Source organism: Aethina tumida, chromosome 3 (genome assembly GCF_024364675.1).
Source record: "Aethina tumida isolate Nest 87 chromosome 3, icAetTumi1.1, whole genome shotgun sequence".
Taxonomy (NCBI): Eukaryota; Metazoa; Arthropoda; class Insecta; order Coleoptera; family Nitidulidae; genus Aethina; species Aethina tumida.
In genome coordinates this window covers 36,040,838-36,112,926 of record NC_065437.1, presented here as the reverse complement: position 1 = coordinate 36,112,926, position 72,089 = coordinate 36,040,838, and the positions used below count along the sequence as shown (strand labels likewise).

The 72,089-nt window shown below is 31.7% G+C and overlaps 2 protein-coding genes and 1 long non-coding RNA gene across 4 annotated transcripts in view; all 3 read right to left on the bottom strand.

The window, feature by feature from the left end:
- Positions 1–1,326, bottom strand: part of LOC109598690 (uncharacterized) — a 1,603-nt gene extending 277 nt beyond the window's left edge. The window contains exons 1-4 of one of the 2 annotated variants that reach the window (XM_020014594.2): positions 1,212–1,326; positions 593–807; positions 436–531; positions 1–370 (exon numbers count right to left, since the gene is read on the bottom strand). The exon at positions 1–370 is cut by the window's left edge and continues 277 nt beyond it. In XM_020014594.2, coding sequence (XP_019870153.1) covers positions 20–370; positions 436–531; positions 593–807; positions 1,212–1,236 — 687 coding nt within the window. In that variant the 5' untranslated portion in view covers positions 1,237–1,326 and the 3' untranslated portion in view covers positions 1–19. Of the gene's footprint in view, positions 371–435; positions 532–592; positions 808–901 lie in introns of both variants that reach the window. The other variant, XM_049964583.1, reaches the window with a different exon arrangement.
- Positions 1,327–28,634: 27,308 nt separating this feature from the next.
- Positions 28,635–34,609, bottom strand: LOC109598681 (uncharacterized). The gene is made up of 4 exons (XM_049964577.1): positions 34,218–34,609; positions 31,004–31,233; positions 29,486–29,611; positions 28,635–29,413 (listed from the first exon to the last, which is right to left on the bottom strand). The coding sequence occupies exons 1-4, from the start codon at positions 34,456–34,458 to the stop codon at positions 29,075–29,077; spliced, it is 936 nt and encodes a 311-aa protein (XP_049820534.1). The 5' UTR covers positions 34,459–34,609; the 3' UTR covers positions 28,635–29,074.
- A 10,657-nt stretch (positions 34,610–45,266) lies between these two features.
- Positions 45,267–68,653, bottom strand: LOC126264895 (uncharacterized). Its single transcript, XR_007547493.1, has 4 exons — positions 68,263–68,653; positions 64,972–65,002; positions 46,231–46,260; positions 45,267–45,377 (listed from the first exon to the last, which is right to left on the bottom strand). It is a non-coding gene; the product is annotated as an uncharacterized LOC126264895 (long non-coding RNA).
- Positions 68,654–72,089: the final 3,436 nt, after the last annotated feature.

The following is a 72,089-nucleotide window of genomic DNA, read 5'->3' as shown; positions in this document are numbered from 1 at the left end:
CGTTCGTATTTAGCAGCACTTAATTTTTGTTTTTCAACTTGTCCCTTTTCTTTCGCCATCTCTGACTGGACATTCGTTGGATCTTCGTAAGTGTGTTGACAAGTTCTTTGAAGAATTTGAAGTCCAAGGTTTTCATCGTCGTTCGGTCAACTTCATTGGGAAATTTGTAATTTTTCACCTTCGGTGTTCTCGTGTCTTTATTCAGTTCTTCGTGCACTTCACACATGACCTTCCTTAAAGATTCTTTGGCTTTGGTATAGTTTGACAAACGTTGATCCAGAACTGCTGGTTCCACGTTAATCACCTTTTGCTCTTCGATTTTGTCGATCCATATACCGAACTTTTGCAACACTCTGAACTGGCACTTGAGCTGAAAAAATCGATACAATCAATAATTTGTATTGTATTGCATTGTGGGATTTGATGAGGACTTACTTGTTCCTTGGTGCTAAGCTTTTTGTTGGTTGCGCATTTTCGATCTTTTTTAATGTTCTTGAGGAGCCAAAGTGGTTTGTCAAATTCGCCCTTAGTCTTAAAATGATAGAAAAATTTATTAGCTAACTACTTAAAGTTTTAAATTGATATAACATACCTGTAAGGCTTTGTAAAATGTTTGTTTAATCTTCTTGATGTTAGTGATGGCATCGTTCAACTCAATTGTTTTAGGACTTCTGCCATGTCTTGCCTTGGTCAAGGGTTGCTCGCAGGGTGACGTGTACCATTTGGTCTCCAGGGCTCTATTTTGGGTTCTTGGGGCACCTTGGCAAGAAGAGACGAAGACGACAAACAATGTTGCAATGATAATATCTGCAAAAACAGAGCGAGTTAGAGAAGAGTCGACGATCAACAAGTAACAACAAGCGCAACAATGAGTCGCGCAAGATTCGGAGGTGTGACTCACAAGATAGCGTGCGGTATGTTGTGGTGTCTACGGTCATTTTTGTAATACATTAGAAGGATGGGAGAGAGAAACTACGGATCGGACGGTTCGAGATCGACTGGACTGGCCAAGTCCGGCACCGGACTCCGTGCACCATGGTTCACTTGATATATGACTGCCTTTCGGTTGGCTTCGTCAACTTGCACAGCCCCTCACAAGTCGCAAATTTCACCGAGTCCCCCCCGTTCGATCGTCGCAGCACCACATTCAAAATTTTTGTGACTAAGCGTCCCAAATATGTACGTACACACCACAACACCATCAAATTTACCTTTAGACAAAAACCAGACTGCCATTGATCGTATCAGCGAGCAATTACACTATTTATTAGTTAAAATACACTCTCGATCACTTATCTCGGATGTGATTCATAAAATTGTACTCTGTGTGCTGTGCGGTTATAATATGATCTATCAGTTGGAATTCCCTACTATATATACTTTGCCGTTCCCCCACCACAATTTTCCTCTTGCCTAGGTTATATTTTTTGTATATTTATATACTTTTTATATCACATCAATTCAATACCATTTTAAATAAACCCTTAAATATTTAGTTTTATTATCCGGGAGCAGATTTCACTGTCTGCGTGTAATTTTTAACCTAGAGCTATTCAATTCATAGGTAATATTTTAAATTGTATATCAGATCAGATTTAAATAAATCTAATTTATTAACGTTTTTCAATTTGATTAAAATATAATTTTAATATTTTTTCTTAATCTAAAACAAGTAAAATTATCACAACACAACATTTTAGTAAAAAATATAATAAAATTAATGAAATCTTCATGAACACAACAGATTTTTCTTGTTATGTTGTGCTCTGTGTACACGAAATGGTTATAAAATAATAAATATTTAAAATAATAATATTTATTTAAATTGTACATAATTATTCAAGCCAATTAATTAATTCAAGTGATTAATTAACTAACTGATATTGATCCACCAGGATATATAGTTAATTTGTATTTTTTTAATTAGGTTTTCTTCAACCGTAGTTACAATATATATTTTAAAAAAATAAAAAATATAATTTACATCTTTTACAGATATTATTAAAATAAATACATACTGGAATAAAGTAGAACTTCCTAACATTTATACTAATGACGCCTGATATATCCTAATATGTATTCAGGACACTATGTTAATAATGATTAGTTTAGGTAGATTTAGGTAATGACAATTAATTTCATAGAAGTCATTTGATGTGAATAAATAAAATAAGTCTGTCCAGTTTAAATTTTTGCAAATATTTATACAGATCAGGGCAATTAATTTTTTATTGTGTATTCTTTGATTAATAGAATAAACTGATGAATAAATGCAAATATACATTGCAATAACTTGAACTTAACTGTAAAGTATTTCCCCTAATTAATTAATAAATGCAATATTAATGTGTACTATCCTATTAGAATAATTCTAATAATGCATTAGATTTATTCGCGCGAATTTTTATAAAATTTACGCATATCACTTTGGTTGCGTAAATTTACGTCACATAAATATTAAAAATGTAATTTCAAATAAACTGATTAAAAATCAACAATGTTAAGAACTTGTAATGTTTTCAATGTCTATACTATTTTAACTACACTAAATGCTAAACATTCATGCATTAAACAAATATTATTATTGAATACGATTTAAAATTTCCTATAAATAAACTTCGCATTTTTTTCACTTAGGGAAATTCAGGAACCCACATAACACAAATATTCATTCAGTTAAATAGATACTAAATGAAAAATCATTAATCACATAATGATAATCAATTGACTAACATGAAAATGGATAAGATATTGGAAAAAAATTGCAATCAAGGAAATAAATTCAAATATTATATCAAATAGTATATCAATAATAAGAGGTTGATCGACTGAATGAATTAATGGGACTGAACAGAAATAATTAAATAATGACATCATCTTTAATCACACCTGTTTCATTGATAAAATGATGTATTTAGTTCGATCAAGAAAAGTGATAGCGCTGGAGGTCACGTCCCGCTCCTTCACTTTTAATCTCGTTTTAATAGTTGGTACGTATGGTATGACATTTAATAAAATGTATTAATATCGACCGAAAATGATTTTAATATAATTTTATCATGCATTTTCTAAATAAATGATTAAGTCTTCACTGTTATTTATTTTGCAGTAACGTGATGTGTAACATTATTATATATAAATTTATGCACACACATTTAAATACCCTTAAAAATGGTAACTATATATAAAAAATATTAAACCAAGGGAATTATTTAAATAAAAGCCACATATAAATATTCATAAATTAAATTTGTAATATTTTTATATTTGGACAAATATATGTTTAAATAAAATGCGAAATGTGATGAGGTAAAATGCTTCTGTTTACATTATCCATAAAATAATTAACGCACAATTGAATATTAAATTAAAACTATTTGATAATTGATAACCAAATTTTCCATATTTTTTATCTCAATAATCAAAATCTTTGTATTATAATTAATAATCAACTAACTAGTTGCATTTAGAGAAAATAAAATTTTACTAGTCTTAATTAAATTTAATTTTGATTAAATAATAATAAATAATAATTAAATAAGCTTCCAATTAATCTAAATAAATAAATATTTATTTAACGTCATCTTATCAAAAGATTAATCACACAACTTAATATAAATTATGGCGGAGGATCCCTAAGTCTTAAATGTAGATTAATAAACCCATCTAAAATTAAAGTAATTCAATTCGATAATGTATATATTAAGTCAAAGGAAAATACATGATTCTCCTTCATTTTACTGAATTCCCTGCAAATGTATATTAGTATGAAATCATGACACATGGAAAATAGCTATTTAAAAAGAGTTTGTCGTAAATGGGAATAAACGCCCTTTCAATTTAGCAATTAATTCCCAGACCGCAGTTGCGTATAATTTTAATAATTCATTAAAATAGTTAGTAATAGTAAAACATTAGTCATTATTTTACTGATTTTAATATGTAATGTTTAAAATTAAGTAAGTTAAGACAAAAATATTATTACGGATTCTCTGACCTAGGCCAATCAGTGTTAAGCAATTATCACTAGTTATAGTAGATTGAAAGGAACATTTTATTAACTAACGCACTTGACATTGAAAAAGCGGAATTTATTGTGTGTATGAGTGTGGCCTACAATGCACGGGTTCGTTCGGTGTCAATGTCAAAACGCCGGGAAATATGTTCAATTATTAAGCCGTCCAATTATTAAGTATTCTAAATATTATTGCTTTCTTAATGCAATTAATACTTTTAAATTTAGCAATGCTGTTTTTGTTTGGCATATATTTTTGCGACAAGATCCTAAAAAATTGGCGGACGTGCTTTTGTTTTGTTATTGACGGCAATATTCCGTATCAGCGCGTATTCAGATACGTGTTCGACAATTTGATTGTTGATCCAGCCACCCAACTAATAAACAATTGTGTGCCGAAGTGTGGGACAGTTCCCGTTTGAATGTTGCTTTCGTTCTGGGAAAGAAGCGAGTGGATACGTCATAACTAGCGCAATGAGCGAACATCGTGACGTCACTCATGATAACTGATTTTGATTTTGTGTATCATCTTAACTGATTGACGAGACTGACTGACTAACCACACTTTCAAGATATTTTTAACTACGAATTCTTAAATGTGATTACATATTAGATTCATGTTACTGGTTTGGTTCATGTAGTATCACAATCTCAAATGTAATAGTAAATGTAAACGAGTTAATAACTTCACAATATCATGAAAACCGGTTTTATCCCACGGTTATTGATACCACTGATTAATTTATGAGCTATTAGTACCCAAAATTTATAATTTTTTCATGATTTGTGAAAATGCGTGATCAAGTATTTTAAATCTAATTTTAGTTCAATAAAAAAAGTGAAAATTTTTGCTCAAAAAATATATTGATATTCTGAGTAGTTTTTTTATAGAAGAGAAAATGTTTTCATATACATATGTTATGCTTTTCAAATACCCGACTTGATAATTTTCATTTTTTGTCAATAAACGGATATTAATTACTCATTGTGTACATAAAAGGTAAGTACCCTTCTAGTGACTCATGGAATATGACAAAATATTATTTTTCAGAAACATACGGTACTTTCCTGGGAAACCATCCAGAAAAATCAGTACTACCAATAAAATATATGGTGTAATTAATAATAGTTTTAAAAATCCCCCGTCGTAATATTATGTATAAACAAATATTTCAGATTGATCGAATGTGTCATCTGATAAAACATATATTTGGTTTGTAAACGGTTATTTATATACGAATGACATCCAATAAATAATTGTTGTCGAACGGGTGGCATCGAATACGTTCTTAGATTGAAAGATGTCTAATTTGATTGTTAATATTAATAATTTATGCTAGTTTGTTGATAAAAATCAACCACACTACTAAACTAATTGGAAATATAAGATAATCTCAAGAATGTGATGGGTTAAGAGCTGAGTTATTTTTTTTTAAATTCTGATCAATTATATAATATATATAAAAAATGTAATTAGTTAATTTGCTAAAATTTGCTTTTGTTAATAGAAGTGGAATTTTTAAAATAATTTAAACATAATTGATAAGATAAAATTGAAATTATTTTTGTTTTAATGTTTTACACACATAAAATATATGTTTTTATGAAGCAATTTAATTTTATTCTACATAAAACAACAATGCATATAAAATGCATATTAACAGTAGCAAACTATTTTGTTGTATGATTTCTGCTGTGAATAATTTCTTTTAATTAAATTAAATTGTTTCTAATAGAATTAAATAATTTATTACTTAACTATTACTATTACTTCAACTCAAATGACTCCTTCAAAGAAATTTGTGGTTTAAATTTGCATTTTCCTGAGAATAAATATCTATTTACCATTTACATCTGAGTTGAAAAAATTCTACAAATCTTTGATAAAATCTAAAATAAGTAATATTAGAATGAGCTATTATAATCACACAATTACTTATTTGTAATAGTAAAATTTAAAACAAGACAATAAAAATTATCCATTATTTAAAAAAAAAATAATAGTTGTAAAACAGAAAATACTAGTTTCCTTGTAAGTACATTATAATTATTTACCTGCAAAAAAGATAATTTTACAATTTTTTTTTAATTTCGTAAAAATTCTATAAATCTTTGACAAAATTTAAAATTTATAGTATTAGTTTGTGCCTTTAAAATATATTAATATAATTACAATAATAACATTTAAATTAAAAAACTGAATATTTGAAATACAGAAAATCCTAATTAATTCTGACTTTTTCGTTAATTATTATATTTATTATTATCGCTACTATTATATTTATATAATCTTTCAAAATAACAGAAAAGTTGTAATATTTAGAAATTCTCAAAATGCTAGTTTCTAATAGAATTATGCAAAAATTAACATTAGTATGCTGGTGCTAAAAGTTAATTTTAAAAAAATATTACTTAAAACTTCGAGGTTTTCAGGTCGCCAAATGCTAAATTGGCACTGTTTTATATGCTGCATATTAAAGGAATGCTGCCACTAACAATGTCTTCTGGTGTGGATACGACTGTGGCGGCGCCTGATTTTAAATTGTTCGAAGGATGCACCGTGGTTCGGCCTCTGTTTACTCTGCACCATATCCCCTGACATGCACATGTCAGGTTTCATGTAATTCCGATTCACGTAAAACTAATGAACGAACGAAATTTTAAATTGTTGGTGTTGTTTGATGAGGCGAACCAACGTCTGGTATCCAGTTAGGAGTGATGGAAGAGGAGCAGAGTGCGTGGGCGAGGGCGAGGGCATTGGAGATTAGTCCGGGCGATTAGCGGCGTTGACAGTAGGATGTACGATTCGGTCGCAGGGCCGTCATCAAGTCGGTGAGACGGTGAGACGGTGAGGCACCCCCCGAAGTGGGTACAGTGTAGGTGCAGATAGCGAGATGTATAGCAGAGTCGGCTGACGCTAATGAGCAGCCCGCCCTGTCGCTGAATGCGTGTACTAACCCACCATTACCTGCTTCATTAAGAACAACTAATATGACATGATTGTCCGGTTTCGTACATATGTAACGCCTAATTATACGCTCCCGGCGATTATCTCCACCGTTTGTTTATCACGCGATCAGTACGAGATCTAATAATGTGACTCTTGTTCAATCCACTCGCGGCGATGGCGATTCACAAATCTATCACCACTCGCGGATATCGTTCTTTTTTTTACTTTCCCGTGTGAGAAATAATGGACCACCGTCGTGATGTCACCGCGCCACACATGCACCAGGACCGAATTCACAGCTGACTACTTTCATCTTACTTATTGATTTGTTTTACTCGTTAGTCGTTCAACTTTCAGTTTATGATTAGACAACTTTTTATAAAGTATTTCACTATTTGAATATATACAAATATATAATATGCAAACCTATAGGTAAATAATTCTTGTATTAAAAATAATCCTGTTAGTTACAAATCAAAAAACTAAACATTCAGCTGGCAAAAAGTAGAGTAACTTTTTACTAAATGTCACTGATCTCTACAAAATCCACAATAATTTTTAATTTTACGGTATATACCAAAGTAGTTAATATAATGTAGTTAATATAATGTCTCGTGGAAAGATCGTATCGTTCTCACAATCCGATAAGAGAAAAATCAATGTAGATCGATTGTAACGCGTGTTTTACAACAATTTTCAAGATTTGGTAATGTGGAAAGAAAAAATAAAACTGGAAGACCAGTTTTTTTTTACAAAGTATCAAGCACATTTCGTTTTACATTTAATATAAATAACTTTATATAACTGACCTACATATTTTAGTAGTTTTTGATAAGATACGGTATCAGATAAACCTGAAAATATGAGTCACTTGTTTGGGACTTACTCGTTACTCACCTACGTGACATCATATAAATTCTTATTTGTTCCATTATTTTTAAACTATATTATAAATTTCTTTAGGGCACTTTTGATCATAATGCATTGTAAAATGTGTAGCTTTTTAAAAATGCATCTTAAAGTACTTAAAATAAACACTGGAAACAACAAAATTAAATCTCAAAGTTGTGACAACGAACCGAAATAATTCCATATTTAAATACATAATTACAAAAAACCTTTACAAAAGACGTAACGCCAAGCCGATCCCTCAACCATTATTCCACTTCCTTATTTCGTCCTGTTGTGCATAATTGTTAGTAGCGTTGTGTTAAGTTTCAAACAAATCCCGACAAAATCCCCTCAATAAGCTGTGAATAGGACGAATCTGACACTTCGAGATTAAATCAGCATTAGCTTCGATGACCTCAGTGCTTTTTGAGTACCGCAAAACACTCATTGATGAATGGACGACCGAGATTTGTTTACGCAAAGGATAATACCGGAGGTAGAACAGTTACCGTCTCTTTACCGATTACCATGAGCACTGCTCATTTCACGGTTTTCACGGAGTTTATTTTCGCCACTTCGAAAATACAGGTGATAAGATTATAATAAAAATGAATAGAGTTTTAGTTAATTCTTTTAATTGTAACGGAGTTAAACAATTATGATTATTCTTCAGGGACTGATTCAACATGAAAATATGTCATTGGTTTATTCATTTTGTGCGATAATTTAAACCACATCCTGTACTTCATTTTCAATAACAGTAAATGACCTACAGAAAGTAAACACAGAACTCGATTTAATTGTTCAATAATATTATTTTCTTTCCTACTAAAAAATTTTGCCATATTTGTCTTTTAAAGAAACTTAAAATATAATACTCTAAAAAAGTAAATGACACTTACTCATTTCTTGAAGATGCACCCATTCCCATCATTTTGCAAATCTATTTTGCTTGACTGCTATATTTTTGTGATATCATATAACATGGTGTTTATTTAATTATTCATCTTTATAGTGTTATCATGATAACACAACCATTTGGTTACTAATCATTCATAATCATTCATAAAAAGATGTTCTCTCTTAAATCAGGCGACTAATATAGTAATGGCTATTTAAAAATCATAATCATTCTAATTTTCCACTAGTGTTTTGTTATAGAAATTTATATTTAATAATAAACAAATCCCTTACTCCTAGTCCTTAATGTGACATTAACTTGATGACCAAAAGAAAATTAAATTAGTTTTATAACCATCTCACTATTAGTGACATTTATAATTAGTTGTGCTAAAAGTACAATTTATTTTATGATTCCAAAGGTCGAAAAGAATATGATCTCCGTATTTAATTTTTAATTATCTTGATGTGAGTTGTTTGAAATATTTCAACTTTTACCAGGCGTACCTGTGTCTTAGAATTACTTGTGAGCATGAAAAAAATAATAAATTTGATTTGTACAAATGATGATGACAAAACATGGCTTAAAATATTTCCTACGCAACCATTATTGTTGGGAGGTTGACACGTGGCGCATTATTATTAACATAATATAATCTTCTAATTACAAAGGTTTAATATCAGAGTTTGTAACGTAAAGTAGTAAAGTAGTTTTTCACTTACCTATCTGCTGCCATATTCATTGGTACAAAAAATGGAAATTTTTATTGAAGTGAAAATTTAGTACTTTACCTTGAATCTTCGTTCAGTTGTTCATCTTACATATCATCTGCCATCAGAACTAAATAAGTTCAGTAGTACAGTAATTTGACCTTTATTTTAACTTTTAACGATTTCAAAATTTGAAGGCACACAAAGAAAAGATAAATTTAAAATTTGTTTATTTATCTATAATAAACTGTGTAAAATAGTTTATGATAATGTATGTTTATTAATAGATTAATAGATTAATTACAAATTAGTAATAATACATACACAAAATTTGTGCAGAACATTGGTTCAGGATCACTGCTCTAGACAAAGTCAGAAGAAAAGTAGTGAATAATGAGCATAATGATTACAATTATACAAGTCAAAATAAGTATTTAATGATAAAATACAGGACTTTAAAGTTAAAGGAAAGTTTAAAATCTCTAATAAAACGTAGGTGAATTATATAAACAATAGTATTTTATACTGGTTTAATGATTATAGTTGGAAATAAAGTTTATAATAATGAGTTCATATATGAAAAACAATTATTTTTATATGAGTGTTCCTATTTTATTCTGTTGTTTTCATTAGTACAGAAATCGCAAAAATTTTGTATTTTATTATTTCAAGAGTTAAATCATAAAAAGAAATCGATATTTTAGCAAAAAATCGATTTTTAATTTTTTTAATATGACGTACCGTTTTAAAAAATTCCCGACGCTCATAATTTTATCGAAAATTGAATGAGTAATTCAAAAAAATTGTTTCATATTTTTATCGTTAACGTAACATGGTTAAAAATCAAAAACTAACAAAAACCTCGTTTTTTAAGGTTCTTATGAACATATATAGCTCTTATTTTTTTCCTAGAAGCTACCATCATGTCCCAAAACATATCCAGTATTTACATTAATCGATTCACAAGGTGCTGAGAATAACAATTTTTACTGATTTTTAGTATTTTTTGATTTATGCAGAAACGGTAACAGATATGAGTATCAACATTTCCTGAAATTATGAATTATGTGTGCTGAATTATAACATATAATATAACACTATGAAATAAAATTCTCAATATAATTAATAATGGGTTAAATTATTTAAAATTCTCGTACTTTTTTTTTATGATTTTTAATAAAAATTTTTAAATATGATTTTTAATTAAAATTTAAAAATGCACTCCAGGGTGGAAATTATGTGGAACTCTTTTTCTGATAATAGTGGCCCGACTATATATCAAAACTATGTAAGGTTTTGAAGTCATAATTAAAATTTCAATTTGGTACGTTATTTTTATATTTTAGATGAATTCATTTAAATTGCATTAAAAAGAAGAGACTAATCTAGCACCATAAATAATAAACAGTATTCTCAGTTAGTTACATAATTCATACTCACGTATGACTTGTTATTGCAATGTATTAATTTGTGCTAGGAAATATGCTAATTGTAATAATTCGATAGAAAATCAGTGCGATTTACATATGGGGAAAAGGTATTCCCGCAATTTCTACAATTTGTTTATCGGAAAAAGAATTATTGTTCACAATTATTTTATAAATGCGTACGTGTGCTAGTTCAGAATAAATAAATAAACATTTCTTAATTTGCGTGTGATTTGTTTCCTAGCTTTAAATAATTGGGTTTTTTTATTCGAAATAAAAAAATACACGTTACGTTTAGTATTGGGATTCCACAATTAACTTAGAATTCTTGAAACGTCAACAATACCATTGCATTAAGTTATTCTGTTTATATAGACAACTGAAATTATTTTGATGTATTTTAGCTGGAGATTATTTTATTTTAAAATAGATATTTAAATCCGTTACATGTAACGCGACTTTAAGATAATTTATTAATTTATACGTATCATGCTACAATTCATTAGTAACTCGAAATTAATTTCAGTCAACTTTTTTATCCTTGTTTGAGAATGATTAATTGAATTTGGACATCACTTCTTACTTAATAAAGATCAAAAACTGTTCCGAATATAAATTTGCATATATATCAATTAAAGAAAACCTTGAAACGTGTTTTTAACCAAATCTGTATTTTGTACAAGAATTAATTTATGGGTGTAAAAAATATTTATTCCATCAAAATTTGTACTTTCTGCCATATTGAAAATAATGAACAAATTAATTTGATGTAAATGCATGCGAATGACTGAGAAAAACGATTTGCGTGACAATAAATGGCTCCGGTGTTGTTTTATTTGTGTATGTAATTGATATATGGACGTTTTAATGAGGAACATTTTCACTAATGAGTTTATGAAAAATAAACTTAACGCAATACTTTGGATTTTTTTCACCATAATTGTTTATTAACTTAATAACGCCAATGTAATTTTTTAATTTTCAGAAAATAAATTTACATACATTACTGAAATTATTGCTCATTATTTTAATGGTCATATCGTTTCGAAACACCTCTCTATTGGTCTAAAAATTTTGAGAAAACTCGATATATAAATGACTACTTTCCATTGTATAATGGTAATTTTTATTTTTAAATCAATTATCTCATTATGATGTTAATGAAAGGAAATGTCAATTTTATATCATAAATATTTATTTCCGCATCATTAAAGGTATTTTTTTATTACAACAGCTTTATATGACGTTCAATCACTGTAAGATTTGTTTATTTACGTTTTTTATTTCGATCACTTTTAGTTAATGACAATTAAAATCCCATACTGTTTCATATTTCCTCTTAATTCAAATTATTGCTTCCAGATAAAATTGCGGTTTCTAACGATTCTGTGCAAATTACGTGTAACTTCTGTAACAACAAAGATATCAAATCTTTCAGTGATTAAATTAAATAATGTGTTGCATATTCATAGTCGGGTCCATTTAGAAGAAAAAGGAATAATTTTTTGATTAATTGAAAAATGAGTTTAGCATTATCTTTATCATCTGGTAATAATTTGAAATCAATAGCGTAAAAGTCAGGAAAGTAGATAGCGAAATAACTTTTATAAAGCACATTGTTATCGAAACAAAATCAAATTATAATTATTAGAGGGTTAAATGGGTCTTTGTTGCGGGCACCGCGAGCCAACATCTACCTGAGACAGAGCCACAATAAAAAAATCGGATGTACCAAATACCGATACGTGATCTATGTGAGACAATGGACAAATAACCTTGGAAAGATCAAACACCTACCGAATTGGCATAAAACCAATTTGACAGATCTCATAAACCTCAATCGACACAATATCCTTCAAGTCCAAGTTATTTAAGACGTATTAATAATTTGGGAATTAATCTTGTCTCCCTCGGTGTTTCCGTTTAATGCGTTATTAGAATTTTAAATATGGATTTGTTAGATTGGCAGTCCGAATCAATTTTTTAAACGGAACTCATCATTCAAACGATGATTTTGCCAGGAATCCGCTTTGACGGTGCCTTTTTAATAATGGGTCAGTCTAACCGGTGCCGATCCACTGGGAAAGGTAAATATGGTACCGCCCATAAAACACCATTCGATGGATGTACCGCTTGTCCAACAACACCGCAAAATCACTGTAATCAGTGACTAATATTTTTATTGGTTTTATTGGTTTACATTTAATTTTCGTGGTTCGAATAATGTATTAGTTAATAAAATGTATTGATAGATAGATAGATAGATAGATAGATAGATGGATGAGCAAAAATAACAATAAATCCGCCGCTGCAAATAGGTCGCCGTCTACTCGCTCCACTCCTGCACCAAACATCACACTTCAGGCCTGTACAGTGTACACCTGATGTGACCCTGGCAATTTTTTATGGGAATTAGTCGAGTGGGTTAGCATTTGAATAGATAATTCGTTCTATCAAAAGTTCATAAGTTCAATACCCAGAACATAATATTATCACGTACAAACACCTTCATTAAATTGGCGGTTCCTAAATACATATATTAATTATAAAAATTTACTCTTTTTTACCCATACTAAATGTTGTAATTGATATGTTGTGGTGTAATTGTGGTTGAACAAGTTACCAGCTATTATTCAAGATTAGTCACAATACAATGAGCTTGGATATTTTTGTTTTGATATTATTATTTTTAATTATTTGTTTGATATGCAAATTTGATTCCAGAATAATAAAGTTTCATTAAAAGTGATTGGAAATCAGGGTATAATCCCAGTTTGGAGATGTTTTTTTGAGTTTGGCGTGGGCCCACTGGTTAAGTTAGACGTGATAATTGATTGTTTTGATTATCGTGATGATCTGTAGAATCATATGCTTTCATTTGCCAAAGGTAACATGAGTAACACACGTGTTATCCCTTGTCCACAACAAAACACAGACCTCAATCCAATGGAAAACCTTTGAGAAGAAATAGATCGAAGAATCCTTGCAAAAAGACTGTCAAATATGAATGAACTCTACGAAGAAGTTCAAAATTACTCAAAAGAAATTTCGAACGATTATATTGAGAACCTACTAAAATCAATGTACTAGATACTAAATAAAAGGAGGCTAAATGTTCGTAAAGATATTTTATTTTATAGTTGCTCTACTTTTGACCCTTGAATATTTTTCAAATATTAATCAATACCTAACTAAACCCACTAATAAACCATTATATTGTTGTATTGTTTTTATCACACATACTGCATAACTGACAAAAGTATGTATATGGATAAACGTACACTTTTATCAAGACAATTGAAAAATTCTAAAGTTGTTCTACATATGAGCGATAGTTTAGGTAAATGAAGAGTTTCGCTTAAATTAATCAATCAATTCCAAAAATATCATAAGGGAAAGGTTTGACTTCCACAGACAGTTCTAAAGAGAAGACGTCAACTTTTACATAGTTAATTATGTACTTCGAAATTATTAGCATTAAATTTTTCATTTTGAACTAATCATATTCATTCCATTGAAAATTGTAGCATAGCATCAAGGACACTTTCCTATAATTCTGAAATGCAGATAAAAGTTCTAATGAGTTCACTTGCATTTGCGTTGATGGTGGGTGTACCATAATAATGACATTAACATAGAAATACATGCAAAGATTCCATAGTGGTTATGCATAATCCGTTAGAAATACAGCGTTAATCACGAACATGTAATCCGAATCCAAAGCGCAGTTGATGTAAATAATAATAATTTCTCTCATCAAAAATCTAAAACTCCTTTTGTTTTGTTATGTATTATCAATTATTAAATCAGATAGAGCGCACTAATTTATAATCGACTTGACCTTGTGATGATTTGACCTACACAAATCGCAGGTTGGTACTCTTGTCTTGCAACTCCCGGCGATGTAGTCTGTGCAGATATCGAATTTTGAATTCAATTCGTGACGTAAAACTAGCCGAACAACACCATTGTGTCGCAAAAATTACACCAATATTTTGACTTAATTGATGTCAAAACACACGTGGACCTCCCATAGACTGTTATGTAATTTAAATTGAAGCACAAGTAATTTATGTATCTACGTCACCAAAGTCGAAGACAATGAGAGGACAAGAGTTTTGTATTATGCGATTATCGTCACCTCATGTGTTAATGTTCCGAACATTGGGGAATTTTAATTGACAAGTTGAAAACGTTTCTTTTTTATGAATTGTTAAAAATAAACAGGTATTTTGTAATTTAATTAAACAATAGGCATTTCTCTCGCATGTGGGCTTCCTGCTGAGTTCGAAAGCTGCAAAAAAATTGGATCTGATTTGCACACGTGATAAATGCAACACCTAATCGGCCGAGAAATGTGTGTGTGTGTGCCATTGGACACGATTGTAAAATAGCACGTAAGCCGTTCGGTTCAGCGTTTGTACGTACAACATAATACGACGGTGTTACCTTAATTCTGGCTCCCACGACAATCTAGCAGGCGGCTCGTGTGCAGGTGCTTCGCCTCCGGTCGCACTTAATTGCAGCACCGACTGCCCACTTCAAACATCTCGATTGCCCTGCTATACACATTCAATAATCTATTTATTAACGGATTTATTATTTGCTTTTGAATATTGCCACCACCGATCGGCAACGTCACACTCACTGGCCGTGATGCATGGACCACAGATTTGGACGTGATTAGGAATTGAAGATGGGAATTAGGTTTGGTCATGCGATGGTGCATTCCTGGCGATCTGTTTCTACTTTTAAGATCTTCATCAAATTGAATAAAATCTCTCGAAACTTGTTAGTAATAAAGAAGAAGAGGAAACGTCGACTTTTAAATTTAAATTATTAAATTAACGTAAATGTTAATCCCTCACAATGGAATAGTGCTATTTATTAATATTATAGAGTGTGTATGTTGAACCTGAATGTATGTGTGTTCAGAACCTAAAAGTAGTACCTCTTCATCTTCTACACTCTAAAAAATCAATTTAAAATCAGTTCTTATGGGTATGAATTATTTATATTCACTAATTGATTTAATCCTATTGTGTTTAAGAGATCAAATCTAATATGACATAACGTCTATTTTAAGATATTATGCCAATGTCTAGGGTCTGCCTCATAGAGTCAACACAAAGAAGTTTTAGCATAAATCAAATAGAATTATTATATGTATTAATATCTAAACAACAAACATCATGTAAGTCATTAATTACTAATAAATTGCCCTACAAGAGATTTCTGCATTAGATAACGTCACATTTACAATTCAGTAATTCATAATCGGGCAATTATTCTTCTGAAATCATAATTTCAGGAAGTGACTTATTAAGGTCTGGTACGGACGCAACATTCATTTAGTCGATCAGCATAGTACCAAAACTGAGTAATTATAATTTACTTTCCTCGAACTAATCAAGACTCATTTAAATAGGCATCAGACGGACAGACCGTAAGACACATTAATAAGTGACGCCTGCGACACTTGCTTTCTCAGGAAATTCGTCACTCATTCATAACTTCGAGATTTCTATTTATGGGCAAAGTATTGTGTTTGCTTTGGATGATCCGTTCATCGATTGCGGTGATGAATGAGTGAAAATTAGCGGAGTAAGAAGTGACAAGACGCCAGCTTCCTGTTTGTGGACGGTCTAGCACCGCATATTGGAAACCACGAAAACCATGAAGTTGTGATGTTACAATGTGATGTTGTGATTCATCTTCCTAGTATTTCGTCTTATCTAATACTGCAAATTGTATCATATTTTGGTGAAATGTGTGAATTTTTACACAATTGTCGTCATCTATTGATAAAATGTGAATTTAACTTGTATTATATACATACAGTTGTCTGCCACACAACAATTTTTATTTTGTGGTTAAGTAAGTTAAGTATAAAAATGATGTAAGATGTTTTACACGTTTACAGTCAATAATTTGTTAAATTGTTGAAAATACTTTTTGCAATAAAAGAGATGTATTTGTAAGTCGAGAGAAAATACGTGCATCAATAGATATTGGATTGGTTCAAGATGCAACTTAGTTGTGTCGTGCGGTAGGTGAATGTTTGGCCACGTAAAACCGACTGACATTGGTATTGGCGAATTTACGATATTGGATGGACAGCTAGTGGCTGGGTGGCTGGGTGGCAGCGATGATCTGTGACTAAGAGCAGTGTCGCGTCCATTCGCACATGCATGAAAACCAAGCGATTTATTATTATAAAGTGGCTGCATTCGCGGTCACGTATCCACTGTCTAAAACTTCTTTTACGTCGGCTTCATACAAACTGAATGACGGAAACGAATCGAACATTTTCCCGCGCTTACAACAATTACAACACTCACTAACTCATACTTAAATATTCAACCACATAAATGTCTATGCAAGTTGTTTAGGAACAAGTAATTTTCATGAGCACGGCTTCATCGAACATCATATGTTAGAATTGATTTTGAAAGTTGGAGTTTAATGTGGTGTTGGTGGTTCGTTTATAGGCGCTGAGGAGGAGGACTACCTGGGCGGAAAGTGATCGTAGAGTCGTTAGATCGGTGCGAGATGACCCGCCATTCCATTATCCGTCCCCTGTCAACCGCTCGGTCGGGTGGTCCTTTAGTCGGCGCACACATCCATCCCGGAGCCCGAAGTCCTCACCTCGTTATCGCGCCGTCGACCCCCGCGGTCACACGCTCACAGCGCTGATGGCTCAATCGCCCGTGGGCACACACCGTTTTCGTTTTCGTTTCGTTCGGTTCTTTCGCACATTCCTCCCCTCACTCGCAGACCGTTTTGTCCGACTGACAATACCAATAAACTGTGAAATATGGTCCCTTCTTTGTACCGATCGAAAGGTGTTTGACAATTGCCAAGGTCTGGCCGGTCGGCTTCTTGGGCGGTGAGGACAGGCCAGCCTGCGAAACCGATATCGCGACCACCAAGTCGATTCACTCATCGATACTAATTCTTCATAGTTTCTATTTCGTACAAACCTGCAAATGACAGACGCCCAGTGATCAATCTGTTGTACGATATCTTAAATTGGATGGATGGATATCATCAGTATCAACTAAGTTATTCAACTTCTGTTGAAGATACTTAACTATAATGTGATAATCTCTTTGACACCTTAATAACGAAATTGTAAAATAAGTATGGATTAACTATTTAGGCTGAATCATTCGTCATTTCTAATACTTAATAATAATAATAATATATCTTGTAAAACATGTGGTAGAAAAAGTGTGATCTCACACGTGGCTCAGTACGTCGCAAAAATGTTTGGTTTGAAGAAAGAAGCAAATGAAGAATAGCAAACAAACACACAAAGGCCATTCGGGGATAAGATGACGGTGTCTGTCGAGAGAAACGGCGCCGCCCGCTATCGCCGGTCACCATCGGAGGTGTGAGCTCAGGAATGCAGGGGTGCAAGATGCCTCCTGCCTTCATATTTTATTCACCGCTGCGCAACACGAGGCGGCGAATTTCACAATGGCACCCACAAATCAGGAGCGAAATGATGATCGTCTGTCTGGTCGTTGCTGTTCGTAGTCAACACGCCGGAAACATCTACTGGACGCGCAGTCTTATCTCTGATAAGGGGTAATAAATTACGCTCACTAATTTCGACTGGAAACTAACACCGGGGACGTGACAAAACTATCTTGAATCTCTTGCTATGAGAAAACAACACAACTTCATTGGCACTACTGATGGTCGATACGGGTTTTGTTTTTATGATTGAGGTGACACCACGCCGGACAGGGGTAAAAATTATAGGGCGATAATGATAGGTTCACAGATGTATCTTTCTTTCACAGGCGCGTAGCATAAAATGTATGTTTTTGTTGCAGAATTTTACGTTTACGCTTCTGATTTATGGCATTTATCATATAAAATTCTAATCTCGCATCACATTGTACAATCTTCAACAAATGATTTTTATGCAAAATATTTTATGAATATTTTCTATCCGGATTACCATATTTTGCATATCATTTTATTGAATAAAAATTGCAAGGCATCCTAAATACGTCATTTGGTTGTTGGAATAAACAGTAAAATCATTTTTTCAACTACATATTTCGTCGAATTTAAATATACGGTTGATTTCAAATAAGATGTTCTTCTTAAAAACCTCCATAGATTTAAAAATGTTGTGACAACTAAAACAATATTAAGTCATCAAAGAAACTTACCGAAACATGTACACAATGTCGTTTACTTAGAAAAGTTTCCGTTTGGGGAATCTTCGACAAGTTTCTGCTTGTGTGGTGCTGGTAACGGTGCAATTGCAATTGAGGTATGCGCCGACGTCATAAATAAGTGAAAAGAAGACGTCACAGCACTTATAAATTATAACCGACGAACAATTAGGAAGTGGCATTTCTGTGGACCTAAATCATTTATCGGATCAATTGTTTAACAACATGTCCCGGTGGGCCTCCCATCGGTGTGTCGTTAGGTGAGGTGAATCAGCACAAGTGTTAAATCAGTGGTCCGGGCGTGTAACACCGATCGGCAAATATTTACTCAAAGGCAATATTCGAGTATTGTGCGGGGGCTCGCTTTCTTTTCACGCCGGATTAGACGCACTTGTGACAAGTAGATTTATGTGCGGACGAAGAAACGAAGAACGGTGTAAGATGCCGATCGTGTTTTACCTGGGGACATGGGGTGCGAGTCCCGTGTACGTGGTGGGTCTCCATGAATGGGCCAGCGCCACCGCCACCATTGCTCAATGAATAGACTGGACGGAGATGAATTGAGACGTCAGGAAATGCCCGACACGAACGAATTTACCAACAATAGAACTAGTAAATATTTCACCTCCCGAAGGGAACCATCATCCCTCACATGCCTAATATTCTTCTCTATGGTGTTCGACATCAAGAAGACGCCACCGCAGATTTTTCACACAATAGGCCGGTCTGCACCAAAACTGTTTTTAATTGTTATTGTTCGGCTTTAACAGCCCCGGAATACACCTATTCACTGATTGTTATTTTAAGAGTACTAATGTGTTAACCTTCCTACTTTTCACAAAGGTGTTTCGTTACACCTTTTTCACTTAATTGTGCGATTCTAAAATAAATACTAGAATCACACCAGTCACTTCTTTCATGCTCCTTTAAAATAAGTACCGGATGCAGTCATAAACAATTCAATCCAACCTAACATCTTGTTTCAAACTGCGATGCGATGAACCTTTTACGATCTTTTGCGATGCCGAACCCTTTCGATGCTACTTTCATTTAACGGATTATAAACAGGCTCAATATTTTCGCGGTCAAGTGGCAGGTGTAATGATTAAGTTTTCTCTAACAATAGTCATTTTTATTTTAGCATGTTAAAAAAATGTTATTAAAATGTAAAATATGTCAAATATTTACTTAAAAAATTAAATTTAACTAATAAATTTTAAACAATTGAAATTATTAATTCAAATTATGAAATTTTTAAAAAAATGAGCATTAGAAATTAAAATAATTAAATTTTAGAAAATTAAAGTCAAATTAGTTATTTTAATCCATAAAAAATTAAAATTTTAAAATTAAGCTTAAAAATTTTAATAATTAACTATGTCCAAGATGTTATATAATATTTGTTTGTAATTTAGTATGATATAAACCAGAATCTTTCCCCTATTTATTATTTTACAAATTATAATTCTTTTTCGTTTTCTAAGGGACACGTGACTGACGTGTCATGGTGTAATAATTATGTTTACTCCAACACCTGCTGAAACAATTGAATTTAACAAATTAAATTTTAAAAAATTAAAATTATTAATTTAAAATAATAAAATTATCAATTTTAAGTGTATATTATTTAAAAAATTAAGTTTAAAAAATTAAACAATGTCTATATGCTAAATAATATTTAGTGGTAATTTAGTATGATATAAACCAACCCCAATCCCCATTTATTATTTTATAAATTATAATTGTTCATGTATATTTGTGACATTGTTATAGATTTCCGCTTAAAAAATAAGTTTTATTATTATTATATTACCACATTTTAGTAATATTTGTACTATAATAAAAACTTTTATTAGTATGTCTAATTTTATTTGTAATAAAAGAATGTGCGACGAATCGGTCCTCAAATAAATAGTGGTGTCTTTAACAACTCATATACACCTTTTCATGACCGATATTTGTAACAAATCAAATCTCCAACCTTCCTGCGTTGAACAAAGCCATTCAGTTACACCTTTTTCAGACAATTGTTCGTTCGCCATAGAAAGCGGCAGTAAAGCAATGTCGGTCACATTTTTACGCCCATTCGAAATTCGCATCGGCAGGGTTGCAATAAACACTAATCCATAGTATTTAGTTGTTGCCGAAGATAAAACTAATAAGCGAATTACCGCATATTTTCATGTAAATGCATTAAAAGTTCCATTATAAATGTCCGCGATACCGAAAAAAAAAAAACAAATAAAACGAATGTTATTTGGACCGGCCGCCGAACACATCATTTATCATCTCATATTTTGTTATCCCTAAAGTAGGGCGTGTCTAGAATTCCAGCTGTCACAATGTAGCACTCTTGGAGGCGTCAAAATTTTAACTTCGATATTGTCGGCCCGTTAATTCACTATTTCACGGTTCCCTTTGAGCAGAAATCCCCCAATGATTTACACCAAACAGATACACAAGTCATTTATTTAAAAAGGAGTGTGTTAAACAGCAACAAAAAAAAATTTAAACGGATTTTAATTAATTTTGACTTCCAATACCAATCATAATGCAAACTCAAAATATGGACGAATATGATTATTATATATGATTTCATATTTAAATTAACTTTTATCTGTATTTTGTTGCGTCAATAAAGTAGATGCTAATAAAAAAAAGTAAATTCAAAAGTGCGAATGCATAACAGAATGATTTTCTTCCATAATTTACAGTTATTTCGCCACCTACCTTCATTGGTATTCAGCGATCAGATCGGACCTCATAACGTTCAGAATTCTAATAGAATGCGAAACGTTTTGTTTTGTCGGCACCTTTTATTGGGATATTTGAGCACATTATGAAAGATTTCCGTGGTGATTTATGGTTGTCGAGATTGAGCGATAAAGTCAATCTCACCCTGAAATTATAAGGTGGGTTACAGACAGATAAGCCACTAAACAATGGCGATACAACAATATTCTCTAATTTTCGGCAGAATACCCCCGACTGGGTCAGGCTTATAAATTGTAATTTTTGAAATAATAAATATTTTGCATACCACCTAACCCACAAGACCCACCGTGGAAACGTTCCCATGGAAAATTGGTGTGAAAAAAATATTTTGGGTTATAATTTACGCTGTATATTACACTTTTTTGACGTAGCAACTGATCTTAGATATTTACGTGATTTACATGCCGGATTCGTGGATGAAACTATTTAGAAGGTTCTTAGTAAAAAAAATATATTTTCACACATTTTTTTCAATTAATAAATACTGTAAATCTTCAGCTTTGAAATACTGAAAATTCAATCAATAAACATTAGGATTGGACCCTTAATTAGAATATTTGAACATTTTGAGTACTAAAAATATTTTAATTATATAAATTAGATTAGAATATTAAAATTTTTTTACTCTTTCTAAAAGTACTGTGTAAAAATACAATCGTTAATAATTGAAACGAACCAAAAATATTATTTGACATATTTTCTGAGGTCACAAATGAAATATGGGAACAAAATATTTTAATACTATTTATTGAATTGGAGTATCATTTGACAATTTTAGGAAGACGTTTTGAATTAATATTTGGCTCTGGATTATTTTATGCTCTTTTAATTTCTAAGAAATTTCTTCCTCAATTTTGACTTCACTTATTATAGGAAATTTTTGTTTTATATGATTGAAAGCGGAGGAAGTAATATTTTATTTGTATTAACTAAAGGATTGATATTTTTCACTTCTTGGTAAAAGATTGTCTTTCTGGCTAAATTCTACCTTTTATTCTTTTTACTTCGGCTGTTCCACTTGCTTCATAAAACAGCAATATTTTATATACCCTAACTCATATCAAGTAAAATAGTTACCACCTTAAAATTTACACAAACCATAATTGCTATATTGCAAAATTTACAGTATAGCTTCATAACAGGATATGCTTCTTTCATATAAGCAGGATAACCAATTGGAAGTATGTCGCCATTTTCTTCTAACTTACTTCTATTAGAGGACCTAATACTGAGTTAATTTTATTGCCGTATTCTTGTTGTTGAGATTTATTTATGAAACTCGTTATTTTGTCAAATGACAATTTTATAAATATAAATAGAACAATGTTCATTTAAAGTGTGCCCAAAATACAGCTTAATAATTGTGAAATATTTGAAATAAAAAAATATTTTCAGTTGTAAACGTGATTTGATACTCCGAAAATGAATAAGTATATTATTCCATGATCGACATTATCTTTAACCAATATAAAATTTCCAATTTGTTTTTTGAGTATAATTTACACTGGAATAATTTTTTCTTTATTAAAAAAATATTCGATGTATCTACATAGCTACATTAGTTGTCACTATTGACTTTTAACATTTGACATAAAATAACCGGTACATTAGACACATTATATAAACAATGGTAAATTGTAATAACGCCAAACTAAAAATACCCAGTGCCATCACCCGGTATTTCTTTGTCTTTTTAAATGGAACTTGCGACCGCAAAGTTTACGCTGGCTAGATGTAAATACGAGCCGATCTTTTAACAAGTTCTCAATCCTGCTAAGCTTGTTAGTCATGAGAATAAGAAGGATGACGCATTTTCTTGCCGGATGGCACGAAAGCATCATCGCGAAGAAATTCCGGATCGGAATTCCTTTAAAGGTCGCAGACGGAAAGAAAACAAACATTGATATAAGAGTAAAAGTATTTTTATTGGATCAATAATTTATCGGCGAAACACATGCAGTTTCACCGTATTTGGTTGGATAAATGAAACGTAAGTAAAAGTAAGCAAAGGGCAAACGTTCATAATCTAAATACCTGAACGAAAAATCATTTCCGTTGCGGCCGATAAAAATTCTCCTCTCATCTAAGATCACGGCAAGTGATACGCAGGTTATTGTTTACGTGCGTCTTTTAGTTGTTTAAGTGGGTCAACAAATCGGTGGTCATGTGAGTCATTAGTAAAAGCGTAGAGTTAATAAACAAAACCGAATTATTATTAATGCCCGTCACATTCCCGTTCACATCCCAGACACGAAGGAACGGTGACATTGAAATAAATCATGGGCCGTTTCGAGAACGATTCCGTATTTACCCAAATGATTATCGAATTATATGGTTGAAAATTGCGGGTAATTGTATTCGTCAGCGGGCTTATTCACTGATGAGTTTCTGTTGTGGGTGGATGTCTTCGATGGACGACTATGTGTCTCATATTATAATATAACTCTTTTTAATTACTCTGATGTGATGACAACAAGGATGTACAACAGGAAATCAAATAATTTTCGATACAAAAATATTTCTAACATATATCTATAGTTGTTCTAGTTTATTGGTCAGTCTTTGTTGGAATTATGTCAAACTGGCACGAACCAAATCTATAGATATGGAAATAATGGTCACGAAAGCCTTAACCTTTACAAAAATATTTATTTAAAAATGGCGAATGCGCAAGTTTTTAAAATCACTTTTTTCTACAATTTTACTTAAATATTTATAAATATTTAAAAGCTGATTACTGTGTGCAATATATGAATTTCCGATATATAAAGTTATAAGACAATAATTTTTTTGTTATACAAATTACAAATACAAACACACATAAAAATATTTAAATATTAATATATAAAATCTAGGAGTAAAATTTCTTTGACAAAAAAATCTATAATTAAATTTTCAATTTATTTTTATAAATGCAAAAACAAAAAATTAATATATTAATTAGTATTAATTATTTAGAAACAAAAAATAATAAAATAAAAATATTATGAATATTTCTAGGACTAAAAGCATAATTTATTGAATATTTATGGTATTAGCACTATTTTAACATGAATTAGTTAATGGGTATTTCCAAAGGGAAATTAATGTTATGGCAATTTATTTAAAATATTGAATGAATATTAATCTAGTTGATATATAGTTATATAAAAATAATAATAATTTAATCAAACATTTAATGTACAAAATTTAATTAATTGTTAATATAGTATTATTAAAATATTTGTGGAATTATTTCGTAAAATAAAATTGATCTGAAAAAGATAAAAATTCCAAAATGAATTACAATCAACCGCCAAACAAGGCGATTTGTGGTTTGAACGGAATACCATTGGTGAGTTGAGCTAAGAGTCGAGTTCCAGATAGGGAGATAGATACCTGATCTTTTGTGTGTCCGGCTTATTTTATAATGTTAAACACGGCCACATCGGCAATAACACACGATTGGCCGGTGGCCCCCGAGTAGAGAAACCCGTAGGAAATGTTAAATGATATATGTTAAAATTTATATTGGACTAGTTTAGAGCCGCGTCGCCGTCGTGTTTAGCGATGTCCATCCTTGATAAAATTATCTCGGAAGGCTCTGCGGTTCTTACCTACGGGAGGAGCTGAAAAGCAGTTCTTCGGGGCCCCAAACACACACCGACAGGTAAAAGTTATGTTAGCTTTTTTGTAGAGTAGTTTCTGATGTTAACATGCAATAAAAAACCAACGAAAATTGGCCGGATTGCGGTTTTAGTCCTGTATTTGTTTTGTAAGTTATTTGCATTTTACATTTGTAACTTTTAGTATATCTTATTTTAACATCTTGCCGTCTAATTTTTTATGTCTGTGATCTTTTACACGAATTCCAGCTTAATGGTAATGTCTACCCTTAAATTATGTAACGAACCGAAGCTCTTTTTTATGTTTTATAAAAAATGTTGGGCATGGTTTTTTAATTTATATCCAGTTGCGGCTAACTAAAAAAAAACATCAACAAAACTTTACAACCTCAATTTTGTCGTCCCATTTCCCTAAATCTCTTTTATATAAGTCATAATATATCCTATATAGTACAACATACTCAATTTATTTTACTCTTTTATTAATTTCACAATTTATTTAGTTATTTTTTTTCGATAATTAACTCATCTCTGCTTACAATTCTAACGAACGAAAATATATGTAGTGATAAATATATTTTTAAGTAAACATTAAATATATTATGTTTGTAAATAAATTATATTTTTATTTACAAGTGAAACAAAATATAAACTCTTTAATTTAAATATATATATATATATAATAAGATATAGTTTAATTTAGCTACAAGACATCGTGAGCGCGCCTCGTCTGCACGAACTAGATTTTCGGCAGATTTGAACGGTGTACGTCTGGTACCTCATCTGTGGAGGTAGTAGGTAGATTGGCTGCCGGGCCTTGGCTATAGCCTATAGCCCGAAAGAAGCGGTATTTTCACAGAATAGTCCGGCCGGTTCGTGAGAACGGAGATCTCTCGTCGGCGAAATGACGCACCCGCACACAAAACAGGGACAATGACAGATCCTTGGCAACGAAATCGGAAAGAGCACACACACAAACACATATACCCGATCGTCGCGGACTCTCCGGTGTATCGCCGATGATAGTGACATTAATGGAACATGGTTATTCTTTTAGTTGATGGCATCAATTAGGTGAACTGCATCGAAAAATTTTTTGCTAAGTAGTATTCAACTACTGCCAACAGAGATAATGTTAATGCGAACTTTTGGATTCACGGAGCGTCTTTAAGTGGTACATGTCGGGATGTAAAAGAGCTGTTTCTCTATCTGAAATGGATCACATCCAACGAGTTCCAAAGTAAAATGGATATCACCATTAATAAATACATATTGTGCCAAAAGAACCAGTCACTTGCTCCTGCTACGTCCCATATCCTATTCACGATCAAAACTGATGAACCTAAGAAAATTTAAAAACCAAACAATGACTAATTTAATTACCGACGAATAAAAAAAATATTTTACAAACCGTTAGGTTGACTAACATATGACCATTTTGAGCAACAAAAGTTTTGGCCATTAAACTGTTATTAATTAGTAATCCGCAGCTAATTCAACGCAATATTGCGAAAACATTTTTTTTTGGCATTCTAATTTACATAAATATTCGTGTCTAGACGAATTTCGTGGCTAAAAAATTGCGAAACGACCTCAGATTGCATAAACTAATTCTGTGAAGTGACCACCTGAGTCAGGAAATTCCTCATTCATTCATAAAATCCGACCACGCGTCTATTAATAATCTATAATACCATATATGAAAATAAGGCAATTTTTATACACATACCAAAAATGTTACTTGTCCAGTGTGAATAATTCCGTTGCGTCATTGTGTGTAATGCTCAGATAAGATGACAGTATTGACACTGATCTCGTTGGCGCCAATCGATTTTCTACGTAAAAATATATGATTTAATAAATGTTTAAATTGCTCTTAAAGGGATTGTTTAACCAACATTTATAACAAAAAAATCGTTCAGAAAATCCTTTGGTCGTTTAAAAATATTAGAATTACTGAGTTTTGTTGGGCCTATGATGATTAATCGTTACGCCACAATGCGTAACTCATCGAATTCGGTACCTGTCATTGATCAGCGAGGCGCCGTTCGCCATCCCCAGATCCAAAGATTAGATTTCTATTTTGGAAAAGAATGTGGGACAGAGTCAGTCGCATGAGTAAAAGTGTTTGCCAGACGGAATAAATTTCGAGACGACCGTTAAACGGCGATGGCGAGGAGCACGTAGACTATCACGACTGACCCGCCATAAATATAATTCAAAAATTCATTTACTTATCAAAGATCCAATTTATTTTTGAACGGATAGAAATTATTTTTCCTGGTACTCCATACAAACGCATGTTTTATACTAAATATTTTTACTTTTTTTATAGCGTTAGTTAATCAACAAAGCAATCAAAACATTTATTTTGACTGTGTTTAACATTTATCAATTTTAATAAGCGATTACTTCCAGGTGTTACTAACTCTTTTTGATGCACCCCCCGTAATTGAAATAATTTCATCCAAAATATACTATTGTGTGTCGCTTTCATCGGTGATAATTGGTTTTCTGAAGGGTCCGTTTCGAATTCGATGATTTAGTCATTCTTTTACAGACCTTTTGAACAGGATTCGTTCTATTTTCAAGGCAGATTAAAGGAATTTAACGCGGCAGGTCGATCTGTCAAAATAGACAAACCCACTTCAAAAAATATACTAAGCGTTCCATTCACAGTTTAATAGCATGGAATCGGCCGCTTTTTGTCCAAAAAAGCCGCTAGATAAAACAAATAAATCATAACGTTAATAACTTTTGGAAGGACATTATGGAAAATGAATTGAGAAATTTTTATTATTATTATTATTATTATTATTAATTTGATACAAATTTTTAATCACAGTTTACATTTCTGCAAAAAGTGTTTTTTATACTCACAAACATCTCATACTATTGTAACGTATATTAATTAATTTTCTTATTTGTTAGAATAAATTGAATTAATTGGTAATGTTTAACAGCATTAATAAAGATATTGTAATTAACGATTATGTGTTCAATTAATCATTAGCTGAAGTAAAATTAATATTATGAATATTTTATTTATTTATTTATTTTTTTTTTTTATTAAATAAATTAATTTGAACCAGTTTTAATTTCGCCATTTTAATATATTATTACCAGCATAAAGGGATGTAAATAAATAAAACACGTGAATAATAACAACTAACATTTATGTGAGTAATACTTTATCACAGTTCAAAATTCTAACAACATTATAAATAAATATCATATTTGCAGTCTAAAATTAAATCGGGACATGAACATATTTACAACTTATAAATTAATATAAATAAAATGAATGAGACTACAAAACAACCATATAAACCAAAAGTTTAACTTACAGTTAAAATCGCTTATTTTATAAATAAAATTTTTACATATACAAGTTTGGTTCACAGGATGATTTTGCATTTACAAATTCGATGATGAAAAACACTTTAAAAATTATTAGTAATAAATATCGTCATATGTACAAATGTTAAAAAAATAAATACGTATATATCAATAAAATTAAAATAAATAAGTTGGCATTGGAGTATTAATTAAAGTACTAAAACAGCTACCAATACTGAATAAGACTGATCGTGTAAAATACTGATTTACAAGTTACTTTTCAAGTAATTAAAGCCTTGAATGATGTACTCCAGACAGTTCAAGTACTCCCTGTAGATAACCCAATCACGAGTCTTGAAGAAAGTTATATCACCATCTTTGAACGAGTCATTCATCACGTCCCTCTGCACATTAGACTCTATCGTCAATTTTCTTTCGTATATCGTCGTTTGTAACTCGCATAGCACGTTTTTCAACTCGCTCTCTGCATCTGTAAACTCCTTCAGGAACTCCCCTTGAGTCTTTTTTCTGTCTTTAATCACCTGCTCCAATCCCACCGCGATGGTCTGGAGGTATCCGTACGTTTTCAACAATTCGTCGTCAAACTGCAAATAAAAATAATGATTAGTAAGAGAAATGGTGAAAATGTGGTGGCGATTGAAAGACGGAGTACTTACCGTAAGAGTATTTAAGTGATCCTGGGGCACGTCTTCGCCAAACTTCTTAGGTAAACTTGGAAGCCAAGCGTACTGTTCCTCCTTGACGTACTCGTCCCAGTTCTTGTCTTTGAAGGTTTTTAGTAGCTGTAACAAGAGAAACGGGACATGAAACAAAACTGTAGTGGAAATACTGGACGTATTTAAATGGCATTAAAATGATTTGTGGATACGACTTGGCTCGGGTTCCTCGACCCGTCGGACGGCCACTAAAGGTGTAGCCACGTAATTTATATATAACAGGCTGTGAACTGCAAATATTTAATGTCGTTGACAAGTGGAATTGTCTTTTAAATTACGAGTGAGCAGCAGAAGCGCTCGAAATGAATTTTTTGTGCTTGTGAGCAACCGACGAGTGATTTGTCTCACGATGCTAATGAAATCCTGAATGGCGGTACACCTGATTAGTTTGCAAGGTTAATTGTGTTTAATTTTATATTTAAAGTAACGAGCGTGGAATTATTACCCATCCTTTAACAGTGACGTAATTTGGATTTATATCGTCTTTGGAAGTACTGCAATTCCTGCATAACGGAAATCGATAAATTTACAGACGTAAAAATAAACTGAGAGTGATAAAATCGGATAATTTACAAACATGTGACGTTAAAGTGTGTGCTAAGTTGATAAAAATTGTTTGTAAAAACGATTGGTTGTAGAGTCGAAGGCTGAATGAATCTGACTAACTGTCTCAGATTTAATACTACGGAGGCGAGGAATTAGTATGCGCTATTAGTTTCTCATATTGTGCCCGTCCGTTGTCGATGTCTGATTACACACTATCATATTTTTTGTCTCATTCACATATAAATAAAAACGTGTCGCATTGTCCTACTCTATCGGATACAAATAACTTGCGTCTTTGTCACATCCGGCTAACTCGAACGATGTCCGTTTTCCTACAGCCTTTAATCAACCCATTGTGTTCGATGACGGCCAATTTACGACGTGAAAACGAGTGCAATACCTAAACAAAAGACTTTCGGTCAACGTCAACGAAATCTGTTCAATCGAAAGTGACTTCATCCCGTTTGCGCAACAGATTTACATGACGATCGAATGTGGAGAGAATAAGACACGCACGCCACGCTGTCTAGAAACTTGTAAAACAGCTAAATTAACCAGAATTAAGCAAATGCAAGTGCAGGCATTAGCGACTTCCTTTCTGGAAATCCCACAACCACCTGTTCGAACAACACTCATAATTTACTAATCATGTGATGGGATTCCGGAGGGGGAGGTCAACACTGAGTGAGAAGAGTAATTCGAGTGGGAGTTGCGTGGTTTTCGAAGGATCAGCACAAACGTCCGAATACGTGAATGAATGGGATGTTTTACAATTATGGGGTTATCGGTCCGCGATAACGACACAAAAGCACGAATGTCTTGGGAATTTTGTTTTGGCGTTAAAGTTTCCTTGCAATCACATGGTGTGTTCCATTTCGGGATCCCGTAGTTGGGGAAGAAGGGGAAACTTACATAATCTTCCTTGAATCTCTTGGACTTGTCGTAAGCGTGGTTGGCTTGGGTCAGAATCTGTTGCAGGAGATCGCTGTCGCTGACCGTCGGCCCATTGGCCCTTTGGCTGTTGTCCAATTTCGCGGCTTGTCCGCAGGGATTTTCCCACCAACCGGGCATTCGATCCATCGGTGCTGACCAAACCACGGGAAATGTGCAGATCGTCACGTAGGTCAGGATGTACTTTAATCCTGGAACAAAGCAGAGCGGACAGTTAGTGGTGATTCAAGTACACCTCGTAGAGCGGTGCGGCGTTTTTGCTGATAAAAAAGCCATAATTAAGTATACGGCAATTTTTCCAGAGATAGAATGCTAGGCGGTGCACCTGCGTCTGTTTTTCTTGCGCTATATGTTTCGCAAAAATGTAGTAAATAGTCGGGAATGATGCATTAAAGTTAAATATCGAGCAATTAATAGCTATTATCGCGGTTGCAAACGAATCTCATAGTTCATTCCCGCGCTGTTCGAACAATAAAATAGATCGCAGTTGCCTACACCTGGCCGCCGTGATCTTTGCCTTAATGTCCCCACCGTTGCGAAATCATGACTTGGGGAATGTGCGTCCGTCATTAGTAATTTAATAATGTGTGCGTTCTTCTTTAATTTTACTACCAGTTTAGCGTATTTTGGATGACTGGCAGTCGTATGTCGTAAAGCTTACGGTTATGCTTCCCCGAACCCGTAAACCTGCACCACATCAAATTGGTCCGTTCCATTGCAATTATCGATTGGAACTGAGGAAATTACGTCCGAATGTGGTGTACCGGCTACTTTGTGGCCGCCCGACCGCACCAAACTAACAACTTGTCACAATATTTGTCGGACGGCTTGTCACAATATTTTTCGGGGAGATGAACGACACTTGCTATGCAAATAAATATATACGAGATTGTGGACACACACGTTCGGACACAAAGGGCGCCAGGGACCGTGAGAAAATGACCTCACCGGCCGGTACGACCGCTCCAAAGCCAAAGCCAAAGACAAAATGACCCGTGAATATGTGATATGTGACACATACACTAATTTTAACTTAAATTTATATTTCTCGGTGTGTGTGTGTGTGTGTGTGTGTGTGTGCGTTCTTTTTTTTGTCCGCGCATCGTAAACTTTTATGCCAGAACCCGTCCGAAAATCAGATAAAGAGCGCACCATAATTAATCTCAAAGACTTTTGTCCACCAAGGCGATTATGCGGATTGTTATGGTGTGCTACCTACGATTTTTTTAGCTGGATTTAGTTGGATGCTTTGTCGTGTAATTGATCCACTGGGGAAGTGATAAGTGAGCATTACAAATTGAGACAAATGAAGGGGGACGGTCCGACAACGTGCTGGTTGTCAGACCAATTGAGATGGTCAAATTCAGCAAAACGCATTCAAATATGTTTTACACCCAACGCCGTTATTACCATTAAGACCATTTTAATGATACACACAATACTAATAATTTTATTTGTATATTTTTTAGAATTAAATTTGAGGGATTAATATTTTAGTCATTATTATTCATGTATTAAAAATTACAAAAACTAATATTACTGGAAAAAATGGTTGAATACGTTCCTGCCTAGTGCTTATAAAGTATTTATTATATCTTATAAATATATTTTAATGAAACAATTTAATATTTATTGATTGATTTCATGCATGACGTCTCTCTCAAGATTCGAACGAATCAAACGCTTTTCGAACTGAATAATATTAAAAAAATATAAAAAGTAAGAAATGCTACAAATAATATAATTTTAATCAATTAAATTAATTAATAATAATATACATATAATTTTTCATATTAAAATAATAATTAATTTTAGAAAATAATAATAAAATAGAGAATTCTCAGTTTTTTTTTATTCATAAGATTTAACAAACAAATTACCGACGATACATTTTATTTATATATTGCTTAAAAATTGAGAAGCTAATATAAATTAAAATTATAATATTTATTTAATGGAATTAATTTGTTATCTACCATATTATTTTTTAGTTTTATATAAACCCCTTTCTCTTTTCTGTAACAGTTAACAAAAGCAATATGTTTAGTTTGTAAACCAAATAAAAATTAAAACCAAATAATTTAACACAATTACGAATTTAACACTTACACGTAATGAAAGACTTGATGTCTCTCTGAAAATTCAGACGAATCAAACGCTTTTCGAATTGTATAATGTTAAAAAAATATAAAAAATAAGGAATACAATTCTCCATTTTTGCAAATAATATAATTTTAATCAATTAAATTAATAATAAATATTTAAATGAAGAGAAATGTTTGCATACATACATGTAGCTAATCTACATAAAATTTTGATTTTTTTATAAAACAATTAATTTCAGAAAATAATAATAAAATAGAGAATTTTATATATTGCTTAAAAATTTAGTTTTATAAAATACAAAATTTATTATTTAAAATTATATATTTCTATAAAATATTATATAACTAATTTAAAAAGTACGTTAACAAAATTAATAATGCACTATTTTACATATTTAAACAAACAATTCTTGCGTATGAATTGCGGTGTTTGCTTTTTCATCGTTAAAATCCATTAAAAAAATTTAGCTATCTAATTATAGACTCAAGGATGCAAGATGATAAATAGTAGGGAATTCCCATTTCTGAGAAGCATATCTGAATTAGGATTAAAGGCTCGGAACCGCAAAATGAATGACAGCATGTTTAGGTAATCGTTTATCTGAAAACGAGCGGTTTAAAAAATGCTATTATTGTTTGTAAAAACAAATATTCGATTGTAATTGACTGGATTGAGTCACAGACTTTCCAGTGCGTCAGCGCTTAATTATTCGGTGGAATTGAGCGTAAAACGAAAAAAAGTGAGGAGTGAGAGCCGCCGGAATTCGGAATTCCGAATTCCGAGAAGGCGGATGACGAGAGAAGAGACTGTGGTGCGAGGTGCGAGGTGCGAGGTGCACACCACTTGGTCCATGTAACGCACATTGAGAGCAAATAGGTTTTAATCGTATCTGGGCACCCGCAACGTGCCATTGGCCACCTGTTGCATTTCGCTCCGCCTTTTCGTGTTATACATATCGGCGGCGAGAACGGTGTGTGCCGCGATGCCGACGATGCCGACGATGCCGACGATGCCGACGATATCGACGATACCCTCGCTTGTACGGCCCGCAACGGGGAAGGAAACTTACTCTGTATACTGTTCCATATGTGTCCTTTTTTTCTGGCGGCGAACTGCGAGGCGTATGGACTGGCCCTTCTGGGAAACGCACAGTGACTAACGGGCGTGTTTCGGTGCGCGTCGTGCGACGCGAATTCGCGGGACCTGTTGCCCTCCGTGACGGCGGCGACCTTGTCGTCGCGACGCTCGCGGAACCGCAGCTTGGCGGTGCGCTGGTCCCGGTCCAGCATGCCTTGTAAATGTCCCTCCATAGTCCCACAAGGAGTAATGTTTCACCAAGATAAAAAACCAACAAACTGTATGTGCGGCCCGGCCCGGCCCGGCCGAACGACGAACACCGAACCAACAACTAACCAAAGTCCTGGGATTTAAAACAATAGCGTGAAACGATCACAATGCATCACACTTCCAGTTGTACATGCACACTAATAAAGCACTGCCGTCCACTATAGCGTACGCGCTCGGTTGGCACCAGCGTACTCCCGCTTGTTTCTTGACAAGGCGACAATCGGAGGATTTACCGAGAGAGCCGGTACGTCTGGCACGGTGCTACGAGTTGTGGTCAAATGCGTTTACTGACGAACTATTTATTCTAGAGGGTGTGTCCACTGTTACCTACTCCTCCTTTCGGTTCATTCACTATTGTGGGGACTCGCCGCTTGCCGCTTGCCGCTTGTCGCTTGCCGCTTGCCGCTATGAGGACGCTCTCCGACTTCCGGAAAGAAGAGATCGTCTCTTCAATCGTCAATTGCGATTATCGAAATTCGCGAAATTCGCGCACTCGCGATTCTCTAAACAAACCGTTCGGACACATTGGCCACATGTTTTTTATGCGTTCTTCTCTCGACTCCCGCCAGTGTTTCTGTGCATGTGTTGCGTTTTTTAATTATTATTATTATTATTTTGTTTGACGCGATATCGGATTTCTTTAACGTCCGATCTGTGTTACAATTTTTACAAACGCAACATTGCGCTATCACTGACGTAAATCGTCATTACGTTCTTAATTCTGAATCACAAACTCTGTCTATAATATAATATATGTTATCACCTGATTTTATAGATATTTTTAAGTAAACAGTGATAAGAATAATTTACAAGTTGGTGAATGTGAATCCCCGTTGATTTATTCGAATATTTTAGTGCAAAATGTAAAAATTGGTTACAAACAATAATTAAAAATTACAGAATGAATAATTGATTTATATATTAAGTAAGTACACACCCTTGTAATTTATAATTTAAACATATAGAAGATATTTTTAAAACATTGTTCATACTGAAATTGTTTTATTATTTGTTTTTATGCATTTTTCGCTCCGTTTCAATTCAGTTGAATCATTATTAAATTGTTATAATGAAATAAAAAAAATATGTATCAAAAATTAATATTATTTATTAATAAACCTTTATCATCTTGGTACTTCGTTAGTGTATTTTTAGCTTCTTCAGGAGAAATTAATTATTATTAAGCCGAAGTTACTTTAAAATTAAAACAAAATAAGTTCAATTTATTCAATAAATTGAGATTATAATAATAATAAAAATTTTACTTAGTCTGATATCTCAAAAAATATATTAAATACATTACAATAATTTACTATTATTAAATTAAATAGAAATTTAAAATTTACAAAATTTGAAAAACTTGTGGCAATTAATTAACTTAACCAAACTTTTTTAAAGTAATTATAAAAAATACAATAGTTTATAACTAAATTTACGATATTTTTACGTATATTAAAAATTTTTAATAAACATTTTTTTTTTTGGTTTAACATATAAATTTAAAAAATATGTATTAATTTGTTATTCTTATAAGAGTATTTAACAGAACTTTCAAAAATACAATATAAAAATCGAAATACATTTTATAATAATAATTTTCCATATATTCGTTTGTATTTATTGAAAATATTTATTTGAAAAAAATGTATATTAATATAATTTTCAATTCTTATAACTTTGGTAATTTCAAAAATACAAAAATATGTGATTTAATTCTTCTTTTTAATTATAAAATCAAATTATAATATGTATTTAATGGAATTAATTTGTTATCTACCATATTATTTTTAATTTTTTAGGTATAAAGTCATTATAATTGTTTAAATTATATATTTTAAAAATATAGAATTTATTATTTTTTGCTTTTTTAATATAGAATTAAATTGAAATATCTATCTAATGGAATTAATTTATTATTTTTTACTTTTTTTCGTTTTATATAAAGCCCTTTCTCAAAAGCAATATTATTAATTAAACAAATAATTAATGTTTGTAAAAGAAATAAAAATTGATTCATAAGATAAATAATTTAAGACAGTTACGAATTTAACACCTACACGTGGGAAGAAAGATATCAGCAGATAAGTTTCAGTCCATCCGAAAGTTGTTTGCAACTATAATCATTAAAATAAATAATAAACGATCTAGATCGATGTACACGCATGCCAAAACAATGTCGTTAATACATACACATGTGCGCTAGTACTAATTGATTGCCGCTTTTTACTGCTTCCCGATAATGATTGTTCCCTGCTATTTTTAAATACTATTAACAGTGCAATTATTACTTATCACGATTGATTTGAGTCGCGTTTTGATCACGGATTTCATCATAATTCCAAAATATAATTATGAACTTCCCATTTGTGTCTACCTGTGAGTATGTGCCCTATCCGCGGAAGTTGTGTCATCGTCAAAGTGCTCTTCTACACATTCGAATTCTGAGAACTTTTCGTTTAGTCGATATGGACTGGATGGATGGACTAGCCTAAATCTTGTCGTTCCTCGTGGCTTTTCTATCGATTTTACGGAAGCATGGACTGGCCTAAAGTTGGTTTTCACGAACACGGTAGATTCGGGTCATACCAATTATTGGTGAAATGGGTTAAGTTCACAGCCAGGGCAAAAACATCGATAAGGCTTGAATATATTAATGTTTTGAAATATCGTGCAACTCGCACAATAAAAACTAAACAGGTTGAGTAATTTTAAAACAATTAAAAGGTGTTAATCATCAGTTTATATTGTGATGCTGTGTTGATAAATCTCTATTCTTAAGTAAACACAGGTTTATTGACAGATCTATTTTTCAAATGTGTATTTAGTGTATATTAGCAAATACATACGTACTTGCAAATCATCTTGTTGTATAAGGACTACACAAAGTTTATTTTATTTTTAACTTTTTATATTTACAAACAAACCATAAATCAGATGATAGTAGTAGTAGTGGTTATATAAAAGATAAGTGGCACCAAACGAACTGTTAAAAAATTACATCTCAACGAGATAATAATAACAAATTTGTATCTCTGTAACTCAATTGAGCATTATGAGTAACAATTCCGCGTAACCGCTGGACCATTTATTGATGACACATGAACATAATAGTGGGTTAAAGTAAGTTAGTGTTGATAAGAGGAGTCAAGTGTTTATGTTTTTGCGGGTGCCCGTAAGTGGTTTACAATGTTTTACGTTTCAATTAATTATTGAACATGTGTTAGTGGTTGGACAAGATGTTGCGGTTCAAATATTGATTTCAGTTTCGATGCTTCGGATAAGTAAAACAGGTGTTTAACTTGTAATAACTTGTTCAAATATTCGGTTACGGCAGACTTTCGGTATCTACCTGAAGATTAGATATATATATTATATAAGATTATAAGTGTTTGGCCATGAGCAAATTAAATTATGCCTAGATTTATTAGTTTTCATAATAATTCATAAATAGATAATAAATCAAGTAACCGGTCGAATTAACTTCCAAATTGATAAGTCTTAACTTTATACCATTACCAACATAAATCATTACACATGTTTTAGTTATCTAAATAAATATTATCTAGAGGCAAACCTAAAACATCCACAACTTGTAAGAAATTAGTTTTATCCCATCAGACACTTAAGAGTGCCGTCCGGATTCCAAAGGATTAAACAAACCCACCACCTTAATAGAGTGTTAAAGATGTGACAGAGCAATAATCGGTGCCGTTTATTTGATCGACTAACTACACCCAGACGGGGCTGTTTGCTTGCTGATTAATACTTATTTGTCAGACGTCAAGTCCGAACCTGCAACAGCTTTACGAGAAGTCAGTTCACGGCTTCTGAATGCAGGTATGTGTGCTTTAACGAGTCGTTCAAAGGGACAAAACCTTTTTCGCACTCACTTAACAGAAGAAAATGAGGTGGTATACGTGATTCAAATACCAAAACATTATTTTTTTCATTTTGGATGTCACTAATTGAAATAAATAATCTTACCTTTATTCATTTTTCACTTTGTTGAAAATTACCAAATGAGACACTTTACAAACGAACTTGGGTATTACAGGTATATATATATATATATAGATTCGTTAGTGTGGGATGGACAAATAGATTTGCTGCTACTAAACAAACAGATTTATAGTTTGTCTTGAGCAGATTTCAATATTTGATGTAACTTGGATTTTATTGGAAATACCACTAGGGATCGTGAATATGTTAATAAATAGTACTAACATGGAACTGTCCCCTATAATAAATGTAACTATAGCTGTAACTATTTATAAATCTATGTATCCAAACAATTAATTGAGGATTAAATACATTAAAAAATATCCCAAGCAAATGTCGATAGAATGAATGTTTTACAAGTTCAGCAAACCATATTTATTTATAATATGACGAATTATTAAATACCTATATCAATCAGGGCTACAAAACCAGAAAAACCATTAGACTTTTAAATTTAATACTTCAGTTTTGGTAATCGAGTCCTTCTAATATTTAGCCGCCATATTCCCCGTATTTCTTGTTGTCAAACAAATTATCTGAACGATTAAATGTCCAGGATACTCGTTAGCCAAAAAACAGTATGAAAATCGAAATAGAAATCAAGTTCATGCGCTTGCACTTCGGCAAGGTCGTACGTGAGTCCAATGATTGATTCATTTTATTCATTACCTAATTATGCGGCAAGCTGGATGCGTTCTCTACGGCCGACGGCAAGGAATTCCCCTTTACCGTGGATTCAATTTCAATTTTTCTTGAACAAGTTCAATTACTCACTGCTTTCTTGGTAACAAGATTTCCGACGTTTTCTAACAATGGAAAATCGCAGGAAGCTTTGGGACAGATCAGTCTATTTATTGTTTAACAATATTGGTTGATGTTGCACTCTGGAAAGTTACAAGTGAGAAAACCTTGAGGAATACCGGTAAGAATAAAAATATTTAAGCAACAAACAAGATCATCGATTGGTTTCAATGCGTTGTGCAATAAAATCATCGCGATAACGGGACTCTAGAATACCAAATTCACTTTCATAACGCCCATAACATGTGAGTCTAGTAAGTAGGACAAATCAGACGTATATTAACTGATCTACCTCTTCGAGAAACTTCCGCTTCTTTAGTGGAATCGAATTTACGTCAACAAATTTAATTTTTGCAACAGTCAAATTAATAATGCACAGCACGTTATAGACATGTGCATAGGGAAAATTTTGAAATATAACTAGGACAATATGCTTGGGGGCTTATATACAAAAAAAAACTAGGATGTTCTCAAGGGAGTGTTACTATCCAATTGTATAATACTGATTACTTTCATAACTTAATCCTTGAAACGGCACAAGTCGATGTAAGTGATCCACCTGTTCCCAAGAACTGATTTTACGTCAACAAGTGTGTATAAACCACTGAAATTTCTGTTAAATTAGTCATACACAAAATTTTCACAATGTTACGAAACACCTTTGCTCGACATAAAACAATCAATGAAAGTGTCTGAATCGTAAATTACAGTTAAGTTCTTTATTGCTCTGTAACGTAGTAAATGCAGTTAAAGAGATGCCGAAAGGCACTTGAGGTGGTCCCTCTTCATCTGTGACTGTTGATAAAACGTTACCCAGAAGTTATAAAGCCAAAAGGAACTGTGTTCACCATTTCGAGTTGTAAATTTGTCTTCCGCTACTCATAAATAAATATCTTGGCGATATTTATCCAATTTAGTTGTTTATAATTTTTTGGTTGGAAAAATTGCCGCTACATTATTGCCTGTTAGCCAAATGGTTACATTTTGTTTGTCTGTCGGCAAACTTTGTGACTTAATACCCATAATAATTATTATAATAGACACCGATATCGTTACTACCCTTTTCAAATGTAATCTCCGTAATTTAACCTTATTTAAAAGCGACATTTACATAGATAGGAATAACAGTAGCGTTTATTAAGTTTTATTGATTATAAATCAGAGACTTAGAGACTCGTGACGAAGTTATACAGGGCGTACACGACTTTATTTACAAACCTACAATAAAATTATGTTTATGTTATAAGGTTACCTAGTCCAATAAAAGTCCAGGTCAGTGAATTGGGCATTTAAAAGGATTACAGTAGTTATCAAAATGCAGTTACTGAAATATAATCTGGAAATTCCACGACTCTAAACCGATAAATTAACCAACAACATAATTTTAATAATTGAAAGATTAAGTATTATTGGCGATGTGCTATCACCATTTGAGAATCGTAAAATGTCTCATTGTTAATAGTTTGCTACATCATGTTTATTTTAAACATACTTTTATTTCCGTTTGGAAACGTAAATTTTTATTTAAATGCCTGTTGATATTAATTTATTTGATTGATTCAAACTGATGTATAATTTTGGAACGTGTGAAAACAGGACACTCGTTTAGAAGCAAAAAAATGGCAAAAATAATTTTAATAAAATATTATGTACTCATAATTAGTAATTTATCAATTATTTTTTATTTATATTAATAATTAATTGAAACAATCTCATTAAATTGTTAATTATCTAAATATGTGGCAATTGTTAAAAGTAGATTCAACTATTTGAACTATTTGTATTGAAGTAGGATGGTCAAATCCAATTAATGTTTATATAAATAATGTATATAAAATTAATTTTGGTCCCTGTTTATTTGATGCCAACAACAGTTGAGCATGAAGTATTTAACAGATTAGACTTTGCCTCCTACAACAATGATGCACATAAATTTCGCAGTTCAAATTCAAATAGTGTCACATACAAGTTATTAAAGTGATCGTGAATAAAAGGTAGTATTGTGTAAACTGTAAAACAGACGAAGCGTCGTTGAAACTAGTTGGCGAAAATGATTTGTGTTGAATGTGTCGGTGGTTCATTAAAACATATCGAACGTGTGTGTATACATCACATATCGTAATCAGGAACAGACTCACCGACGCCCGGCTCTAGTCCAAATGAATGGAATAATGTTAATTTAAAGAAAACAAGATTTCGAAGTCGTTCGGCCGGATTCTAGACTGTTTTTTATACATATGAAACAATTTACGTCTATGTCTATAACTAGTTTGTATACGAAATTACGTCGGAAGAAGAGAACAGTTACGTTGGAGGTCAATATTTGTTATTAACCAATGTTCTGGTCTGTCAAGTTTGACAGTCGCACAAAAGTTTACTAAAAATAAAATTACCTTTGCATACATTAAGAAGACTGTCAATCATTTACCATATTCTCCTTGATCCTTCTCGCACACATTACTAAATGAAATAGTGGAAGTATTTACTTCTCTAAAGCACCGCTGACATTAAACTCATCACACACAGCCGCAATACTCAAACTAATGTCAAAGAATTAATTGTTAACTGCGGCATGTACCACAATTCATAAATAAAATCAAAACAAAATGAGTCTTGTTCAGTTTTTCGGACAGTAATTTTCCGGTCAGTGGCATAAAAGTGGCCAAGGTCCATTAATTTCGGTACTGTTAATCGATAAGGACCGCAACATTTGAAAGAATGATTTTTTTGAGATAACATTTTTGTGTTAATTAATGATTAATAATTTGTTTTGTTAATGCCAGACGCCCATTACGGAAAGGAAGTTTGCCAATTTAATTATTATGCGTATTTATTGAGTGTAAATTATTATTCATTACATACATAGTATCTGGAAGAAAATCTGAATAGTTTTTATAACATTGTATATGATTATAATTAATTAAATTTAACATAGGCTTCATTTGCTTTTTGTAGTTTATACTAGATGTGAACTGGCTGAAAAATTTCATAATTGGGTAAAACTGTATTGCGAAAGATTTAATCACTTTTCAATTGTTCAAGTTGGGCCATAACGCCTTAATTAATAAGAGATTAGAAGAAATCATAAAATGAATATGTTTAACTTAATTTGGATGGAGACTTCATTTATATATTTGAGATTAAGCGACGAACCTTTGAGAGACCCTTCCAACTTGAAAATAGAGATTAGACAACGAACCCGAACCAAAATTTTGCTTGTGTTAAATCACTTAAGTAATTTGTCGTAATTTTTAACAGGGTCATAAAAATGTAATGGGGTCTGTTTATTATATTGTAACCTTATCAAAAGGTTGATCTTTTTAAATTTTCGGAACGTCTCGCTCCAACGACAAAGGAATTGTTAATCTAATTTTGAATAGACGTCTTGTCAACAATTTAGACTAATGCCAGAATGATTCACATGCGGTTTCCTACAAAACAACACATTTCCTCGGTCTAAAAGTGGATGAATTTTAAATGGTTGAACGCGTTGATGTCTTCGAATGAGGTCCGGGTGTCGTTAAAAATAGTAACACGTAATGTCCATAAGCTTCGATACCTATCTAGTGGATGTCGAGCAGTAAAACAAAAATGTCGGCGTTTGGCCCGACCGGCACCTTCATTATAAAAAAAATATTTTATTCGTATATTTTTTAATACAATATACAATACCGTAGTCGGTCGGTGGTCGGTCGGCATGGTGACCCCCATAAATAACCAGACTGGTAGAGACTGTGAGTTGTTAAAACCTTGGGAAATAATGTTTACACAGATCGGAGCAGATAAGAATTCGGGACTTATTAACATGTTCACATTCCAGAGGCATCCCATTCTCATATATACGTGAGCGTGGCACAATCACTGCGGAAATGCTTGCAATAGATACGTACTTCTTATTCGGCAGGTGGACGGGCCGAGATCGGTGGTCGGTTCTATGTATGCATTCGTAAGGACTTGTACACACACACACACACACACAAGTATGTGCGATGTGTTTGTCACTTAGTAAATTAAACAAACTATTTTTCTACGAGGAGGTTTTATTAATTTCCACTTAAAAACATTTTAACGGCCGCAATCAATTTTTGATTGACGTTCATTCTTTCAATGGGTTTCGGCCATTTCTCCTATATCAGCTATATCAGCCGTTTGAAGAAATAATAATTGTCGCTCAGATGTAGAGCAACTTTAGAAATTTTCATTAGTCTTTATAAAAGTGTACGTTTAAATATCCATATTATTGTCAGTTATGCAGTATATTTGATAAAAACAATACAGCAATATAATTGTTTATTAGTAGGTTTAATTAGGTATTTATTAATATTTGAAAAATATTCTAGGGTCAAAAGTAGAGCAACTTTAAAATAAAACAATCCTACGCACTTCCTTCCACAGCCTTCTTTTATTTAGTATCTAGTAGCATACCCATTTTTAATAACTTCTAAACACCTTTTCTTTATTGATTTTTGTAGCTTTTCTATATAATCGTTCGAAATTGCTTTTGAGTGATTTTGAACTTCTTCCTAGAGTTCATTCATATTTGACATTCTTTTACATGGATTTTCTCAAAGGTTTTCCATTGGATTGAGGTCTGGGTTTTATGCTGGCCAAAGCATGACACGAGCTCCTTGAGAAACGAACCATTCTTTAATTAACTAAGATGTGTGTTTCGGATCGTTGTCGCGCTGGAAAGTTCACCTTAAACTGATATTAGCTCTAACTTAATCAGTCGGTCCATACTAAATCCAGAAAAACATCCCCAAACCATAACGCCTTCTCCACCATGTTTCATAGTGGTCAAACAAAATTGTTTTCCATTGCCCATCTGCCCTGTTCACATGTTCTCTTGCAAAACTAATTTAGCTGCTCTATAGTTTGCAGAAATGAAGGGTTTCCTATCATAAAGACCAGCTCCTTTTAGTCTTCATTTTATGGTAACAACACACCGAGTTTGTTTATTTTTATATTTATGCGGGATACGCTGATAAAAGTGTCGTGAACAACAAGGGTTTTTGTTTTCCTTCCAGTATATTCCTTCTGTTCAAATTGGAAATCGTCTTCGAAATGATCGAATCTATTGCTATCTATGTTTTACTCTGCTTTTCACCATTCCGGAACTTTTCTACAATTTATTGTTTAATTTGTATGGATAAATGGTCACTTCTAGGCATTTTTAGCTTTACGGAACGATGTCGAACACAAAAATAAATTATAAAATCAATTGTATCGAGTACGGGGTTTGGTTCCTTTACTTGCGAACCCTGCTCGAAATAAAATGTTGTATAAAAACTATATAAATAAAGATATCCGTATATAAATTGAAGTGAAGTACAATATGTTTAGGCACTTATTAATTATAAAATTAATTTACATGAGTTTTTAATTTGTCTACATATGGGCGATAGTGTTATTACTGGAAAAAATGTAAAATTATTGTATAACAATATAGTAGGTGTACAAAACTAATACAATAAACAGCCGATCCCATAATACTTGGTTTTTACTGAATCCTCACATTATCGTAATCGGAAAATCCGTCTGTACGCTTCGTCAAAATATCACTGATAAAAAAACAAGCAATCACCGAATGCATTTGTGAGTAAGACGCCCGTTAAAATCAGGTGTCTTATACCCAATCATCCGATTGGAATGCATAATTTGGTCATGATGGTAATTATCGACAGGCGGATCTTCTTTCTGGTTAACCGCAATGTCTGGAATGAGTGTGAGTATGAACAGTCATCAGAAGCGGGAGGAAGGTACGAACAAGTACTGCGGTCCGGATACTGATCAAAGGAACATAGTCCATTCATAAATATCCCTCATGTTAATAAAAATAGTTGTCTAATAATTATTTTCCAAGGATTAATTACATGACAAACTCATACCTCTTTAAATTTTCCCCTAACCAAAATAATTAAAATTCTGACACAAAACCAAAGACAACACGATTGTCAACAATTATTACTTACTTATAAAAACCAATAGTTTCGGTTTAGTCATCTCATCATCTGGTGTGTTAATACGGGGTATAAATTATTGGTAGTGGAAAACACAATGTACGCACATAACCAAACGACCACTAGAAATATGTACAAAATGATGATTCTTAGCTATTTAAGCAAATAACCAGTTTTAAAAATAAGAAGGTTACATTAGGTAAGGTTAAGATATTAAGATCGTCGTGAATTTATTCATTTAGAATGTAGCAAAAAAAACTGAACAACATTTTTTTAAATTTAATTTTAAGTAATAACTTAGAATAGTAAAAGTTTTAAAGTGAATGAAATGATGAAGATAAACAAAATGAGTTTGTCGCAATATTTCACTAAAACTGCACCAGATTAACTTTTTTAGAAAGACAATATCCAGAGCAACGTCAAAATGAATATAATAAATGTTAATATAATGTGTTCCCGCAGAAATCCCAACATTCTCAACTACTGAATCTGTCTGTAATCTGCATCGGTCGGCGTCCACATCCTTTTGAAATCGCATCCGTTGTCTACCACCTCTAAACACTCATTCAACTTTGTGCAACCTTAATTTTCAGAATAGATGAATGGAACGACGAAATTTTTCGATGGTGCAGACGCCTGGCGCTAAAATGTCCGAAATGCGCCGTGGACCTACTCAGAAATCGCCAAGTTCTAAGAATCTTCTTTTGTGTTTTGTGCGAACAGTATTTTTTTTCTGTTCGTGTTGCTACATGAATGAAGGCTTGCGGTGCCAGTTAAATCCATTCGGCATTCCGAATACATCGCAATAATGGGAAGTGACAGGCGATAAGGTCCTTCTGTGGTCATTTTTATGCATATTAATTAACATGAATTTGTTTGTCAATTTTATTTTATTACTTATTTCCGATTCGTATATTTTAGTTTACAGTCATTAATTATACCATTATTATAATAAGTTTTGTTTTTGAATCTTACCTTAAAAATTTATCAATGTCTCCAATAATTCTGCAAAAAAAATAAAAATTCTATTAGAATGTTACAAATTTTTTTTAAATTATATATATATATATATATATATATATATATACACTATCGCTCATATGTAGAGCAACAAATTAAAAAATATATAATCATTTTATTAAAAGAACAGTTCTTTTTAATTAAAAATAATCTTTTAATCAATAAGTGTCTAAATATTTCGTATCTCAATTTGTATACGAAAATCTTTATTTACATAGTTTTTATACATCTGATGGTATTTCATAAGCGAGAGGACCAATTAATGAAAAGTATAATCCCAAGTACAGGAGACCCACTGTGAAACATGGTGGAGGAGGAGTTATAGTTTGGGGATGTTTTTCTGGGTTTGGTGTGGGCCCACTGGTTAAGTTAAACTGGATAACGGATCGTTTTGTTTATCGTGACAATCTAGAGAAACATATGCTTCCATTTGCCGAAGGTAACGTGAGTTTAAGGTGAACCTTCCAGCTCGACAACGATCCGAAACACACGTCTAAGTTAGTTAAAGTATGGTTCGCTTCTCAAGGAGTACGGGTCATGCCCTGGCCAGCACAAAACCCAAACTTCAATCCAATGGAAAACCTTTGAGAAGAAATAGATCGAAAAATCCTTGTAAAAAGATGAATCAAATCAAATCAAATATGAATGAACTCTACGAAGATGTTCAAAATCACTCGAAAGAAATTTCGAACGACTATATTGAAAAGCTACTAAAATCAATGAAGAAAAGGTTGTGGTTGTGGAAAGCCACTAATAAACAATTATATTGCTGTATTGTTTTTATCAAACATACTGCATAAATGACAATAATATGGATATTTAAACGTAGACTTTTATCAAGACAAATGAAAATTTCTAAAGTTGCTCTATAATTAATTAATCCGGTCGTTAAAAATGTAAATTAACCGGTAATTTGAAGTGCGACTGAAGTATTTGAAAGTGGACGGGAGCAAAGTGTTTTGAAGAGCAGTAGTTAAGTTAGTGCGAGGCAAAGGTGAGAACAGGTGATCTATGGAAAATAGGACAGTGGACGGGTGGCTGAGAGACGTGGAGAGACGTGGAGAGACGTGGAGAGACGTGGAGAGACGCGGAGAGAGGCGAAGAGAGGGAGAGAGTGTGCGCGACGCGACTGGCTCAAGAGACAACGGTAACAGGAAATGCAACGGTGGGCGATATGCATGTGCATCGCCCCCTCACCAGTATTTCATTGATACCAGAATTTTCATTCATTCACAGATTGAGACATGCTAGATAAATTATATCCACGAAAGAGAAAGGCTCGTTTACACCTTGCATTTTACCTACCGTAGACCTGTACGATTTGCTTTCAATTATATGTGTATAGCCCACTGCTAAATCTGATCGAGATTGATCGTTCTGTTCTTGGCAGGTTTTAAATTGTCTTGCTCAATCATACAATCGACAATTTCTTCTTTCAGCCACAAAGTTTTCAAAGTGTTCATTTCTACTTTAGTATTGATAATATAAAATACGGTTTTTAGATCATAACCTAGGTTGTGACGTACTTGTTGGAAGCATTAACATAATTTATTCCAAAGTATAACAAAATAGATTATTTGAATGTGACAAACATACATAACATATACATATCGTTTCCAGAATTGTCTGCGACGATAAAAAGATAGTGCTTCCGGCTTCCAGGAACCAGTCATAGAAACATGCACACATTCAGCAAATTCCTGAATTTACAATTCCAAATAATAACTGCATGGTTTTTGCGTTGACGTACGTTAACAATTGGGTTTACCACAAAAATGTGTCTTCCGACCATATGGACTGGTCATATTGCGCTGAGTGATGTAAATAATCTGCGAAATGTGTTAAACCAAGGCAAACAAACACGTTAGACAATGGTTTTGGAAATCCAGATCTGAAAAGATTTATTACTTTCAGATGGCCACAAGTTAATACAACTATTGTTTTATAAATAATTGATGAGGCGTCGCAGCATTGAAGTTTCACAAGTTTGCAACGGATATAATTGGTAAAAAACCCAATTGGATACCTTTAAAATACAACAATTGTTTAGAAAAATGGATAAGTAAATTTAATGGCAAACAAATAAAATTGGTATTGCATTATAACCACAAACACATACTTTTTACAGTCAAGGAAGATCGTGAAATTATTTTTAGACTTTAGTGGGTTATTAAATTATGTATCGTTTCAACAATAAAGGTCAAATTATGAAGTGTAATAATATTGGCTGACTTAGTGACAAGTTTATGCTTTTAATATAGTTATATTAAAATAAATTGCAGGTAGAAATGTTATAGAATATTAAGTTTATAAATTATAATAATTACTGGAGGTTTGTTTATAAACATCGTACTTATAAATTTATATTTATTTATATAAAATGTGAAATTTAACAATTTCTTTATGATTTATACTAATAATTAGAAACGTATATTATGCATATAACACGCAATTTCAACTTGTGTGGTAAACTTAAAGATTACAATTAAATTGCATATTTTTTATTAAAGTGTTAATAAATAAGTTATTTATTTCTCAAACAACTATAAAATTATATTTTATAACTGTGACTAAAATGAAAATAAAAATATATAGGAATTTGATAATATCTCGTTAAAAAACAGTTGTGTGTATTGGATTGTGTTTATTATTGATCGCTTCGAAGTGACTAATAAAGCTGAACATTAACGACACGCGTCCTTTGCTCTGCTATTTCGCTAATTGCACGTCGTAATAATAGTTTCTGAATGGAAAATCCGACGGTGAGCTATTGTTTTCGATTCGTCATATTTGGCGTAACCATGTGAATCCACAATAAATTCTACGATTCCAGAAATCGGCAATTAATAAATTGCTGAAAATTTCTTAGGAAAATTTAATCGACTTAATTTAAGAATAGGGGATGGCTTTCAGTTTTAATTAAAGATGAATTAGATTATTCCAAACTTGTGAGGCATAGATTTTCCAATGATATAAATCAAGAAGAATTTTTTGTTCTCTAGTACGATTTTTTATCAATGTAATTATAAAACTTTACCTTAAATAGAAATCTTAAAAAGTTATCCTACTTACTTATAAGTAATAATAACTATAAACTCCCGACTGGAAGTCAGGATAAATTTTACAACTGCTTAAAATTTGTGATTTGATGAAAGAGCTTCCTTAATGCTACCTTTCTTATCAGTTAGCAAACGTTAGAAGGTTTATCTCTAGTAATAATTTTGTGTTTTGTAAATACTAGATGGGGTGAAAAGTAACCTTCTTGGGAATGAAACATTTTTTTTTTAATTTTTTTTTTTCATTTTATTTATTGTAGCCCTCTTTCAGATCGATACACTTATTCCAGCGATTTTCCAAATTTATGATCCCGTCCGAAAAGTAATTTTCCAGGAGGTCAAATAAATACTCCTCCGCGAGCTGAATTTTTTTATTGATTAACCATCTTTTGAGGTTCGGAAAGAGGTAATAGTTCGACGGAGTTTATTTGGCAAATAAATAAATCGATGCTCTTGTGTGCCGGCGCGTTGTCTTTCAAAAACAAAATGTGTTTCACTTCATGTGAGGCCGTTTCGCATCGATGGTTTTTCCTTTTTTCGAAGTAGTCCACGACGAGTATGCCATGACAGTCCCATCGAAGGGCCTGCCACTACGGACTTCATCGACAGTGGAGTTTCGGCCACTTGAAACCAATATTTCACGGTGTAATCTGAAGGAAATTAGCCCCATAAGATTTATCCAACTTTTCTTTTGTTTCATTCGCCGTTTTGCCTCTCAAAAAATAATGTTTTATGAGAGAACGAAAATTATGATGCCAAACACGTAACCAAATATCAGATGTCGAAACAAAACTAAGGGCTGTATCACGCTGAAATTTGACATGTCGGCCTAAATATAACCTTTTTCTCGATAGCATCGCATTTTGGTGGTCAAGGAAGTTACTTTTCACCCCACCTAGTATAAATGGAAGTAATTTATATAAAAACTTTTTAAAAAAATTGAATAACAAAATTATGACATGGTAGTAAAAGAACAATAAAATTTTTATAGCAGTACAAATATTAAGAAGTAGAAGTTAACGAATTTAACTTTAATTAGATTTATAGGTTTTATAATTTACATTGGGGTCAGTAAGCACTATAAAATTCATCATGTTTAATAAATGACTAAGCCAAGTAAATAAAATTAATATTTTAAATGAATTAAATTATTTTTTTAACGAATTGGTGTGTGCAATTTTCCCGCGCCGTCGTCGATTGGATCTACGAGGCGTACGGCTCAGACACAGATGCGTCGCCGCGAGGAATTCCCACTAAGTAATAAAATAAGCACACATTCCTCGGGTTCATTAATATTTGAAGTGGTCGGTTCCTGTCTTGCAGTCAGTCTACACGTGCTGATGCACGTCCGCATATATCCTGTAATTACGAATGGCACAGCCACCGGTAATCCTTGGTCCTTTCCTCTTTACCACTGTTTCATTTTTCATGGGCTGGATGATTGAAAGAAGGGAAAAACTAAAACAGTTTCCTTCGAACACGAATTAGTAGGGAATCATTGTCAAGTGTTTTCCAACCTTGACCCAATTTCGGCATAATCCCGCTCACCTGGAATCGCCACAAACCTGTGCATTTAACACTAACCACGCCAACATTAAACAAATACAGTTAAGCAACTGCATAATTCATCAGTTTCACACATAAATAAGCCGAATGAGTGGACTATATCGGTTCGTCCGAACAATTGCTTTCCACATAAAGATACAATCGTAAAAAATCGTCACCACTTGGTTGCATGCGACGAATATTGAAGAAGGAAAGACAGTTTCCGAAATGTATGTCACGAATAATAAATATGAGTTTGCGGTTTGGGCCTCTCCGCATTTTGCTGTGTTGTGTGTATGCCGATTCACGTGTCCCGATTTTGCTGTTATCATTCCGGTGCAATGTCTTCTTAACCGCAAACTACCTTCGGATTGCTTAAGTAACCTGAGAAAATTAGGGGAAAAGTGTAAACAGCCGTCGATATTTCATGTTTAATTGTCAGGTTAACGTAGTAAGGTGAGGTGGTGTCGCCATTAACATTGATGGCTTCGTAACCGCAGACTTACTGAAGGATTACTTAATTTCGTGTTCGAGATGTTTAAGAAGTTAATATATTTTATTTTTGTGCTTAATGGCCTCTTTCGTTGGAGTGTTTAAGAAGAGGAGAGGCATGTACCGGAAATTATTCGCAGTTTTGACATTATTATGTTAAATTATTCAAAATATTGTAGTTCTAAGTAAATAATTTTTATTACATACATTCTTTATATGTATATGAAATTGACGTCAATTGATCCTGTCAATAAAAATTACTGTGAATAATTGTTTATTTTTAAGAAATATTATCTAGTAAATTATGTAACTATTTAAGTTCAAATATGTTACATACACCCAGATAGATAATAGTGCTATCAATGTTCAAGAAATAATAAATTCATTTGGAATATTTGGAATAAGAAAAATTTTAATTGGAAGGTTCGTTTAAAACTGAGTGTAAAAAATTTTAATGTAGTAAGTAAATCTCTAAAAAAGTGTTGAAATAAATATCATTGTTTTAAATTGAATTGTCTATAAACATGAACGTATGTATTGTAAAAAAGAATTATATTCATATAACGTAGCATTCAGAAGTTTAAAATTAAAATAAAAATAAAAAGAATCACAAATAAAATTTTGTTACTGATTGTAAACATACTAAAATATCTACAAAAATTACTCAGACAGTTCAAAATTTGTGTAGATAATTTTTAACGCTGGGAAATCCAGTTTATGTAAAAAGAAATAAAATATTGAAAATTTGTTAAATAAGTAAGCTACTTGTGAATTAAACATTGTTTTTTATATTTTTTCATAAATATGAAAGTGACAACAATTTTTGAATAATTTTCAAAAGAGCAATTTCAATATATTTCAATTGAAAATGTATAGAATATATATATATATATATATATATATATATATATATATATATATATATATCTTATCGAACATTAATAAAATAACAATTTTGAATACATATTAAAAATACATTAACACATAATTAAGGTTTAGAAAATTTTAATTAAGAAATTGGACAAAGTTTCTACAACTTATCTTAATTATTACTAAATTTTATAAAATTTCAACAATTTTAGCAATAATTGTTTATTAGTTATGTTAAAAATAAATATTTTGTTATTAAAAAAATAATTATACTTCTTTATGTTCTAATCATTTTTAATATTTTTTCATAAATCTTGAATATTCATACACATTCAAATTTAATTTACAGATTTCACCTGCACAGAACGAGTCTCTGAGAACGAGTCGGACACGGGTGACAGCGAAGCCGATAACGTGTACCACCAATCTGTTGCGGTAACCTACGCGGTGAGAAAACTGAATCATGCCGCGATCAAGGTCTGATCATGAATGAAATATCTAGGAAGCGGTCTGCGCTTTCTGGAACCGATAAACGAAATGAATGAATCTATGATTTATTGGATTACGACGAATGGAACTTGCGTCAAGGGAAATTTGAAGACACCTATATTTATGTTTGCGTTTGCCATTTAACACGTTTCCTTTTAGCAACTCGGTTCTCCGTTACCTTCGGGTTTATTATTCTATTGGTTTTTTACCTTTGTTGTTTTTGTTTTTCTTGTGATAGTACAGTCATAGTTCATGTAGTTGATCTCGTGAGCGGTTTTCTAATTGCGTATTATGTAGGTCGGGAACCGTGCCCGATCTGCCCATTACTGGAACACCTATGTATGAAAAACCAGTTACGTATCCGTGGAATAATCCGATTATTTTGTATGTCTATTGTACGCTGTTTATTCAATTTTGTGTAGGTACTATTTTATACATTTTTCTTTGTTTCTATTTTTATGATAAAAATACTACTACTACTACTACTACCACTACTACTTATACATATCTTCTTATGAGCTCTTGAAGTGATTTTAAAACACATCCTTTCATTTTTGCTTTAAAATAATTTATAATTTTATATATACTTATTGGTATTTGCTGGTACCATAAAGCCACATTATTAGTTTTATGTGCTCCTACTAAAAATAGAAAAAACCTTAATAGTGAATTAATTACGCCACTAATCGTCTTAGCCCAAAGCTTTTAAAATATTTTATATCTTATGTTACTAAATAATTACTTAACAATAAGTAACACAAAAAATGACTAAATTTAAAGAACTTCTTTGTTTCATGAATCCCGCAACTACAGGATGTATAATTTGAGTTAGGTGAATGTGTGATCAATGGTAAAATTGCACTGTGTAACATTATCTGGTGATAAATCTTGTTTCTCCGAAAATCGCTTGGCATCTTGACGCAAAAGGAAATAGAAGAAATATGATTGAACAACAATAACGCAACCGCAGATTATTTACTTGTATTAATCATCCTAAAAAGTACCGTATTAACGCTCATTCCGATAAATCTATAGGTAGGTGAGAGTTTTTTAGTCCATTGTGCAAGTTGTGCAACGCACAAAACAGTTTTACGATCCAGTCTAAATAAATTCCTGGTAGAAATCACAACGATTACCAGAGATAAGAGCCGTGATCATTGAACGTACTAGAATGTGGTGAGAACCAGAGGAAAATTCAGCAAGAGTTGCAACTTCGACGTGCTGGAGGTGCACATTATTTTATAAATATTGAACGAAACGCGATATTAGGTTTGCTGAGGCCAGATTGCATTTTGCAACTCAGAAGCTGTGATAAAATATTAAATGCGAAAGTTATGCATTTGAACTGTAAACATATGAAATTCCAATGCGCTTGTTACGAATATTGTGCAAATAAGCAACACCCGCGCGATTTTGCCATATAACATGATGTTGACACTATTAATAGAAATGTTTTTGTCACTCAACAACCACTTCCTTGTCCGGATACATTCTGCTACTCATTTTTATTTTCGATACAAATATATGAAACTGAAATATCCCTGAAACGGCTTACTGGTTTTCACCGGCAATTGATAAGCTAATAAATATAAATTAATTGTTAACATGGGGTCGAATTTTGTTCGTTTTTCGTTAAGTGTTACCCATTATATTAATCTGTGATAGACGCAACACGTAGCAGTTAATATCGTGCTGTTAATTATTTCTACATTTCAATTTTAATAGTGCCGCATTCAAGCAATCACCGATAAATGCACACAAGCATTTCGTTAATAGCGAATAAATTGTTTGAATAATGATATCGGGAGATGCCGTTCTAAAATGCACGTAGCCATCATTAATTAACTAATCACATATTGATTAACGCCTTAAATAATTGCATTGCACGAAAAGTTATTTTTGTGGGTCATTAACTATTTCGTAATGTTCTAATACGCCATTCGCTCATATTCCTTGTTCGACAGATAAGATTGATTATCTGTGTGTGCATGTTGAGGTAGGACAAACTTAATAGTTCAGAGTTCCCCTTTTTAATGAGGAAAAATCCGTTTGTGAATTGGTAAACCACATTTTGCTAGGGACGGGACGAATTGGTGATTTAAAAACCACATTTGTTTTAATTTTAAACACGTCTAATGCAACGTGACCTATACCAGGTTCCCGACCAACTATAATTTTTGATATCTGGCTACTTAAATTTACAAATGAACTTAATAAGATGTGGTGAAACTTTTAAATTGCTGTGTTCAAAAATAGAACATAAAAATATCCTTTATTGTTCACAATGATTCACGACGTAAATATGAAGCTATGTATATCAATGAAAATTGTTTAACAATACGAAAATAAAAACGATAATTAATGTGAAATATTTCGAGTGACTTTTTTACATTTTGTGTTGTTTTCCCCGGAAAAATTGTCACCTTGTAATTTTTTTTACAGTAAATACATAAATGCAAACAAACATCTAGTATTTCCCCGACGATGACCAAGAACACAATGAATTGACGATTATTTCGTTACTTTATGAAATAATACAAGTACTTCGTGACTTACTTTATATTCTAAAACAATGCCGGTAATAAAAATACATTACATTCTGTCTAATCATGTTAAAGGAAAATCCAGTTTATTATTCGGTAAATCACACTATCAACCTTACAGGGGAAGATTCTACTCATTCCGATTTATGTCATAGAAACCACAAATTATCTACAAGGAAATAACACTACTGACTTCAAAAAATCCAGAAGTATGAGCCACAAATTATCTTAATTGTGTTAATATAAACAGTTAAATGTGTATAATATTTAACAAAATTTTCAGGATTTATTTAATCGTTGCTTGTTGCTTGTTGCTTGTTGCTTGTTGAAATAAATATGTTAAATCACTAAAATATAAAAGAAAGAGCAAACCATAAAATTACTTAATTGATTACATAGGCAAAACTAATAAAACATTCACACTTCATAAAATTCCGGATTACTGATCGAAGTAACGTTTATTTTTGAATTTTATTTGATTACGTACAACCTTGACCCGAACAATCTAAAAATAGTTTGGTAGCAGATAAAAGTCGGATATCACACAAAATTGATATTGGTGATATCCAACCAGATAAAACAAACAATTTGAATTTAATTACCGTCTCAATAAAGGACAATAAACTATTATCAATCGAGTATTAGTCATCCGTTTTAAATACTACAATCTCAAATAAGATTAACATATAAATGAATGAATGAAATATTCATTAACTGTACTTGTTATTCAGATAGTGTTACAGGTTTGATACATACTCCAGTATCTATCTCATAAAGAATGTTTAATTCAAAAATTAAATGATTAAAAACATATCAAACCAAGGGTTAAAACATTAAAAATGTGTAATTCCGGTAATGTTTACAGACACCAGACACATCAGCATTTTCATTACACAATATATTTCCGATGTTCATCAAATAATCATAAATTTATCATTTTAATGTCCCAAAATAAACAATAAGGAATCCACGATAATGCGAGAGCCCATAAACAAATTGAGTCGCAATAATTGTGTTATGAACATAAGAAGTGCATCAACTTTTAATGCCAGTTTTACGATTTTGCAAAGTGTATCCCCGCGAGAGAGACAAGAGGATGAATGTGGTACTGTAACCTTGGATGTCGTGGTTCTCAAAACAAAAGCTGGGTCAAGAACCGTGAACCTACGCAAAATTTTCACAATGTAGAGGCAAGTGTGCAATTCCTGCTACCACTATACAATTTTCTAATAAATAAATCTGATGTGTTTCCAGGAAAATCATGTTCACACTGAACAACTGCACAATAAAGCTTTATAGTAAGCAAATTCATTAACAAATTGATTGTGATTTGTTGTGGGAAAATATTTCACTGTAGATTCCAAAATGGATTGATAATAAATCGTATTATCTATATTTACTTTCACATTGGGGTGAAAATTTTATTTAGATAATTGAAATTAATTAAGTTTCCAAAAATAATTTTGTATTTTAAAAAATGAAAGACTTTCAAGATAAAATGTAACTTCGAATTTAATTTCAATAACTTTTAATCAATTCTACTGAATTTTAAGAGAGACATCATGCATGAAAGAGAAAGAAATTTGTAAACTTTTACCGTCTCTGTCGTGCATGATATCTCTCTCAAAATTTAGTCGAATCAAACGCTTTTCGATTGGTATAGGCAGGTATATATTATAAATATTAATAAAAGACATTTGTATATTTATACAAACTAAAGCTTACAAACAAATTTAAGTATTATTAATTTATAAAGAAGAATATTATTCTTAAAAGTAAGTATAATTATGTGATATTTATTTTAATAAAAAAATGTTTATGAATGAGGGTTTGTTTGACGACTAGAGATTTATATAGAAAACTAGGCTTTTTACCAAAAATATGAAGACCCATTTAGATTTACTCAGACTGGACTGTCTACTGGACCGCAGAACAGTGGATCTGGTAGTGATGAATTTACATGTAATTTATTTAAAAAGGGCAGTTAAGTTTATGTTGGATTTTCTACAGGAACATATATAATAAACGATACTCTTAAGTATTGGTTAAAAGACAAAACAATCAATGTTTTACTATAGTCGACGCAATTTCCAGATATCAATTTTACAGAAAACATGTGAGATCACATTGTTAAGGTAACTCAACATAAAAATAATAAAAATTTAAACAAACTTTTAATTTATTAAAGATAAAAAACCGTTACTCATTTAATCAATAAAATATTCCTTTAAAATAAGTCGATTTCTTTAAAAAAATTCTAATAACAGTCCAACAGAAAAAGAGATAAGAAAAATTCGGATAAGGTATGAAACACCCTATTAAAATAGCAAATGTTGAATGAATATTTTGTATAATTTTTAATTTTTTCATTACTCATTACGATATAAAAAGAACAAATAATATCCTCAGAAGTTACTAACGAGTAAGTTAAATAATGTGAGTATGTTTAACAATAGTATATATATAAAAATATAAAAAAAAAGATTTTATTATTAGCATTTATATATTTGAACGAATATAATTATACTATATTATTTGGATTACTGGACAATCAATCCTCCGATTAAATGTTACGTTACGTGTTATCCATTAATTGTATTCAACATTTATATTCCACTGGCACTATTTATTTAGAATACTTTGTGACTAATCAACTAGAGAGTGCTTATTTCAATTACTCATTTCTTGAAACTGAAATTAAATATAACGTATTCACATCATAACAAAAAGCTTTCTTCTATAATATATTATAAAAGTATCACAGTGAAAATTTGAAAAAGCATTTCAACAAAGAGAAAAACGAAATAATTCTATGTGTTTGCATTACATTACGTACATAAACTGTGCAATCTGAAACTTACAGAGCCATATGTGAATTTTGACGCTTCAGTTTGTTTTAATAATTGCGACTGACGCTAGACCCGTTTCCCACTAATTACAAACCATAAAAAATGTATTCATTGAAAACATTATCGTCAATAGATTTTGATTTGACGCATTACTTTTACAGCACGCTGTTACATTTCAGCTGAAACTACGTCTGCAATGGCTGCAAGAAAATTGAAATTAAGGATTAATTACTGTAACAGGAGAATCCTTTACGACAACGTATTTCCATAGACATAGAGAGCATGATGTCAGTATAATTAACGCAGTAATATAGGAAAACGTGAAGATTTGAAAAACAATATATACACTATGTGATGTAAGATTGAATGGGTGTAATTAATAGGGTTCTGTGCAGATTGACCATGAAAACATGGTTTAACAAAAATAAGAGTACTTGTTTTTATGCAGTAGGCATTCGATTATATATATAAACTACAACTCTTTCAAAAGTTTTTTAAGTTTTAATACAAATTTGAATTTAATAAATTCTTTGTAGAACATAATTTTTTTATATTATATTATGTACCCAATAAATTTTAATTCCATCTCTGAACAAAAAGTAATTAATGAATTTGCTATTGTTATTACAAAATGGGTATGATTATTAAATGTTTAATTACAAACTTAAGAGAAAAGAAAATGCAAAATTATACGTCAGGAACCTTAGGTGCCAGCAATCAGACGCAGAAGTATCGACAACGAGGTGAACCGGAACCGGAGTTATGTTTTCATCGTTCAAACACTCTTTTTCAGAGGGAAGCCCCGTGCTATGCGTGAGATAACTTATACGTCACTGTTTTTACGTCATGGAAATAATTAGGCAACGGTTGCGACGTGCACCTAACCCAGTCATCAAATATTTTGGTTAACACATGTTGGAGGAGGATGTGGTAAGAAGTCGCTGCATTTAAAAATAGACTCAAAACCAAACAAAACACATAATAACCGGAGACAAAAACTATTTGTGTTTCTAGTTTGGATGTTTGCTCATTATTGATATAGGCGGGTTATTGACGCAGGAGAATAGTGCAAAATAATGGTACTGAGAAGTCCATGAATAAACGTTATTATTTATGTGTGTGAATCTATCAAAACCTGTGTATGATTGCGAAATCAACTGTTCTCGAAAAAACACAAGTAAAAGTAGAATATGTCGGACAATGGGTTCCCTAGATAATAATATCAGAGTGGCACAATAAATTGTGGATCAATTCCTCATTAAGAAGTAAAACTGAAATAACAATCCACCAACTACTTTTGTTCATTGATTTAGAAGTTATTAACTAGATGATTTTACGAACTGCTGATTTCCTCAACTCTCAATAAATATATTGTCTCGTATATTGAGCTATTTTTAATTGTTTCTGCTGGATATAGAAAACTTCCTGTTTTTGTATTTTATTATTAGCAGTAACGCCTTACTAGATTTTCTAATATTGCAGAGCAATTAGCTATTTAATAATGAAAGTGGTATAAACAGTTTGAAAAACAGTTTAAATTTTAAACCTGGCATACCTTACATTTTTGCATTCAATTCTATTTTATTTATTTATTTTTGATAATTTAAATCCAGTTAAATTAGTCATAATAAAAGTGAAAAACTATAGTTCAGGTACAGTTACTTTTTGGAAAGCACTTGGGGGCCGCGTGACAGTGTCACATTCAGCATACGAATCCGTAGTAATCCGTTTAAGAGTTCAGTGTCGATGATGAGGATAACATTTCTCCGGCTGATTCACGCCGAAACAGACGCCCTATTTCTCATCCTGGAAGCAGATCAACGAAATTTTGGCGCCGTCTGGCCTTCGCGCGACTGTCTCATTCGTGCCCGCTCTCGCCTTACTTTTTCCTGGTTTCCCAATTATCTTTCGCGCTACTTTTTAGGTAGGTGATTCATGGTTACACGGTTATGTTTTACCAGGAAACTAGTGTGAAAGTAGCTGGAACGAGAGGCCATTCAACGAATTGATTTGCTGGAAATATCCTGCTCAAAGTTTTTTAATATGTATAAAGTTTCAAAATTATTGTTGGGTAGAAATGATAAATGTTCCTGATATTCTATTTTCTTCATAATATTAAAGAAATAAATATTTTTGATTAATTTAATTAGTTCAAGATGTACCAGAATTCTAATAAATTTGAATATTATATTGAAATATTATAAATGGAAGTTTTGATAACTTAAATTCTTAACTTAACTTAACTCGAACTTACACAGCTCGAATGTTTCGATAATTCGAACAGATTATTTAGCAACAAGTTCAATTTTTGATTTTGATTCCATGGGATTTACAGTGACACATAAGGAAAGCTTATCATCTTTTGAAAATGATTTGAAAATACTGAAAGAAAACGAGAAAATATATACTTTATAAATTGTATAGACGATTAACGCTTTGAATAGATGTAGCAAAACATAACAGAAAGTTGTTCAGACAAATAATCAAATGTTTTAAATGCATCTTCCGTTGGTATATTAGAAAAAAATTAATGTTTCTAATAAGATAATTAACAGCATTAGGACCTCTAATAGCCGTTCTAGAAATTTAAATATCTATATCTTTTTATTATTAGTTTCTGAGAAAGTAGAGCAACTTTAAAAATATATTAATTGCTGCCACCCTGTATATGCAATTCTAATATAATTTATATCAGTTATGGACACTGTATACAAACATACCGGTGAATATTTTTTCTATTAAAAATAATTATGTTAGTTACAAACCAAAAATGTCGCTATGCTCTCCAAAATCCACAATAATTTTTAATTTTGCAGTATATTCCAAAGTAATCTTTCAATCCAATAAGAAAAAATCAATATAGAATGATTGTAACGCATGTTTTACAACAATTTTCAAGATTTGGTAATGTGGAAGGAAAAATTAAAACTGGAAGACCAAGAAAAATCAATAGGTTTCAGGATAAACAAATTTTATCCCACTCCAAAAAAGATCCTTTCCTGAGTTTACCAGGTTCCTTTTACACTGGACTTACCATACTCACTATTAAACACGGCACAGGTCGGTATGGTATGAAGCTGCTTTTTGGAATTTGGAATTGGTCCTTTCTTTTGAACATTGAGGAACAACATGGTACCGTATTTAGATAAAAATATGTCACTAAAAGTGAGGCATAGTATAGTGAGTATATATATATATATATATATATATATATATATATATATAATAATATTTTATTTTTATTTACACATAATTAATAATTTAGTCCGCAAGATAGGTTTTTCAAATTACATAAACCCCTTTTATATCAAATATTTTCATTTTACTTTGAAATTAAAAAACATGATCAGCAAAATAATTTATTTATTTTTGTACTTCTCATAAGCCAATTAAAAAAAAGTAAATAAAGTATTCAAATTAGGAATTGGGCGGTTTAGTTCTTTAGAAAACCAGCATTTGATAAACATTTCCTCAACTGAATGCGCCAGACTCAAACACGATGAAGTAGCTTTTGACACTGAAAAATCAGCAATGTTCTTCTTTTACGTCGGTGTTTGGAGTTATCTCATTGGCTAGAGGCACACCTCGGCTCCCCTAATAGAATTATTCAAGTGGTCGCTTTAAATTTTTTTCTTTTGCTTATTAATTAGGTTATTTCCTATTTATTTATTTATTAATAGTTTTTTTTTTTTTTTGAGATATGCCTTAATAAGTGCTACTGACTATTCCGCAAATATTATATTTTGTAGCTATTTCACAATCCAGAAAACTGCGATGGTAGTACATTCCAAATTACTTAATCAATATGAGAACAATTGGGCCAATTAAATATTTCATCGAGCTTTACGTTCCTGAAAACAATTAACCGTTCGCCCAAAAATCCTAATTCCCCGAAATTAGCCTATTCAATTTCAATTTCCACTGTCGTAATAATTGAAACAGATGAATCATGCGGCGTCGCAATTTACAAAAAAATACATGCCCGACAAAAATATTTAAACAAATTAATTAGTCATCTGGTAGCGGAAGTTTGTAAGCTGTTTCGAGTTATGCAAAATTAAGTTTGCATGACGAGAACGGTCGTTGTAAACGATTGAAATGCGTTGATGACCTAAATCTGTTTATAGGTTAAATCGTCAATTGGTTTATTGTCTAAACATTTGAAAGCATATTTTTTAAAATCCTATAAAACGTCGAAGCATGAATGGAATCCGTCAATCATAAATTAATTAGCAGCGTTTTTAGCGACGAAAAATTAAATTACCCATCAACATATTCAATTAATTAAATTCAGGTTTCACACGCACTTTTTCCGAAGTGCGAAACAAAAGCGATAGAAACATTAATATTTTTATTTTCTCATTAAATTAACCTTTATTTTAAGCAGCGTCGGAGAGGAATAAGGTCACGGTCGTACGTTGCGTAACCAAAGCAGGATTTTGTTCGTACTTTAGACGTTACTTTCATCCGAATGAAGTAGCAATAATTTATGCTTATAATAACGTTTGCTGTCACGAATTTTATGTACATCTAAATTCAAATTATACGATTTTTTTACCTGTCATTCCGCAATTACTCCAAAGCACGTGTGCGAAATTAAATAGTGGATAATCTCAAATTATAATTCATTACTTTAATATATTTTAATTAAGCATCATTCCTAGTAATTAATTGACAAAAATATACAAAAAGTTCTCCGCAAGCCACCGTCAAAGTCACATAAATTGCCAAAGTTCACTACTAGGTTTTGTTTAAAACGTAAAATAAGTATTGTTTAAGAACAATTCTCGTCAAATTGATTACTCTGATCGCCGATTCTCGAAGGTCAGACCGATTAAACCAAAGATTATTATTAAACTCAACCAGAATAAATTTATCAGTGATGTTATCCGTGCCATTAGCATCGTTTTTACTGCAAATTCGTCTCGAAACACCCAATTAGAAAAATTATTCTATCAAAAGTCGGCCGTATAATTGATTAATTATCGGTTCCAAAATTTAGGAGTAATTATGTTTTTATATGCATGTTGGATCGCAGTGGGATAATAAAAACGAGAGCCAATGATTTATAACAAGTTTGTGTAATGTATTCTGCTCTATAAAACATTTAGCATTAATTTGAGCGGTGTTATTCAACAACGGTACAACTTTTACGTTATGCAGTTACATCTAGTAAATAACCATGAACACACATCCATAATATATGATATGATAATATGCACAATAACTTATAGAGCTTGTAAACAATTGTAAATGTGCTGTATTAAAATTGAACTAAATTTTTGGAAATTTTATTATTTTTACAACACAAGAAATAGTTTTAAATAAATTGTACATTTTATACAAATAAAATTTCGTTATCAAAATAATGTTTAATATGAAATTAATTTTGTGGTTTTTCTACATTTATTTCATAATCGACTACAATTTATATGAACTAAAACCTTTGTTGCAGAATACCGTCAAATTGAACTCTGATCGTGTTTCCAACAATTCTTCGAATATGATGTCATTTTCTAAGAATAAGTGTGTGAGTTTTTCAAGTTCTGTAATATTACTTAATCAATATTTATGAATAAATACTGTTATGATTGAATAATGCGTGTTCACCTATGTATAAAGGTCAACGAAAATTATACGTGAATTTTGTTAGATTCAAAAATGTGTGTATCACGAAATTAGTATAGCATGTTAACCATTTTTCAAACATAAATGTGACACAAGCTCATTAATTAATTTTAAAAGGTTTACCTTTGTTAATGAGTATTTGTACTAGTCAATGTTTTATTTGTTTGTTATTCGATAAAATAATTAGCGTTTAACATTAAATTTTTGTCTAAAATGAATGTAAATAATTACTGAATTTACACTTACTTAATCGAAACGCATAAGAAATTTTTCAATTAACAATTAAATAATGAACATTTTTAAAATGGAGTAACGCATCCCGAAATAAACATGTTATGTACATGTATGTATTTTTAAATAATATTCTTTTTGATAGACTAATTATAAAAATTAATTATTATTTTTTAGTAGTAACAAAACATGTTTTTTATGGACTTCACTATTTAATTAAGTCTAAAGATATAACCACGAAAAAATTAAATGTATATAAAAATGTCAACTAGTTAATATTTATGAATTAGTCACAATCTACTATTGGATAGAAATGCATATCTCTTGAATGTTTAATTAAAACAGTTTATAAATTATAACAGTTATGAAATTAATCACCCCACAAACCATATAGAGAAATTAAAAAGATTTTAATAGAGTGGCAAAATTTCATTATTTATTAAAAGAAATAAATATTATTCTCACAAATGTTTATACACAAATCATCTTTAAAATAAAATAAAATTAACTCACCTGTGGATAAACAATAAAAAAAATATACTTAAGTGCTGGTCTGTATAGAAAATTTTGCGGTGTTATTTGAAATCGCATTAAAAATATTTACATAAAATGATTATTATTGATATTTTAGAACCTTAATTTCTTGTCAAAGGATGTACTGTTTGTTTAGATTTGTTTTGACTAAGAGTGATTTTTAGAAAACAACTCAGACATGTTTATTTAATCAAAAATGAACGTAAAAGAATTAGCCGATTGATCTAAATACCTAAATAGACTATTCCTGCAGGCAGCAGGAGTAATCAGAGTTGCCTATGCTTAATTTAACGGAAAACTAAAACTAAATTAATGCGATTGCAGTCCCAGTGCCAATAGGTGGAAATATGTTAATTTATGTAAACTTAATACTAGTTTAACTTTATTATTATACTGCATTAAGATTTAAACTAAAATATTGTTTTACAGATATAATATAAGATAATACAAAAATATTACCTTATTTGTCAATGGCCGGTGTCAGGAAAGCCTGAAACAAACAACTAAGATTAGTACTGAACGTACTTTTTAAGACATTTAACTAATCATAACACACTATAAATCACTTTAACCTTGGTACATTCTCATTAATTAATTATAATAATGTAATTTTATTAGTTCTATTTCTTCTGAATCTAATGAAATAAATAAATTAAAGAATCTTAACAGAATTTCCTTACCAAGTACACAACTGTATGTATCTTCCTTCACCTCTGATTGCAGTCGACACTAAAATAAACTGGGCACCAGAAATAAACCAATTTGATAAGGCACACGCAACGTAAATGTTGTGAGAATAGTGCAAACGGGGCGCCTTGGACAAGAATTAATCGATAGCATTCGAATGTAATCAGTCGACTGTTTGATTGTATAAATTTATTGACTTACACTTTGAAAACAACAACCATAACAACGCGGAAGAAAACTATATAATGGTTGTTAGCTAAATATAATTAGGTGTTCATTGCCAATTTATATGGTTAAGTAAATAAGAAAATTATCTAAATTAGTCACATGCTTTATGTGTTATATCTTTATGGCGTTATATGAGTTATCAATGTAACTTAAGGTTACACGAACAGTGTTAAAATCGGAATATCGGAATTGTCATCAAAAATTCATTTGATTAGAACAAGGAAATATTAGATAGTTCCAATAAAAATTGTAATTGTTTATTCAGGTTTGAATAATTAATTGTAGAACAAATCAAAATTATATATTAAATTAAAATTAATAAAATGTAGTAACTTTTCAACTTAAAATTTGTTGTTAATACTCATTTATCAACATTTTAGTGCCTTTTAATATTTATTTCAGGAGTTGACTTAATGGAATTTTGTTCAAAAGCACCAAAGCAAACATATGATCAATAATCATACAGTATTGGCAGAAAGTAGAGCAACATTAAAAATATATAAATTGTATATGCAAATCTAATATAATTTATACCAATTATGAACACACTGTATACAATCATATCGGTGAATATTTCATGTATTAAAAATAATTCTGTTAGCTACAAATCAAAAAATTAAATATTCGGGTGGCAAAAAGTGGAGCAACTCTTTACTAAATGTCACTAATCTACAAAATCCGCAATACTTTTTAGTTTCATAGTATACACCGAAATAAATTAAGTTAATATTGTACATCGTGGAAAGAAATTATTTTCCAAATTAAAATCACGGATTGTATCCGGTGAGAGAAAAATCAATATCGCTCGATTGTATCGCATGTTTTACAACAATTCTCAAGATTTGGTGATGCGGAAGAAAAAAATAAAACTGTACGACCACGAAAAATCAATAGGTTTCAGGATAAACAAATTTTATCCTACTCCAAAAAAGATCCTTTCCTGAGTTCCAGCAAAATAAAAGGTCTATTTGAGACACAACTTGGATTTAATGTTTCTTCAAGAACTGTAAGAGATAAATTACTATAAGGGGTCTTCAAGCGAGAAGGCCAGTCTAAAAAGCCACTTCTATCAGAGAAAAACAGGCGAGCCAGAGTTGAGTTTACCAGGTCCCTTTTACACAGGACTTTAAATGAGTTTAATATATAATAATATATGTAAAGTATGTACCATACTAACTATTAAACACGGCGGCTGGTCGGTAATGGTATGGCGCTGCTTTTCGGGATTTGGAATGGGTCCTCTCTTTTAAATAGAGGGTATCACAGATCGTTATGTATTTAAAGAAATGTTGAGAAACAATATTTTTAACAAGATAATGACCCGAAGCACACTCAAAATATTTGAAGTAGTGGCTTTTAAGTGAAAAAATTAATGTTATGAACTGGCCAACTCAATTTCATTGAAAACTTATGGAAGATAGTGAACAACAAAAATCGACACAAAAAGTATAGTAATTAGCAAGATTTATTCACGGTTCTGCAAGATTCCTGGCAAAATATGGATCCAAATATTATTGACCCTCTGTTGCTTTCCATCTAAAAAAAGGTGCTTGGAAGTTATTCATAAGAATGGGAATTTTACAATATATTAGTGTAGAATTAATTAAAATACTAATTACAAATTATTATATTTATTTAATTATTATTTAGTTTTAAAACTTTAAATCATCATCGGTAAAATTAAACCCTTTATTTTTTTATTTTTTAACTATGTAATCCTTAAATTTATAAAGGGAAGTTAATTTTCAATATATATATAACATAACCAGGGGAAAATTATTGGAATTTTAAAATGTTGCTCTACTTTCTGCCAATACTGTATATATGGAATTGAACTAAGTTTGTAGTTAAATGAATATTCAAAATTGATAATAATATTTTTGTACTGTCATCTTTAAAATACAATTTATTGCATATAGTTTCAGCTGACATTTCAAATGGATATTTAATAAGCTTTGGTTTTGAACATTTTAATTATTGGTTGAAGTTAATAGTGCAGGCATTTTAGTGTGGGATATAATTCATTGTATAAACTTTTCTACACATTTATAAAACTTATGACATAATAACATATACTATTTATAAATTTTGTAAGATAAAAATAGTCGTCATACATCACGCATTTTTTAAATAATTTGGTGATAACGTGTTTATCAATTCATAAAGTAATTATTATAATTGATATTTAGATATCATAAATTTATGATTATTAATTTTAATTACATCCTGAGGCATTTGGGCGTTCAAATCCAGATAACAATAATTAGTTTCCGTTTATACATAATTTTTTACTTAGTTAAATATAAATAAAAATATTAGGAGAAAAACATGAGTCATTATGAGTACAACGAGCTTTTGCGAATAAATATTGTTTACTATTTTTATTCACTACATTATCATTCACTCCAATATTGGGATGATTGGAGTAAATAAAACTAGTTCCTAAGTAGATCTACCGTATTAGTGACAAAATAAAAACAATGTGCCTTAATAGTAACAAGGTAACTTATTGTTTTTAAACACCTTGGCATAAAATAGCACGTAGTTAAACAAAATTTCCATTTTCAATAAGTCACCTTGAAGCTCGACGCAGCGTCAAATAATTAGTGAAGTGACCTGGTATGCGGCTCATTTACACGAGTCACATGGTTTTGTTTTGAATGTGATCACAACTATCCAACCATAGCTGTCAACAAAGATGATTGCTAATCATTTAATCGTATCTTTTGGCTACTTCCGGCGTTTCGCAATAATACACACACACACACACACACACACGTAAATAATAAATAGCCCTGAATATAATTTTAGGTTTGTAAATTTAATTTATCTTACCTAATGTCCACGTTCAGTGCGATCCTCTGGTCGGGCTTACCACCGAAACAGAAATAGACGGCCTCCGCCAAAGAACGAAGCGACAATCAGATCGAGCACACGCAACGCAACCGACATAACATACATTCAGGCAGGTACGGGTTTCGAGCGTACGTGGCACACGGAACAATCGATCCTGCAAACGAAAATATACAATCGAAACGTCGTTTTTACGTCTCGTCTTTGCTAATAATAATAAAAAAATTGTAGGCTGCACGGGTGCATACGACACAGTTGATCAGCTGTTTTGGACACACGTAGATGTAGCGGGACGACACTCGACGATAATGAGATAGATGTCTTTGATGACGTTGGCCTGCGGCCTCTGTATATTCAGACGAAACACTGGCCGAGATGCGGTATTATGTAATTGGGAATGGGCAGGCGTCGGCGTGTGGTAGCCGCCGCGACCTTGCCGGCCCGACCGCCTGGAAATAGTGTATTTATACTTTTTCGACGTATACACGTATACTCTGTTTACTATGCACGCATTTTTCACTAATTTATGCGTTTGGCAATTGAATTTCAATTCGAATCGTCTCGGTATATTTCCGGTTTGTGCAGTTTTTGTCAAGAAGCTCGTCTCGGACCCGGTTGCTCCAGTGTATAAATAAAACTTTTGTTTTAAATTCGAAATAGCTAACGCGATATCGTTAAAATTTAGTAAGATGATGGTACAAAAACAACTTTTTTAATAACTACAACTACCGTATTATTGTATTGTTTATAACAAGAATATGGCAAATATCACTCTTGAAACTAAGATGAATGGACCATTAGAAACAGACAGCAAGCAATGACTTTCATGTAAAAGTTGAACACATACATTAATGAAAAAAAGAAAAATAAGCGTTTAACAAACGCAAGCTGATAAATCTAGTCGAATTTGAACCTAAGAAAGATTTTCATGACTATATGGTGGACTGCACGTAGAATTTTACATATTTAGTACATGACAAGAGGCAAGACGATCAGTGTTGTCTGCTGCTCGTCATAGTTCTAGTTCAAGGAAAACTTACAAACTTCTTCAGTTAATAAACACAATTCAAAACCACAGTATTGGCAGAAAGTAGAGCAACTTTAAACATGTATAAATTGTTACCGCCCTGTACATGTAAATCTAATATAATTTATACCAATTATGAACACACTGTATACAATCATATCGGTGAATATTTCATGTATTAAAAATAATTCTGTTAGCTACAAATCAAAAAATTAAATATTCGGCTGGCAAAAAGTGGAGCAACTCTTTACTAAATGTCACTAATCACTACAAAATCCGCAATAAATTTTAGTTTTATAGTATACACCAAAATAAACTAAGTTAATATAGCACATCGTGGAAAGAAATTATTTTCCAAGTTAAAATCACGGATTGTATCGTTCTTTCAATCTGATGAGACAAAAATCAATATCGCTCGATTATAACGCGTAGACTAAAAAAAATCAATAGGTTTCAGGATAAACGAATTTATCCTACTCAAAAAAAGATCGTTTCCTGAGTTCCAGCAAAATAAAAAGTCTACTTCTTCAAGAACCGTAAGAGACAGATTACTACAAGGGGGTCTTCATGCGAGAAGGCCAGAATAAAAAACCATTACTGTCAGAGATGAACAGACAAGCCAGAGTTGAGTTTACCAGGACCATTTTACACTGGACTTTGAATGATTGGAAACGAGTGATCTGGAGTGAGTAGAGGGTATTATGGATCGTATTATATATAAAGAAATATTGAGGAACAATATTCAACCACTAAAATTTTATTTTCAACAAGATAATGACCCGAAGCACAGTTCAAAATATTTGAAACAGTGACTTTTAAGGGAAAAAAATAATGTTATGAACTGGCCATCTCAATTTCCCGATCTAAACTTATTGAGTTTTAGTTTAGTTAGCACTAAACACAGCGTTATTTAGTTGAGCTATTAGTGTATTAAGACGAACGTTATTATTTGAATATTTTTAAGATTTGTAGTTCTTAACATATCGGACCACCTTCGTACATCTAGTGAAACTTTACATAAACATTTTAGTGAAACCTCCTGTATAACTTAATATTATTATGACTAAAATTGGCTACTGTAATGTGGTCAACATAATATAAAAACACAGTCTACTAGACAATTTAATTATAAATTTAACATTACCTTAATATTATCAATAATCTAAACAATATTATCTAACAATTTTAAGGATTAAATTAATAAAACTGTTTAATCATTGGCTTAAATCTATATAAGTATGTCTTTTTGGACACAGGTTGAAGTTGCAGTACATACTTAACAGGCATTTTAGTCATGAATTGAAATTATAGTTAATCTTTTTCTAGCAATAATAATTGCAGAAAAGTATTATAAAAACTTTTCTACACATTTATAAAACTTATGATATAATATACTCTTTCTAATGTAAGTAAAATAAAAATAATCGTCATACATAATGCATTTTATAAAATATTTGGTGATAACGTGTTTATCAATTCATAAAGTAATTATTATAATTGATAAAACTGAATTACTCTCATTGATTACTCGTAACTTTGTAACTTTAAATTTTTCATCAATTTTTAATGAACTCGTAGCGATATCAGATGAACATATCTATATTTTATATTTACTTAGTATACGTATTTCGTTCAGTGAGTCAACTTAAAAGAAAAAAATGTATATTTTCAATTCCAGACCAGCAAATAAACTATCTTTATATTAAGCTAAGTTCAGATATTATAAACTTCAATTTTATGGATAAAATTAGTAAAAGATCATATTCAATATTTAGTGGAAATGTTTAACTTTACAGCAATTTTAATCCAAACTTTAAATTACAATTTTCACAATCTATCAGATAATTTCAATAATTACAAAAAACAATTTAAATTAGTAAATGCTTTTTGCAACACACAGTACATCCTGGAGACATTACGACAACTTAACCGGATTATTCTGAAGCGAATATTTTTTTTTTATCTGTACAACTTACCGCTATTCCAGGATGCGTCTTCACCAACGAACAAAGATCAAACTGAAAACGTTATATCGTGTTTTGTTTAACTAACCAATTTAAGTATGTGTAGAGAATACCGTTACTTGTAATTTAGAAACACGTGGGTGAATTTGTAGCCTCGTTCCTTTATGTCATTCAACCAGCATCCACTGTAGCCAAATGTGTGAAATAAGCCCACCAACTAACTAGTTTATTTTAATACTGTTTTGCGCGTGAAACGACGGCCTACAACTATATAAAATTGGGTTTTTGAGGTGGATTTTGTCGTATAAATTTTTAATAAAAGTGGTGAATAGTGGCAACATAAATCTAATTAAGGAAATCCAATTTTCCACGCTACAATAGGTCACGCGAAAGTTCCAGCGAAGAATGCATCGATCCGATATATACGTGGACGTAGCTATTAATAAAAGTCTGTTTTTAAACGCGTTGATTTTCATAAAATCAATTTTCCTGAAATATACAAAATTACTTGTTTAGTTGTCAATAAAATTAATGACTATCCTTTGAATTGGGTCATAGAAAAAACTGAGTTGCTGTTAATCAAGATCTAGGACATCTGGTAAATTATATGTAATTCCCTTTATTCTTTATTGGTAGTAATTAATTAGGATCATTTTATGTGTTTTTTTATTTAACCGAACGTGGTGACTTTGATGTGATAGATATGTCTACAATTATAGGATCCCGTATATTTACAACGGTCCTCACTGTTTACGAGAACGTACACTAACTACATTATATACATTCCAATCTTATTTATTTCGCAAATTAAGTGCAAT

Coding starts and splice junctions, on each gene's coding strand:
- LOC109598681 (XM_049964577.1), bottom strand. CDS start 34,458: ATGGAGGGACATTTACAAGGCATGCTGGACCGGGACCAGCGCACCGCC. Junction 29,612..31,003: donor AGAGATTCAAGGAAGATTAT/GTAAGTTTCCCC, acceptor CTCTTGTTACAG/CTACTAAAAACCTTCAAAGA. Junction 29,414..29,485: donor ATCACTTAAATACTCTTACG/GTAAGTACTCCG, acceptor TTTTATTTGCAG/TTTGACGACGAATTGTTGAA.